The sequence below is a fragment of the Taudactylus pleione genome, unplaced genomic scaffold (genome assembly GCF_031769625.1).
Source record: "Taudactylus pleione unplaced genomic scaffold, aTauple2 ptg000242l, whole genome shotgun sequence".
NCBI lineage: Eukaryota > Metazoa > Chordata > Amphibia > Anura > Myobatrachidae > Taudactylus > Taudactylus pleione.
The window spans coordinates 860,698-932,786 of NW_028284644.1; positions in this window are offsets into that span (position 1 = coordinate 860,698).

Sequence of the window (72,089 nt, forward strand, 5' to 3'; positions counted from 1 at the left end):
AAGACATTGTTCATCACCAAAGTGTTCATGGGTGGAATGGAGAAGTTACTATTGGAGGATGTTTTGGTACCATTCTTTATTCATGACTGTGTTCTTGGGCAAAATTGTGAGTGACCCACTCCCTTGGCTGAGCAGCAACCCCACACATGAATGGTCTCAGGATGCTTTACTGTTGGCATCCCCATTATTAAAAAACCTTCTCCCACTCCTTTATTTTATTCATTTATTGGTCAGTCAATGGGATAGGTCCTAATGTAGGCATCCAGGGTACTTGGCAAAGAAACCCCTTTATAGACAAAACTACTTGTTCCTTGTGGGGCCTTGTCACTGAAAGGTTACTCACGGATACTCTCCGTAAGAATATATAGTGCCATGTCGCTTGTACAGATTGTTGGAACTGCTGCGCTTTTAACAATCAGGGCAGCCTTATTACTTTTTATGGATGTGGCCATAACCTACCACCAAAATGGGAGAATATTGAGGAGTGTTTCAGGTACACCATTACATCCTTACGCTTGTCCATTATTCCTGCTTCCAACACATCAACTTCAAGAACTTACTATTCACTGGCTGCCTAATATATCCCACCTGATTCTGAGTTGGGAGTAATGAAAAAAATAAAAAATAACTTTGTGCCTGGACAAACCATGTTAATGTAAGGGGTGCAAATTCCTTCAATCATTCATTTACTTATTTATTGCATGTAGAGTAAATTTTGACTGTTTTTGTATGTACAGTAGCTCAAAAATGCTAAACAGTTTTATTTTTATACTGCAGTGTGGATTTGAGTTTGGGCACACCCCTCTCATATCTAAATCTCTCTGCACATTATAAATCTGTCCCACCTGCAGTATAACATGGTTTTGCCGAGGTACAAAGTTATGTTACTTGTTCTTTTTTGCTTTACTCTTATGTCAGAATCAGATCCAAAATGTGCGAAATTCTGATCAGAGGACACTATCTATCTGACAAATTGATTACTTGGCCATTGTTAGGCTGCCAAATTCATCCCCAAAACCAGAGTGATACTATGAGAAGCCTGAAGTCTTTTAGCATGAGCCTCATTCACATGTTCCAAACAGCAAAACATAGGAAGATGCATAGAGGCAATGTGGCTATATTAATTTATCACAAACAATCCAGCTCCCACTCCTGACAACAGACACATTGCCCCTCCCCTTGCATTGCAATATGTAACACATTAAGATCATTTTGTGGCTTGTTTTATTTATTGATTAATAATACTTTATGCAAAGAATCCACTGTAGTTCTCACCTTACCTTACCTTACCAGAGGCTTAGCAGCAAGATGCCTGGCTTGATGTTTTCTCTGCCTCGGACTTTATCACCTCCACAGCAGACAAAATAAGGGGTCTATTTACTAAGCAGTGTTAGGAGACAGAGTGAAAAGTGATAAGGTGCCAGCCAATCAGCTTCCAACTGTCATTTTTCAAACACAGCCTGTGAGATGGCAGTTAGGAGCTGATTGGCTGGCACCTTATCACTTTTCACTCTGTCTCCTAACACTGCTTAGTAAATAGACCCGTAAGTGTCCTAACACCTAAAAGACACAGGAGGGGTTGGTCCACTGAGTACACATAGGGGTGCAGCAATTTAGAGCAACTGCCAAAATAAGAAGCTGCTGCTCAGTCAGGATTCGGGCATGTCATGTTGCCGCTTTAAATTAATGAAGGGCCAAGTGATTAACTTGCCTGCAGTAGGGTTCAATTTGGCCTACAAAAGTTTGCATACAGGATGCTTCTTTGGTTGTAGTGGACAAGATCTAAAGGGGGAAAGGGGTGACTTCTTCTGTAGCTTCAGAAGCAGATCTTCCATGGGCTGGTCTAACTCCAGCCAACATCATTGTCCATTCAATTATTATTATTATTATTATTATTATTATTATTATTATTATCCTTTATTTATATGGCGCCACAAAGGTTCCACAGCGCCTTACACAGTACATAAATGAGCACACAAGAAAAAACAGTAGTAGTAGTACAAAACAATGCAGGACAAGTACATGGTTTATAAACATTGCTGCATACCACAAGCAGCAGGGCATATGCAACCAAATGTTAGGTGCCAATTGGGGAGTTAGAAGTACATGTTACTATAAGTAAGGGAGAAAAAGGACATGAGGGACCTGCTCGTGAGACCTTACATTGTAAAGGGGGGGTGGGCAGACAGACAGGGGCAACACAGATGGGGTAGATAGAGAGGAAGGAGCATGGAGCAGTGGGTTAGGATATATACTGCAGAATGTATATAAGATGACCTAGTGTTATGTCAAAATGAAGTCCATCCAGCTAAAATGTGGCTATTATGGGACTGCCCCGCCATCCTAATAGTGAGTACTATAGTCCTGGATACTGGTTGCTATGCCATGCTCCTGTGAGTGGGTGCTTCTTACATGCTAGGCCCACACACAGAGAGATGCAGCCATCCCCAACATGCAGTGGCCATGTCCCCTCCAGGGGGGGACCCCCGGGATGTTGCTATACTCTGGTTCAGAATTTCTCATGGCAGCCCTAGAGGGGACCAGCAGAGACAGTAGGGAATAGGGATTAGTGGTGGGGAAGCAAGTCCATGGAGGGATGGAGGTGGTTAAGAGTGGAGGAACAGGAAGGGTTTGTTGAGAGAAGTAGAGGGTTGTAAGGGAGACTGGTGAGAGAAAAAAGGTGGAAAAGCAAGTGGAGGAGACTAGAGGGGGAGGATAGGGGTGGAAGAAGTAGGTAAAGCAGAGGATTATGTAGACACTGAATAAGGGGGGTGATTGAAGTAGAGGTGTTCATGCTGTGGTAATAAGTGAGGTGAAAACTGGAGTGGAGGCTGTGTGATGTAGGGACAGTTTGGATAAATGTGGATAGATGTTCAAAATACAGGTAAAAGAACAGTGCTGCTAATGTATGAGCGCAGCTCCAAAAGTGAAATATAAAGATAAGTAGGTGATTAATGGGTGCAGGAATTAGTTACTAAAATAACGAATGTTAAAGTAGATAGTAGTGAAGCAATGGAAAGAGGCAATACAGTAGAAACAGGATTTTTAGTAGCATGAATGCAAAAATTACAATGTACAGAACCAATCTAGTCAAAGGTGTTTTGAACAACAAGAGCAATCAGTAAGGGCAGCACTTGAAATGTTTAAGCAGGGAGTGTAGTAAAGAGTTTCCAGGATACACATACAGCAGCTGTTAGAGATAGTGAATTGGTTTATTCCCACAAGTATGTTTGATGTCCTTCAGAAAGTGTTCTGGCTTTCAGGATGTTCTCTTTCAGTTTTCCTCCAGTTTAACTCCAGCATAACTCTGTCATAGTTATTAAATTGTAAGTATACTTATAATCGAACAATTTGAAATGAACACTAGCTTTAGCAGCCTAACAGATCCCTAATAAGTATAGCTACAAACATGTTTCTGTGTGTTCACTGATTGGGAACCCTCCCCCAGTACTCAACACAAACTAGATTGGGATGTAATAAAGTCTAAGATAAACAAAAATTGGGATGGGAGTAGACCATCACTCAAAATATGTGAGGGTGGTTTTGCAAAACCGAAACACAAAGTTGAATCCAGAAACAGAAGGGGTCGGTGCACATCTCTATTATAAACATTCTACAATTAATTGTAATTTTTTCCCCCAAATAAAACAGAAAAATGCATTCATCTGTTCATAAAAGGAACAAAATGTTTTTAAATATCAGTTAAGCTAAAATTGTATATAGTTCTTACAACGATATACTGTACACGCAGTTACAAAATGCTACACTAAACTGCCTTAACACACATCAGCTCATTTATTGCCAATGGCTGCAAATGATAAGGCCTTCTTCTCCTGTTACTATGATTGTTGAGTGAATATTGCCCCAAAGGAAGAGGTCTGAGACTCACTGAGCTCTGACCAGGTAACACTTTGCTTATCCCCCTGGTGCCAGCAGTATCAGAAGCACAGTCATGACTTTAGCTAAAAGCGAGATAGGTTTGTGATCTTGAGGGGATTACAAGCGAAGCCAGCAAAATGACCTAACAGCCAGCAAAGAAATCACAGGACTGAGCAGAATCCGTGTCAAATAATGTGCCTTGGGATTGTCTGACAGCAAAAGCTGTGTTAAAACAGCAATGTTTGCTAGTCCATTTAAAGGATGCAGTTGCTTTAAAAAAAAAAAAGTTTAACTTGTGTCTGTGCAATCTCTTTGATAACTTTTTTATTTTAGTTCTGCTTTTGGAACACAAAATATAGTTTGTTAATGACAAAGATATTCTTGCTTTTCTTGTTTTTTAGATGGTAAACATTGTGCAAAAATATTTTAGTTATGATAGTGTGTCCTGCAAATATTATATTTAAAGTCATAGCAATTAAAATTGTAAGATTTTTTGGGGTGTTGGGGACGAACACATATTTTGCATTTACTTCACACTTTGAAAATATTTTGTTGATATTTAAAATAAGATTGTTTACAGTAGGTAACTAGTATTTTACTCCCAAAATGTGCAGACTGCGTCTGTTATTCTGGAAGGAGTTTACACTCTTGGCCTATATCCATTAAGGATTATTCTTTCATGTGATGTGTAGAAAGATAGCACTATTTCCTGCAATCATTTCCTGGAAATGGCAGATTAAAGCTGATAATTAATTTCTCCAATCTCCAGGATGATAGGTGCAGGTTTGATAAAGGAATTGCGATTGAGATAAGCAGAATGATAATTTCTTCCTTCGTTTGTGTCTGGTTAATAAACCTGTCAGCTGGAACTATGCCAGCCAATAAAGCCATTTCATTAGAGTTATCAGTATGAGACACATTTTCATCTTGTCTTGACAGCTTGAAAAGGTGCAGAGACTTTGAAGCCATAGTGTTCTGCAACCTATTAACTCCTACATCATTCCAAGACATCCAAAGACGACCTGAAAAGCTAAGCACACTCTTACTTTGCACTGTTTGAAGAGAAGTAATATGTCATAGGTGCATATTAATTTAATATATATAATTTACCATTATTATTGGGTGAATAATCTAAATATGAATTACTGTAGGGATATTTTCATCCCTTGATAAAAATTGATATTGATTTTACTTGCATATTATATTTACAGTAGTTTTGAGCTACAAATAAACTGAACAAGTAGATAATACTGTATTATTATTATTATTATTATTATTATTATTATTATTATTATTATTATTTTTTGTATTCTTTTTATTTTAAATTTGTATTGTAACACAGTACCAAATGTGCATGGATGCAAACAGTGAGTTTTTCCATGCATGTAGTTTTGTGTATTTGTGGTCTATTCTGGGTTATATGAATTCTAGCAGTCTTTATTTGAAATATAGATGGGAGATGAGCAGCAACAATGCAAGTGTAGAGAACCACACTAATTAGAGGGAGTGTCATGGGCATGTATATAAATCTGAGTGCAAGCTTGAACAGTGCGCATGTCAAGAGGGATCCTGTTTCTGACGGCTCTCTTGCACCTACTATAGGTCCGGTGCAAGTGATGATACTAATGAGGATGGTTGCAGTTGCTGGCATAAAATCAGTAGGTGGCACGAGTTTCCACTTGCAGATACACTAACCCCTGCACTGTGGATTCTTGCATTAGCCTTGCATTAGCCTAAAGTAATGATTCCTGCTTCCACAGCTGCCAGCAACTACTGCCACTTTGCATGCAACTCAGCATCAGCCCCCATACTGTAGCTCATTCGGTATCCAATACATGTTATATCAGCCTCCATTAGCCTGTTTCATTTATTGACTGTTTTCAATCACTAGCTTGCCATGGTCAAACTTTCCACTGAAACAAACATTTGCAAAAGGAATGACAGTATGACAGCCACCATCCTGTTGCATAATAGATTACGGAAGCCATGATGGCTATATTAGCATTAAATATGCATCCAATATCCACCATCAATACATCTGGTTTTAGGCAATCAGTTGTGGTCATATGTCCCTGCTACCAAATTCCATCTTGATTCCATTTGAGAAGATTAGCAATTCTTCACCTGTACTGGGACATTAAAAATAAATATTCCTGGCCTAGAAAATGTCATAGTACCGACTATCCACTTAGCTACAGATATGTGGACAAGCGGTAGTGGTCAAATGAAAGATTATATGGCTGTACATAACAAACCATTAATAGGGAAAAGGGGGCATATATTCTCGGTTTTATGCAAGATACTGAAACCATTTGAAAATGTAATCAATGAAGTGAGTTCAAACATGGCCTGTCTGAGTCAAGTCATATCCTTAATTAGACTACTGGAAAAGCAGCTAGAGAAGCTAAAGGTGGAGATAAAACTAAGCAATTCCACTAAGTATGATGTTAATCCTGTAGATCAAGTTCTTGCAATTAGGTCAGAACATTTTGGCAACCAGGGTTTATCCTAGGCTTAAGTTGTATGTAATGTCTTTTTTTTCAAAGTGGCACAGATTTTAAGAGATACAAAGAGCTTCTAGCAAGCATGTTGTGACCTCAAGTGGCATATGACATGACAATGTCTCCTGCTTCAGTTTCCCCAGCAAATGCTGCTGCAAGGAAAAAACTTACCTTTTTCAGAGACCCACTGGTGATGATGATTATGATGATGATGTTGATGATGATTATGATAATGATGACTCAGCGCACCAGAGTGAAACATTATGACATCTAGTCACAATAAAAAGAATTGTCCACAATTATGACTCAATCTGATACGGTAAAAATAAACAGAATGGTGAAGAATTATTTTAATGATAGTGTACAAATTAACATGTCACACAGACCTTTTGAAAACTGGGAGGAAAAATGGCAATTTGGAGTCTCTTTAACAAACTAACTACAAATTACAACAAAGTACAGATTCTTCTCTAACAGTGGATTACAGTGGAGATGAGTTAAAATTGTGTGGTGATATTAACAACAGTAATTAGGGTGATGATGATGATGATGATGATGATACTATCATCTTCCAACAGTGATGATGATTAACTATACCTTTATACACCTTAAACCTTTTGGTAGCTTGGTGTCTGGGAGTCCAACAAGCCAAGCACTTCAGCCACAAAAGTGTCAGTCCCTGTTGCTGAAGTGCTTGGTGTGTTAAACTGTGCATATCCTTTAATTCTATACAACAACAATGGTGGGTGGGAGGTACTCACAGACAATTCCATAGCACACCACTTTTCATTGTGGGCTTTGCCAAGATTGTGTGTATTTGACAGGCTGCATATATTACTGTACTTTACAGGGGCATTCATAGTCTTTGGTATCTTGCAATGCCATCCATCACCTGCTTCTCATCCAGGCATATACTGTAAGCCCTATTTCCTGCATCTTCTCCAAAGATACTGAATAGTATCATCAAATAATATAATCATTTATTTAGTAATTATTGAGTTTGACTAAGCTGTTACTTTGCATTGAATCTCATGTATTGTCCTGAGAAATGTGATATGCTTTTTGGATTCTGTTTCCACTTTGAAAATCTCATTGGGATTTTGGAAGCTTGTTTATATTTTTTTCTATATCTATTATTTTTTTTCTTAATAGTTATTACAGTACTGTTAGTAATCAATCAATCAATGCTTTACCTGGCTTTCACTAAATATTCCACCTCCATATACCTGTACAGGCCTCGGGCCTCTGATCTAGTTCTTGATTATTGAAAACATTCTATAGGATCATATTGTTTATTAAATTGCCATCCTGTCTGCCACTGCAGTGCAACTATGTTTCATAGATGTGCTATATCCTTTTAAACTGCTATGGGTTTGTGCCATGGGTCTGTCATTTATGTAAGTGAGTCAGCTAACTGTGGCCTTTTCCCACCATTGGTGAGGACAATATTGTGAGCTGTGATGTGGTCAAAATTGACTGAAAATTACTGAAAATTAATGTTATTGTTGTTAATAATACTGTACAAACAAAAACAGGTCCAAATTACAAGATTTCAGCTACTTTTATCAACACTTACTCATCCGTTCGGTCAATGTAGAGACCAGGAATCAATTGTAAGTATAAGCATGTAGAAAGATTTATTGAAAGAACAGCAGGGATTTAAAATATAATGGCAAGTGATTGACAGCTGTTTCAACTACCAACTGGTATCTTTCTTCAATGGCCTATCACAGACCCCTGAAAAATGCTACTAGTGGGTAGACAAAAAGCTGTCGGGCACTATAAACAATTCTTTATTTCAAATAACATGAGTGCTGTCCCTGTCTCTTCCCTTCTAGATCTGGTGAGTGTTTTGCATGATTTTTCTTGTGGACCAGGCACCAGAGTATATTTATTGTTGAGTGCTGCTTCAGTCACTAACTATATGTGCTGTCTCCTGGGGTGAACAATAGCACATTGCACACAGTAGCCAATTAGTAGCACATCAATCTAGGGCCTTGGTACAAGTATCCACAGCAACTTTTATTTGAGAGCACAAAATAAACAAAAACATGAAATTAAATCCTAGCCTGTTCAGCTCTAACTAATATACAATTCACTGTCTCAAAGTGGAAGGATCTAGAGTCCAAATCACAAAAAACAGCATATGACACTTACATTTACAATCAATGGTCTCTCTTTCTCTGCAGGCCTATAATGTAAAATGTTGCAATTCCAAGAATCATTTAGGTTTTCTCCCTTTGGTTCCTTTATTCTCAGACATCTACATTAATGGAAATACAAAATGTGTGTGAAGAGAGGGTGCGCAACACCTGCAGCCTTCCTATTGTCCAGAAGAAGAGTGTCACCCCACTCAAAATACAATGTAGAACAAAAACAATCTGAACATAAGATGGTGCTATATATAAAATGTAAAGGTGATATCCAAAGAAAAAAATAATAAAACAAACACCAAATGTCTTAAACTCCTTTTGGTTCAGTCTTAAGTTTCCTTCTTCATAGGTGATGGAGTTCATCTAGCGTTCTCCGTGTTATGTGTCTCCAAAAGACAAAAAAGGGAAACAAACACAAAGTCTCTTTTAGGTATAATTCTTAAGGAGATAGTTCCAAATGTCATAGAGACAATCCCTTTTTTATATATATATAAATAATACACCCCAACTCACATATAGGTAAGTGGGGGAATTCCTATCTGGGTATCTTTAGCCTCCCTCCTAGTCACGTTCCCCAGTGTGCTTTATGACAACTATTTAGAGATGGTAAAGGACATGTGGGTGTGTACCCTACTTACAGGCATGAGAAAATTGTGAAGCTCATCAAAGTTTCTTTGGTGGATCCTCCAGAAGTTTTCTCATGTGTAGATATGCAACTTAATCCTCCCCTCTTACGACCCCAAAATGATAAAAAGAGGGGGACATGTATGTGTGTCAATAAACATTCTGTTCATTATTATTCAGTATATACTCCATAGCGTAGTGTGGCATTTGCAGTCGCAGGGCATTGCATGGTGTGATGAGTGTGCACTTTTGTGGCACGATCAGTCACAATGTAACTAGGTGCATCTGTAGCCTTCCAACCTACTGCAGCCAAGAGTGAAAGCAATTTCTTGTCTGTCTTGGGAACTTCAGGCTTATCTGCCAAATATCCAAAAAGCACCTAAGATGCAGTGCAGTGGAAGGGTATACCCAGGACCGTGCTGCCATAGTGGGTTAACTCCTTGCAGAATTGCCGAATATAACAGTGCATGATATCTGCTTCCACAGTTTGACATTTAGGGAATCTCGCCATTTTTGAAAGTCTCATTAATTGGCATATTTTAGGGATAGATATGCCCTATGTAAAATTTTATAGGTCATTTCCTGGTATGTACTAGCTGAAATGAGCTTTAAATTAAGTTGGAAAGTAGCTAAAAGGGTATAAGAAGAAAGTGAAGCTATTTGAGAAACCCATTTACTAATTTCCAGAAACTCAGTTTCTGGATCTAATTCTATTCTGATTCAAGCATATATAATGATGATGTAATGTGAGCCGGTGTGAATAAGTATGCCAAAGGAATTCACTAAGTCTTGGGGGGCAAGTTTAGGAAGAACAGACTTTAAATAATGAACAGCACGAAGGTATGAAAATCTATATTGAAGTCTCAGGTTGTATTTTTCCATTGCTTCATTGAAAGTAAGCAGAACTTTAGAGGAGTTGAGCATGTCACTAAGAGTGAGAATTCCAGAAGAGCGCCAATTAAAATGGCAAAGCTGCAGTACCATTCTGAAATTCTAAATTTAAATCAAATTGCAGCTTCCAAGTAAATTAAGATGTAAATTTTGACAAAGATTAAGCTCCGATTGGATCTTACGAATAACCGGGCCAATATTATAAGTATGAAGATGGGACAGATGAGACGGAAGCACTATTCCCAGATAAGTGATATGGGTATGTGCCCCGTGGAAGGGGAGGGTACTATCCCAAAAATACCTCACCCACCCAATTACTGCTAATGCTTCTGACGACTTCGTAGGGCAGTGGTCAATACGCTATTGAATGTTTAGGACTAGGCATGAAAGAAGTAGGTCATCAGCAAAAGCTATGACATGGAGTTCCCTATTCTCTATCTTTATACCATTATAACCATCAAGTGTAGTAAGTATGGTAGAAGAGGTTCTAATGCCAAATAGAGTGGAGAGAGGAACTTCACTGTCTGGTGTCCCTCTCAAGGGTGAAGACAGAAAAGGTAATGTTATTAACTACAACTGCACTGCAGGCATGGTATAAAGAGTGGTTACAAAGTTACGAAGAACTGGGCCAAAACACTGGAGATGCAACACTATAGCAAGATAGGACTAAGCAATTCTATTGAAAGATTTTTCAGCATCTAAATTAATAAGAATATTATCCATAGCTTTATGTAGTTATCACAGTGATAGATGCGTGGATCCCTTCTGACAAAGCAGAGTTGTGCAGGTGATATCAGAAAAAGATTAAAGATGATTAGTCATAAATTTGGCAAGAATTTTGAAATCCTGGTTAAGAAGTGAGATGGGGCAATAGGAACCTACCAAAGAAGGATCTTTACCAGGTTTTGCTAACACAAAAGATTTGGGCCTCATTGAACCGAATTGAGGTTTCACCAGTGGTGAGGACATGGTTAAAAAGTGTGGTCACAATTGGGACTAATTCAGTACTAAGATTTTTCTAGAACTCCGCTCCAAAGCCATCTGGGCCTGGGGTTTTACCATTAAGTAAAGACAAAGATTTCTGGGACATCCATAATGGAATGGTCCAAAAGTTCCATTTTCCTCTTGATAGAGTCTGGGGAGGTGAGCCTTCTTTAACAGTTTGTATCCTTCATCTACATCATGGGGCCCTACAGTATAAAGGGATTTATAAAAATGCATAAATTCTTCAGAAATGTCAGTAGCTGGGACGTACTGGGGCTGTTTTTCAGCCCTGGCACTCGGCCCTGCACTCACGTGTAAAGGGGGTATGGTTAATTCAAGGGGGCGAGCCTCGAGTCATGGGGGCTGGCCTCGCGGCACACCCCCGTATCTCCCCGGCCCAGCACAGCAGCCGCCGGCCAATCCTTGCCTCCACCCCTTCCGTCTCCATGAAATTATAGTGATTCCGGAGCCGTAGGGTGGAGGGTGGGGGACTTTTCCTTTCTCCCTCCTCAAGCCAGTCGTTAGGCCATTGGCCCTTCTGGCATATGCCAGAAGTGCCCGTTGGCCAGTCCGGCCCTGGTCAGTAGGGTCTTAAATAATAGTGCTGGAGTTACACAAAGAATCAACCCATGTCCTGGGTCCTTTAATGAGATTTGCCAACAGTCTACCAGATTTATTCCCCCATCTATGAAATTTGTTCCTCTGATAGTTATAAATAGTTTGAGCCTGTTCCATAAGAAAGGTGTCATAACATTGTTTTGCATGCAGGTAAGCTGTTTTATGGGCAGGGTTATCATGTCATTTATATGTACGATAAGCTGTGATAAGGGTGGAATTTAAGTCTTGAAGTGGAGATGTAAACTGTTTGCGCTTAGAGTGAATGTACGATATAATATGCCTCCTAAGAACAGCTTTAGATCTAAGTTGATCTAAAGTAGATCTGTTTGATCTAAGATGTCATCAACATAATTATGGCCATGTGTGCCTAAGGTGTAAAATGAAGTAATCAGAATGACAAAGGTATGCAGGAAAATTCCAACTGTTAGAAAAACATTGTGGCGAGGCCAATTTAAGGGTCAAAACTATGGGAGCATGGTCGGATATAATTATATTCTTAATAGAGGTATGCATAACTAAAGAAAAAAGATATCTAGATATTTAAAAATAATCAATACATGAGTGGAGTGTGGGTGGGAGTAAAAAGTGTAATCCCATTGTAGAGGGTGATGTAAATGGCAACTTTCCAAAAGAGCAAGAGAGGAGCAAAACGAAGAGTGAAATTGACTGTGTGAAAGAGGTCCGTGAGTACTCACCCCTGATCTGTTCATGGATGGATCCCCAACCGTGTTGAAATCCCCACCTATAATAAGATTCTGACCATCCCATTCTAGAATTTTCTGTAGAAGTGCTGCAAAAAAAAGACTGATTAGGGGTATTCGGAGCATATAAGTTAAGCAAAGTATAATCAACATTGTCAATAGTAAGATCAAGTAAGATGAAGCATTCTTCAGGATCTAAACATTTCCTGCATATATGATATTGTAAATTCTTATGAAGAAGGATAGCAGTGCCCCTGGGTTTATTAAAATATGGGGCAAATATACACTTCCCAATCCAAGGAGCATGCAGAGTACTACTAGGATCATCTGTCCAGTGAGTCTCCTGAAGAAACGTAATATGGGGACAAAGACGGATAAGCTGTGATATAACCTTCTTATGTTTTATCGGACTATTGAGCCCCACAACATTCCAGGACACAATATTAAAAGAAAGGAGTTGGGCATCTCTCCTGTGGGGTGTTTGGGAGGGAGGATGAGTAGCTATACTATCCTGTTCCCATGGAGGGTAACAATATAAACCAGATATTATCAATGAAGGGCCTCACCTCTTCCCTGTGAGCGAGGATAGGAGAACCTGTGATTAATCAAGACTCAGAATTAAGGCAAGCACAAATAAAAAAACAAAGTAATCAACAGTAGAATTAAACAGGAAAAAGAAAAATAACATGTTACATACATATGAAGTATACACAATAATGTACAACAACAAATAGAAATTAACCAAAAAAGGGGCAAAGCCACGTTGATAGGAGGGTGAGGACAAGGCCACACGAAGCAAATGAGAGATAATGAGCCACATAATAAAATTCAATTTGAAGATGTAATGAGATATGAAGCAAATGAGTTCCATAGAGAGAAGATGATTCTATAGAGTGCTACATGGTCAGACTGGGAGTAAAATTATAATAATGGAGTAATCTGTCAGTCCAGCGAAGTGAAGCAGGCGGTCACAGATATGTCTGCACAGCACCTTTCACTATATCAAAGTCTCCCAGCATTAATGGAATAATGAAGCAAAAGTAATCACAATTCTTTCGGGAGACTACTGACAAGGAGGTGATCTTAGAATATATTCTGTGCTGAGGGAGGGGGCAGCAAGCAAGTGGAGAATAGGCAGCTAAATGATACAGAGAAGAGAGTATGTAATGTCCTTTTATGCAAGGGTGGCTTCAGCAGGACAGGGAAGTTATAATGTCTAGGTAGTACAAAAGGAAATATTCCCCCCAGTTCATCCACTCACTGCATCCAGCTGTATATAAGCAGGGTTGAGGCACTGCAGACACCCAGTCACTTTCAGATTCAGGCTGTGCAGGCAGTCTCACAAGGTCCCACAGGATGGTTGGCAGCAGGAGGACTCCATGGAAGAAGGGCACCCAGCAACACCTAGGAGCAGCAGGAGAGATCACTGGAACCAAAGCAGGAGGTTCACATGCAGATGAAGCCGCACCTCCTCATATGTTGCAGACTCCACTGATTTGAAGATGGCAGCTGGGTGCTAGGGGTTTCTCAGTCTGTAATGCAGGGAGCCAACGGAAGTACGAAGAGGCAGCAGGGGATGCATTGGGGCCAAGGGCATCGAATGGTCAGCAGCAGCATCCACTTACCATCCCTGTAGTCATAGAAGGGTCCAGAGTGCTGAATCAGGCCGGAGACAGAGCTACATCCTGGACTCCAGCTGCATCCCGGTCCTGAGGCTGCAAGCGGGCAGGCAGATGCAACCATCTAAAAGATTGCCCCCAGCTCCGCAGTCCATGCCTACTTGATCCCCTAGGCTCTCTCAGGTAAGGGGAGAGCTCAGAGGTGTCTCCCTGGCATCATGGCGGCCAGATATGCATTGGCAGAGCAGACACTAGCCCGGAGTTCAGGGAGAAGCGTCTGCTTTGTGCACCCGCTAGGCCATGCACCCTGAAAAATTAATTTTTAAAGTCAGGTGTCATCAAAACTGGTTGGGTACACAAAGCTACCTTCAGTCTCTGAAAAGCCTTTTCTGCTTAAGGATTCCACCTAATCATAACTGACTGTTTACTCTTGGTAATGTCAGTGATAGGGACAGCAATGCTGGCAAAATTATAAACCAGAACAAATCAAAATTAGGGCATAGAATGATTTACATAAGGGGTGGAGCTTGGCATCACTAGTATATGTGGTGCTGGGTCAAGCCCTCTTTGGTTCTAGATGGGCTCACAATTTTTATAGTTTTTGCATTTGTATACCTTTATAGTTGTTTTTGCTGGTCCCGATTGCCCTATATGTACTGTGGACCAGTACTGGTACACATAATTGCCAATGGATGGGGCTTAGCAGCGCCATTTGATCCTGCCCTGTGCTAATGGGGTTATATATATATATATATATATATATATATATGTTTGATACACTAATATTGGTAGCGCTGTGATATATGCACTTTCTCTGCGATGCTGTGATGCGCTTCAGAGGAAATTACATCACATCAATCTTTTGAGTTCCACTAGCTGGAATGCATGCCAGACTGAGCGTGAACTTTTGCCAGCACAGTCTGGGATTTAAGGAGCCTATGGGTAGGGAAAGGTAGTTCCTGTGAATTTAATTTGGACTGCTGTAAGCACTTTATTTAAGTTATCACTATCTGCTGTAATGCTTGAGAAAGGTATGGTTAGGACAGATATGTCGCATATACTGAGCAATAAATATACGTCTTTTTGACTGCATTTGGTTGGTGAGTGCCTTTATGTGGATATATATTGTGACACAGTTAGGTTAGGGGGTCCCTCTCCTGGGTAGAGGACTCCTTCCTTACACACACACACAGCAGCAGGGAAGCAGCACACCAGTCTGGATGCAAGTACAAGCTGGTGGGCACCAGTCTTTATTGTACAATGTCAGAAACATAAAGAAAACATAAATATAAATCCTAGCCCTGTCGGGGCACTAACTTCACAGGCAGTTCCCTCACTACCAGAACCTGGCAGGGCCTAATGCCCTCGCCAGCAACAGAAGCACAGCACAACACTCACAGTTAGGTATCCAAGTGTCTCTGAGCAAACTCCCTGCCTGATCTCCCAGGTGAGACAATCAGCCCTCAACACACTAGGCTTATATTGGCCACTCTCAGGTGGAAACCCTAACAACCTGTTACCAGACTGCGAGAACCAAAACCTGGAGTGGCCATGGGTGGAGCCCTCCCTTTCCTCTCACCCACAACCCCCAGGTCCCAAACCGGCTTTTCAAAAAGCCGAAACTCAAGCCTGCTACACTGCAGACTTTCTCCTGGGGGTTTAAAACACAAAAGACAGGAATCTGGGACAATTGTACCTGCCACAGACCACTTTACCAGTGATCCTATCACATATCCCCCCCCTTTGTTTTGACCTGTGGGGCGGAAAAACTGAAGCCCCCAAATAATGAACGCGTGACAATGCGTCAGCATTGGCCAGCTGGCTTCCTGGCCTGTGTTCCACTGAAAATTTAAAAGTTTGTAACGCCAAGAACCATCTTGAAATTCTCGCATTACTGTCCTTATTTTCAGACATCCACTTCAGAGGGGCATGGTCAGTGATCAATTTGAACTTTCTTCCGACCAAGTAGTACCTTAGAGCCTCTAACGCCCACTTTATGGCTAACGCCTCCTTCTCCACTGTGGCATAGTTTCTCTCATGTACATTCAACTTTCTGCTAAGATAGAAAATAGGGTGTTCCTCACCCTCCTTGTTCTGGGACAGGACCGCTCCTGTACCTACTTCTGATGCATCGGTTTGTACTATGAATTCCCTTTCAAAATTAGGAGTCATCAGGACTGATTGGGAACACAACGCTACTTTCAACTCCTGAAAAGCTTTCTCTGCCTCAGGACTCCATTCTACCATGACTTTTTGTTTGCCTTTGGTCAGGTCAGTCAGTGGGACTGCCATGGTGGCAAAGTTGGGTATAAACCTCCTGTAGTACCCCGTAATTCCCAAGAAGGCTCTCATCTGTTTCTTATTCAGAGGCCGTGGCCAGTTTTGTATGGCATCAACTTTATTGAGCTGAGACTTTATCAGGCCTCTGCCAATGGTGTATCCCAGATATTTTACTTCCTCCATGCCTAGACAACACTTTTTTGGGTTGGCTGTCAAACCTGCCTTATAGATGGAGTCCAACACTGCTTGTACCCTGGGTAAGTGAGACTGCCAAACAGGACTATGAACGACCACGTCATCCAGATAAGCAGCCGCATACCGTCTATGGGGCCTTAGAATCCTGTCCATCATTCCTTGGAAGGTAGCAGGTGCCCCATGTAGCCCGAAGGGCAACATCTTGTACTGAAACAAGCCCTCTGGCACTGAAAAAGCTGTCTTTTGTTTGGCGCTCTCGGTTAACGATACTTGCCAATACCCTTTGGTTAGGTCAAGAGTGGTTAAATACCTTGCCGTCCCTAGTCTCTCAATCAATTCATCCACTCTTGGCATCGGGTAGGCATCGAATTTTGAAACACTGTTCAACTTCCGGAAGTCATTGCAGAAACGCACACTCCCGTCGGGCTTTGGAATCAACACAATGGGACATGACCATTCACTATGTGATTCTTCAATAACCCCTAACTCTAGCATATTTTTAATTTCTTTCGACACCAATTCTCTTTGTGCTTCTGGTAACCTATAGGGCTTTAGATTAACTTTAACCCCTGGGTCAGTGATGATGTCATGTTTAATGACCGAGGTTTTCCCAGGTACGTCAGAGAACAGCACGCTATTTCTAATCAGAAACTCCTTGACCTCTTGTTGTTGAATTTCCGACAGGATTTTTGCCACTGTCACTTCGGGAACTAAGGGCCCTGGACTTACTGGAGGGTCTCGGACGGCTGACAGTACCGTTCTATCTTTCCAGGGCTTTAACAGATTTATATGGTATATCTGTTCTGGCTTTCTTTTCCCCCGGCTGGTAAACTTTGTAATTGACCTGCCCCACTCTTTCTAAGATTTCAAAGGGCCCTTGCCATTTAGCCAAAAGTTTATTTTCCACAGTGGAAACCAATACTAACACTCTGTCCCCAGGATCAAAGCTGCGTAACCGAGCATTGCGGTTGTATACCCTCTGCTGTGCCTGTTGAGCCTGTTCCAGGTGCTCTCTCACTATCAGAACTACTGCAGCAATTCTCGCCTGCATTTGAGAAACATACTCAATCACCGTTTTGTAAGGACTAGACTGCCCCTCCCATGTCTCTTTGGCAATGTCTAGTAACCCCCCTGGGTGTCTCCCATACAACAAGTCGAAGGGTGAAAACCTGGTGGAGGACTGGGGAGCTTCTCTTATGGCCAACAATAAATACGGCAATAAGTAGGCCCAATCCCTACCATCATTGTTGACCACTTTCCTAAGCATGTGTTTTAACGTCTTGTTAAACCTCTAGACCAGCCCATCGGTTTGGGGGTGATAAACCGAAGTTCTTAACTGTTCGATTTTGAACAGGCGGCATAACTCTTTCATGACTTTGGACATAAACGGTGTACCATGGTCAGTTAGTATCTCCTTGGGTATACCCAGCCTGCTAAAGACATGAACTAGCTCTCTGGCAATGGTCTTGGTTGACGTATTGCGCAACGGGATCGCTTCCGGGTACCTGGTAGCGTAATCCATTATGACCAGAATATACTGGTGTCCCCTGGCAGACTTCATTAAGGGTCCAACCAAATCCATCGCTATTCTTTCAAACGGCACCTCTATAATAGTCAATGGAACTAGTGGACCCTTAAAATGTGGCCTGGGAGCATGATACTGACACTAAGAGCAGAATGCGCAAAAGTCAGACACCTCTTTATGAAGCCCGGGCCAGAAAAACCTCTGCATTATTCGCTCAGTGGTTTTCTCTACCCCTAGATGGCCTGCCGTTATATGACCATGGGCCAGATCCAACACTGTTCTTCTGTAGGCTTTGGGAACTATTAGTTGTTCCACAATATCTTCCCCCTTCTTAGTCACCTGATATAACAAATCCTGACACATTGCCATGTGGGGATAGGACAAAGTACTATCAGGGTCTACGGGTTTACCATCAACTACTTTTACATTCTCCCTGGCTTTTACCAAAGTAGGGTCATTCAACTGCTCCATGGCAAAGACCTCTCTTCTGACCTCTAAATCAGGCAGACGATCACTTGGCCCAACAACACTTCCCACCTCAATGGGAGGCACATCAGTTGGTGGGCCACCGTCATGTTCCGCATTCTCTAGTTCGCCAACCATAGTAGAAAAAGGGAATAACTCTGACTCAGAAGAAACTCCCTCCTCCACTACATCGACAACCTTCTCAAATGGATCGGGGTTGTTCACCTCTGGAACAAAACGGCTTTCCCACAACTTCCAGAAGTGAGCAAAGTCTCTCCCCAATATTGCATCGTACACCAGACCATGCACCAAACCCACAGAAACTATAGCAGAGCCACATTGTGTCTCGATGTTCACCTCGGCCGTAACATAATATCGAGTATCCCCATGTATGCAGGTCACACCCACAGTTTTCCCTGTATGCCTCAAGGGGTTCACCAGCTCAGCTTTTATGTGTCACCAAGCTACCAGAGTCTAACAGTGCTTCTACTCGGTTGCCATCTACAGTGAGTACACACATGTGCTTATCAGTCTCAGCCTGCCGGTCAGCCGTACAGGCTATCTGTGCAAAGAAAGACCCCCTGCGGTAGACATGAGCAGTATCACATTGCATAGGTTCAGTTGTAAGTGCACAATTAGCGGCAATATGGCCGAAGCCACCACATCGGAAACACTGAGTCATATTAATGTCTAGTCGTTTACGGGGCAAGAACCTTCCCGGCCTGGCAGGCCTGTCTCCAGGTTCTACACCCTCAGTCTTAGGTACATTCCACCGCCCAGCACCCTTCTCCCCTGGAACAGTCTTACCAGTGTCTCTGGGAGTTCACCGGTGCTCCATCGGGGCTTGGTGGGGCATACTCATCAGCTCCTCAGCCGCCATGTACCTCTCCACCAGCTCGACCAACTGGTCCGCGGACTTAGGGTCTGCATGGCTCACCCACTTGCGCAGAGTCACAGGTAATGATCACAGGTACCGGTCCATCACGACCCTTTCCACGATCTGTGGTCCAGTCAGCATCTCGGGCTATAGCCATTTTGAGGACAGATGGACGAGGTCATGCATCTGTGAACGTGCAGGCTTGTCCTTATGGAACTCCCAGTGGTGGACCCGTTGGGCACGAACAAAGGTGATGACTCCCAAGCGAGTTAGGATCTCCTGTTTTAGTTTTTTATAGTCCTTGGCATCAGCCAGGCATAAGTCTAAATATGCTTTTTGTGGCTCCCCAGACAAAAAAGGTGCCACCAGACTTGCCCACTGCTCCTGGGGCCAACTCTCCCTTTCGGACGTTCTTTCAAATGCGGCGAGATAGGCCTCCACATCATCGCCCGAAGTCATCTTTTGGAGGAAGTGACTGGCTCGTACGGAGTGAGTGGTGGTGGGAGGACCAGTATTAACATCTCTGGGCCGGGCGACCAGGTGCTGTACCACCTCTTTTATGGCCTGGCTGTTTTCCACTAAGGCCTGGCGGTTTTCCGCTAAGGCCTGGCGGGTTTCCTCAATGGCAACCTGTTGAAGTCTGTTAGATTCCTGCTGAATTTTGTTTGTCTCCTGCTGAGCTGCTGTAGCTTGAAGCAAGGCCTTAATAATGTCCTCCATTTTGTCCTGGGGTGTAGGTTGGAAGCTGAACCTTGCCTCTCTGAGCATTGGCTGATGCCTCCTCTATGGGATTCCAAGGACACAGTGTTATTTCCACACTCACAAATTGGGTGTCTGTCCCTTTAATTTTTAAATGGAAAGTTTTCCTCTTGCTGCAACTTCAGTGTGTGTGGGTGCTCGCATTCTCCACCATATTGTGACACAGTTAGGTTAGGGGGTCCCTCTCCTGGGTAGAGGACTCCTTCCTTACACACACACACAGCAGCAGGGAAGCAGCACACCAGTCTGGATGCAAGTACAAGCTGGTCGGCACCAGTCTTTATTGTACAATGTCAGAAACATAAAGAAAACATAAATATAAATCCTAGCCCTGTCGGGGCACTAACTTCACAGGCAGTTCCCTCACTACCAGAACCTGGCAGGGCCTAATGCCCTCGCCAGCAACAAAAGCACAGCACAACACTCAAAGTTAGGTATCCAAGTGTCTCTGAGCAAACTCCCTGCCTGCTCTCCCAGGTGAGACAATCAGCCCTCAACACACTAGGCTTATATTGGCCACTCTCAGGTGGAAACCCTAACAACCTGTTACCAGGCTGCGAGAACCAAAACCTGGAGTGGCCGTGGGTGGAGCCCTCCCTCTCCTCTCACCCACAACCCCCAGGTCCCAAACCGGCTTTTCAAAAAGCCGAAACTCAAGCCTGCTACACTGCAGACTTTCTCCTGGGGGTTTAAAACACAAAAGACAGGAATCTGGGACAAATGTACCTGCCACAGACCACTTTACCAGTGATCCTATCACAATATATATATATATATATATAGATAGATAGATAGATAGATAGATAGATAGATAGATAGATAGATAGATAGATAGAGAGACAGACAGATCCGTAATGCTTAATAGTCATTTAATCTTGCAAAATGTCTAATTAAAGTAGAGCTGCTCTATCTGCAGCTGAATAAAAGCAAGTACTGTACTTTAACCTAGTCTTTTATGCCATTTGATTTATGTTTGCATGCTGTTCAGATTTGCAGTTCAAGTTTATTATGAGAATGTAATTTACAATGATGTCACCATGTGACATCATTGTCTTCTGACAGTCAATGACAATATATCTTGTTTTAAAAACTATTGATGGCCCTCTGACCTTCTATAATAAACAACATTGTGTAAGATATAATTCTACTGTTTTAAGCAGGCAATAATTACTAATCGTGTGTCTTATGTATCATCCAGAGTACTGCCTATATAAGCTTACACCACAGAGATAAGTTTTTAGGAACCTACTGTACAGTACCAAAGGAAATGGTGGGCTGCAAAGCTGATGTGGTGCTTCTAATAAAGGTGTTTTAAAACTATGTGGAGTTACTATTTTTTATATGCCGTGACCAAATAAAATTCTGTAATATTGAAATCTGCTTTCAGTATAACATGCACTTGAGATTATCAGACTTTCTGTATGACATGTCTTGTGCAGGAATAAAAGACACAAAATAAGCTATAGATCGGACTACCATAGGAAAATCTGTAAAGCTGGCCACACACATGGTGATTTTTATCTGATTTGGACGAATTTGACGAATCGTGATGACAAATCGTGTAAACTATGGGAAAAAACGTGAAGTTCTACTCCTGATACCGATGCCGAAGCACGTCCCCGCTCGTCGTACATCGCATCTTCAGATCTGGCGTGCTGTAGGCCAGAATTGCCAATCTGGGACACGATTTGATCCAAATCATGAGATTTTTTTACTCACGATGTATCACACGATAGGGGAATTTGACTAACAGGACCTTGGACATGCCCTATTGCCTTGTGCAGCATCATGGATAGTGGAAGACGGAGAGCACGATAGAGCCTGCTGGATTACCGCAGTTTGGTGAATATTGGTACTGTATTTAATGCAACCCCACTGACCACCAATGTTTGCCAGCCACCATGCATGACCCAGCCTGCCTGCCGTAATTAGGCGGACGGTTGCTGTGCCATGCATTAACCTCCCACTGCCCACCAATGTGTGCAACCCACCTTCCCACCAGCATGCCAGCCATTTATAAATTCATGTCCCAGCCACCGCCTGCCGTAATGAGGCAGGCGGTGGCTGGGACATGCATTAACCTCCCACTTCCCTGCAATGTGTGCCACCCACCTACCCACCAATGTGTGCCCACCTACCCACCAATGTGTGCCACCCACCTACCCACCTGTGTGCCAGCCATTTATAAATGCATGACCCAGCCATATACAATGTGTGCGACCCACCTATGCACCAATGTGTGCCAGCCATTTAGAAATGCATGACCCAGCCACCACCCGCCATAATGAGGTGGGCAGTGGCTGGGCCATACATTAACCTGCCACTGCTCACCAATGTGTGCCACCCACCTACCCACCAATGTGTGCCACCTACCTACCCACCAATGTGTGCCACCCACCTACCCACCAATGTCACGTGACACCTATAAAATAACCTTGCATTAAAAAATCACTCAAATATTTTTAATTGATTAAAAAAAATTTAGTTTATCAACAAATATTAAAAAATGACAACAACACTGATACATATATAAAATTTTAATCTGTTGCTGTGATACATTTGTTTATGATGTTTGAATATACCACCTAAACAAATGTATGTCAACAACATAAACAAATGCATTGCAACAACAAAAATAAAACATTACAATACATATAAAAATACAGAACATTCCTGTAAAAAAACAGATTAAAATACACATAAAAACACATAACATTCCTGTAAAAATATAATATATAAAAAAAAAAAAATATACAAACATTTTGAAAAAGATAAAAATATACATAAAAAATGTACAAAACAATTCACATTTGTAATTATTAAAATGTCCTTATTTTTTCCTCCTAGCAATGTCTGTGGATAGTGAACAGGAGTTTGTTACCAGTTTCTTAGAGATTCTCCAGGAAAAGGAGTGTCTTTGGAGGATATCCTGGTGACACTACCACCACAAGTAGGCAAAATTCGCAGCTTTGAATGTCCTTTTGGAATATACAAAAAGGTTCATTGTGGATGCTGACCTTAAAGCAGTATGGCACAAAATACAGAATCTGCATACCGTGTATATAAAAGAAAAGTGAAAAGTGGATGAGTCCAATTGTTCAGGGGCTGGCAGTGATGACGTGTACCACCCAACACTCTGGTACTATGACCTTATAAGTTTCATAAGTGAACAAGACCCACAACGCCAGTCAGTGGTCCTGATGGTCGAGCGAGAGGGAGAACAGGAGGCGGCAGAAGTGATTGCACCGTCAGAGGATTTGTTGTTAAGTAGAGACACAGGGCCTGATTCAGAGCCGCTCGTAAGAGGCCGCTCGTTCGCTCCGAGCGATGTTCGCACAACTGTGCATGCGTATGGGTCATAATGCGCATGCGCCATCCAGTCATTGCGTTTGGAAATCGTGCGCTCGCAAAACAGCGAGGGCCTGCTAATTTGAGTGACAGGATGAGGCGTTTGTGGGTGGTAACAGGGGAAGGTGCTTGAAAACGGGGAGTGGAGATCCGAACGCAGGCGTGCCAAATGGTCAAAACGGGTGTTTTAAGGGTGTGCATAATTAACAAAGCAGCATCATCGGCAACGTCACTTGGTTGTCCCTTAGCCTGAACTGTTCGCATGATTACGGTAGGAAAATCCAACCACAAGCACTGCGAGCAGTTCAGACGCCTTTCGATGTACTCGATTAATCTAATAAATAGTGGAGATGATATAGGATGCGAAAGGTCATGGGGCGTTTTTACAAAATAGCGAGCGCATATTTCGTTCACTCGCTCAGACATAGAGGCATCAACAGACTGCAAAGAGCGAGCGCTCTATTTAAATATCCGGCCCCTTTTTCTGAACTAGCGAGCGCGAATAGCGGCCGGCTCTGAATCAGGCCCACAGTTCATAAGTTTTTTTGTTGCTCAATCACAGTTTTCCACTTTAGTAATTTGTCTCACAGATAGCCCTCCTGCCATGGCACTGTACCTTGTCCATTGAAATAGGTCATATACTCCTCCGTCACTTCTTTGGCACATGCTGTTGATGTTGCTGCATTTGTTGGTGCAGACACTGATGTAAACTGGGCAATCTCCTCCGGAGGTCCTACATCTTCTGGTCTAGCTGGGACTGGTCCTTGTTGTGTAATTTTCCTTCATTGAAGTTATGTAGCACACAGCACGCCAACACGACCCAATCTATCTTCTCCACATGTAGGTTTATGGTGGTGTCGAAAATGCGGAACTGGTTGCTGAGTATTCCAAATGCATTTTCCACAATGCGCCGTGCCCGGGAAAGACAATAGTTGTAGATCCTCTTCTCTCTGGTCAGGCCCCTCTGTGCAAATGACTTCATCACATGTTCATGTAATGCAAAAGCCTTGTCTGCAACCAAAACATAATTTAGGCCATGCTTTATCTTGTCCAGTGATGGCAAGTGGAGGGTTTTGTTGGTGAGTTTCTGGTAGAAGCAGTCTGTTTGAAGGACCCACCACCTGAAGCATGGCCATTCTTACAAAAAAGAAGGGAAATTCTGCACAGAACCTATTTTGAATTTTCTAATACAAACCAACCATCTATTATTAGTATGTAAATTATACCATCAAAACCTGTTGGTGGTGCTCCCAAAGCCCAATGAACTGAATGTAAAAAGAAAGAAGAAGAGAAGTAGGGCTAGTCGCTGGGGCACTCTTAAATAACATCCTGTATATAGTTTAAAATTGAACTTTTAATATGCATCAATAAAAGTGTATGGTACCATCTACTTAAACAATGTTGTTGGAGTTTTATATGATCATTGTTCATTAACAAGTAAAGGCTAGAGGAAATCCTCCGGCAAAATACTTATAAAACTGGAACACAGGCAGAGATTTAGCAAAGTCCACAGCAAACCACAGGCACAGCAGGGATCTGGCAGGAGTCCAAGAAAGACCTGAAAGTAATGTTGAACAGACACTGAGACACAGTTAGTAACAGGCTTTATACTATGAGTCTGTGATCCATAGGACGTTCAGACCCAAATGGAATCAGGTTTGAAATAATAAGCAATCAGAAATCCCACAACCTGACAACACCTTTGAGACAGATGATCATTTTAACTCTCTATCCCCTGTATGTGGGGAACCCAGCAACCAGGATAGCTCCTCCAATGACCACAATGGAACTTTGGCAAATGTAGTTTATCTTTATGTACTGAGATAGTCACAGTCCTGACACGGAAGTCGGGGGTCACCATAGTCAGCAACTCCTGGAAAGTGTCATCATCCATGCACAGGTAGTTGCGGTAGTTGTCCGGGTTATTGTCCTTGATCTCCATCAGCAGGGACATGTGACAGCAGGTATCCCTTTGCTGCAGCCACTCTTTGGTCCAGCATGTTCTTCTCCTTCGCTGGGCCCTCTCCTGGATCAACTGGACCCCAACTTGGGCAACCAACACTTTTATACTGATAGGGATGCATCAGCACAGAATTCAGGAAAAGGATAGAATGCAGTTGCATACACTTGCAGGTAGAAGGCACTTTCTAAAAGGTAAAAGCCAAATACAAAGCAGAGCACAGTAGCAATGTACAGGTTTCAGCTGGTATAAACCTAGCCTCACTAGTAGCAGAGGAGAATGTGCACAGGGTAAAAATGGTGGCTGCTTTTTATACACCCTGGCTAGCCCCTCCCTTTGTTATTATTATTTAAATTTCCCACCAATCATGAAGAGCCTCTTCTCTTGTTTTGGGAAAGTAAAGAGGAAACTCACGATTCGTAGGATCCGACAGATCGTGAAATTGGAAGTCAAATTTGCAGGTTTTTGGACAAAATCGTGCTCACGACTGCCGGGGATCTAACGTGAAGAGGGCATGGTAAATCGTACACGATGTCGGATCGTGAACACATCACTATATCTGTGGCCAGCAAGAGAAAGCTGTGGCAAACCAGTGACATCTGAGGGTGGGTCCCTAACCTACTGGGGTTGAAATCCAGAACGCAGGACACCCCCAAACCAGCCCAGCTGAGCCACCCCAGGGCATCACTCCAATAAGGAAAGGTGAAGTGTAAAAAAGTAGGATAGATAAGAGCAGCAGCTGCTGCATGTAGGGAGGTGAGAAATAAAGATGTGAAAATAATACATATATATCAAATAAGCAATGAAAGTGCTAAAAGTGAACGAAAGGAAAAATGTGTATATAATGCGATGCCCTGAAGCAGCCGAACCAAAGCAATCCAGGGGACCCACGCCCCAAAAATCAACCCTTAGCTGCACTGTAGTATAAACATTTTTAGGACTTACCTAGATTGTGCCTCTTGTTAAAGTGCAGTCAAAATGCCAGATCCCTGCTTAAAACCAATTAGGGACAGGTGGGAAGGGGTGCTAGCCTAGATTGAAGGCGTCTCATACCTTCAAGTGTGCATAAAAACACACTAAATAGAATATGTGGAAAGGGGGGCCCTAGACTGCACACCCTGAACATATACATAATGGGAGGTGCTACCTGTGGAGACTATTGTTGCAAACATACAAAAAAAGATTTACAGATGCACAACTCCAACATTACTCATTATGTATAATACATTTTGCAATAGCATTTTGCAAATAATAAAAGAGGTTTTGGCATAATCATGGCCATGGTTATGGGCCCACCCACCGCGCCCAGGTAACCTCTGAGGGTGGGTCCCTAACCTACTGGGGTTGAAATCCAGAACGCAGGACACCCCCAAACCAGCCCAGCTGAGCCACCCCAGGGCATCACTCCAATAAGGAAAGGTGAAGTGTAAAAAAGTAGGATAGATAAGAGCAGCAGCTGCTGCATGTAGGGAGGTGAGAAATAAAGATGTGAAAACAATAAATATATATCAAACAAACAATGAAAGTGCTAAAAGTGAAAGAAAGGAAAAATGTGTATATAATGGTTTGGGGGTGTCCTGCGTTCTGGATTTCAACCCCAGTAGGTTAGGGACCCACCCTCAGAGGTTACCTGGGTGCGGTGGGTGGGCCCATAACCATGGCCATGATTATGCCAAAACCACTTTTATTATTTGCAAAATGCTATTGCAAAATGTATTATACATAATGAGTAATGTTGGAGTTGTGCATCTGTAAATCTTTTTTTGTATGTTTGCAACAATAGTCTCCACAGGTAGCACCTCCCATTACGTATATTTTCAGGGTGTGCAGTCTAGGGCCCCCCTTTCCACATATTCTATTTAGTGTGTTTTTATGCACACTTGATGGTATGAGATGCCTTCAATCTAGGCTAGCACCCCTTCCCACCAGTCCCTAATTGGTTTTAAGCAGGGATCTGGCATTTTGACTGCACTTTAACAAGAGGTACAATCTAGGTAAGTCCTAAAAATGTTTATACTACAGTGCAGCTAAGGGTTGATTTTTGGGGCGTGGGTCCTCTGGATTGCTTTGGTTGGGCTGCTTCAGGGCATCGCATTATATACACATTTTTCCTTTCTTTCACTTTTAGCACTTTCATTGTTTGTTTGATATATATGTATTATTTTCACATCTTTATTTCTCACCTCCCTACATGCAGCAGCTGCTGCTCTTATCTATCCTACTTTTTTACACTTCACCTTTCCTTATTGGAGTGATGCCCTGGGGTGGCTCAGCTGGGCTGGTTTGGGGGTGTCCTGCGTTCTGGATTTCAACCCCAGTAGGTTAGGGACCCACCCTCAGAGGTTACCTGGGCGCGGTGGGTGGGCCCATAACCATGGCCATGATTATGCCAAAACCACTTTTATTATTTGCAAAATGCTATTGCAAAATGTATTATACATAATGAGTAATGTTGGAGTTGTGCATCTGTAAATCTTTTTTTGTATGTTTGCAACAATAGTCTCCACAGGTAGCACCTCCCATTACGTATATTTTCAGGGTGTGCAGTCTACGACCCCCCTTTCCGCAAACCTGTGACATAAAGCTTACATTCATTGTATGCCTTCTTGACCAAGGTTAGAACATCAATTTGCTATAAATGTTAATCTTCTGTTCATTCTTGTATGCCGGCCCATTACGCCAGGTACGCAGCTGCGTATGGTGCCTAGCTGTAAGGGCACCATCTCCGCCGCTGTCCCCCACAGGAGCCGGCATTACAAAAAGTCACAATGACTTATTATTCTGCATGCTGTTGCGTTGCCTGATGCCAGTGCTGCAGCTGCAGCCTGAACACACAGTACAGGCTCTTTGCTCTTCCCCTCTACTCAACTCTTCCCCCACCCCCCAGTGTGACATAGCCATCTTACTGGAGTCCGTGCCTGCTGGGAGGGGGAGGAGGGGCTGTGTGCTCTACTCTTCTCTCCTCAGCTCCTCCCCTTTCATTCCCCTGCTTCCTCCCCTCTCTGATGGCTGTGCTTGTGTGCCGGGTATCTGATGTCTTAATCTCGTGACTGTCCCCGGCGTTACGTCCAATGAGGAGCCACATAACTGATGATGTCCGGGTCTGCTTGGATCTAGCAACAACCTGAAGGGGAATCTAGATGCTGCTGAGCAGGCTGCCATCCACGTGCTGCACTGCAGTTGGGCCCAGGTAAGATCATTGAAATACTGTATAATAGTCATCCACTGGCTGTTACCTTCTGTCACCCACTGCTGTCACCATCTCTGTCATTCACTGCTGTCACCCTCATCATGTCGTCACCCTCTCCCTGTCACCCACTGCTATCACCGAGTGCTGACACACTCTCCCTGTCATCACCCATCTCTCCATCACCCACTGCTGTCATCCTCTCCCTGTCACTCACTGCTGTCACCTTGTCCCTGTCACCCAGTGCTGTCACTCTCTCCATCACCCACTGCTGTCAACCTCTCCCTGTCATCACCCTTTCCCTGTCACCTTCTTCCTGTCATCACCCTCTCCTTCACTCACTGCTTTCACCTTCTCTGTCACCCACTACCCACTGCTGTCAAACTCTGCTGTCACCCAGTGCTGTCACTCTCTGTCACCCTCTCCCTCTCATCACCCTTTCCCTGCCACCATCTTCTTGTCTTCACCCTCTCCATCACCCACTGCTGTCACCCTCTTCCTGTCGTCACCCTCTCCATCACCCACTATTGTCACCCTGTCACCCTTGCCCTGTCACCCAGTGCTGTCACCCTCACCCTGTCACCCAGTGCTGTCCCCCTCTCCCTGTCATCACCCATCTCTCTGTCACCCACTGCTGTCACCCACTGCTGTCACCATCACCCTGTCACCCAGTGCTGTCACTCTCGCCCTGTCATCACCCATCTCTCTGTCACCCACTGCTGTCACCCAGTGCTGTCACTCTCGCCCTGTCATCACCCATCTCTCTGACACCCACTGCTGTCATCCTCTCCCTGTCACCCACTGCTGTCACCCTCGCTCTGTCACACACTGCTGTCACCCTCTGGCACCCTCTCCCTGTTGTCACCTAGTGCTGTCACCCTCTCCCTGTCACCCTCTTTCATTCATCCAGTGCTGTCACCCTCTCTCTGAGTATGGATCTTTGGGTATAGCACTCAGGGTGGTCCCAATGTCCCTATAACAAGTCATACATTTTCAGGTGGGGGCCTATGTGTGTGTATAATTATTTTCATGTGGGGGCCTATGTGTGTGTATAATTATTTTCATGTGGGGGCCTATGTGTGTATATAATTATTTTTCATGTGGGGGCCTATGTGTGTGTATAATTATTTTCATGTGGGTGCCTATGTGTGTGTATAATTATTTTCATGTGGGTGCCTATGTGTGTGTATAATTATTTTCATGTGGGGGGCTATGTGTGTGTAGAATTATTTTCATGTGGGGGCCTATGTGTGTGAATTATTATTTCCATGTGGGGGCCTATGTGTGTGTATAATTATTTTCATGTGGGTGCCTATATGTGTGTATAATTATTTTCATGTGGGGGGCTATGTGTGTGTAGAATTATTTTCATGTGGGGGCCTATGTGTGTGAATTATTATTTCCATGTGGGGGCCTATGTGTGTGTATAATTATTTTCATGTGGGGGCCTAGGTGTGTGTATAATTATTTTCATGTGGGGGCCTATGTGTGTATAATTATTTTCATGTGGGGGGGCTATGTGTGTGTATAAAGATTTTCATGTGGGGGCCTATGTGTGTGTATAATTATTTTCATGTGGGGAGCTATGCGTGTATATTTATTTTCATGTGGGGGCCTATGTGTGTGTATAATTATTTTCATGTGGGGGGCTATGTTAGTGTATAATTATTTTCATGTGGGGGGCTATGTGTGTGTATAATTATTTTCATGTGGGGGCCTATGTGTGTGTATAATTATTTTCATGTGAGGGGCTATGTGTGTGTATAATTATTTTTATGTGGGGGGCTATGTGTGTGTTTAATTATTTTCATGTGGGGGTCTATGTGTGTGTATAATTATTTTCATGTGGGGGCCTATGTGTGTGTATAAATATTTTCATGTGGGGGGTTATGTGTCTGTATAATTTTTTTCATGTGGGAGCCTATGTGTGTTTTTTTTTCTGCAAAGCGCTCTGTGTTTTATTTTCACATGGAGGCTAAAGCGTTTTATTTTTTTCATGGAGAGGTTATGGGCCAAATTTACTAAACGTCAAGTTGTAAACCCCGGCGGTTTGGTTGCGGTTTGACGGCGGGTTCTAAATGACAACCCTGTTCTATTCTAAAATTTGTTTTGACGGCGGTTTTGCAGCGGTTTTGGCCTTAGTAAATCTGTGGATAGCAAAACCGCTGCCAAACCGCCCCTGACTCCCAGGGTTTAATACCTTGTACATGTATGTGTGTGTGTGTTTTAGTTACCATGTGGGGCCCCCCACAGTGTCTCTTTTTTCCCCTTTTGGGGCCATTGTTATTATTACTAAGGATTCTGTATGATCTGATGCATGAAAAAGTCCATTTGAGGTGACAACATGAGTTACTGCACTCGGTTACACCAGGATTGCCGACTATCTGGCTGCCTCTCCGGGGAGAGGCAGCCAGCTCGACATAGCTGGAGGGCATGTCACAGTTTTGAGGGAGGGTCGGGGGCGTGACCTCACAATCACGTCTTTGCGATTCCGCCCCTGGCAACATAATGCCTGTAATCTCGCCATTGTGTTGCCGGAGCCACGATGACACGTTTTAGTACGAATTACATCATCAGCTACAACCGCAGCTGCAGGTATATATTTTTTCTAGTATATCCGGTGAGTGGGATGGAGGGTAGATTACCGATACAAGTGCCTACTTTTCCGGGAGGTCGGGAGCAGCACCTGATTTTCGGGAGGCTCCCGGCCAAACCGGGAAGGTAGGATTGTATCGGTTACACCAACCCTAGTGATGCCACTGAGTATAGTATTGAATTATAACCATATGCAGGTCTTTTGCTTTAAAGATGAACTTTTGTAATTGCTACATCATTACATACTCAGTACTCCTGAAATATCACACACTGATATATGAGGGTTTATTTTACCAAGGGGCGCCAAAATCTATATTTGCTTACCAAGAAATTCAGGCTTGGGCCAGCCCCGCTTGTATATAGGTAAAGATCCTGTATTCCGGCAGATGGTAATTTTCACAGCAGCATAGTTTATTTCTGGAGAAGTGCTGATATTGTAGAGTCAGTGACCTATCCACCTGTCATAAAGTGAGGAAATGTTTAAAGCTGTAGTGTCAGGATGTGGATGGGAGAGGACATGAAAGCAAGTGATAATTACAAGCAGACTTTTATAGCAGGTTCCTCAGTCAGCACTGAGTAGTGAAGCAAGGTGTTGTCAAACTGAGGTGGGATGTTAGTGGTGTCAAATGTACTGTATCTCTATAAGAAAGAAAATTCATATATCTAATTTATTTTATGTTAATCTATTGTGTTTTGCTAGATTTAAAATAACATGACACTAGCATAAATAATTTGTTATAGGCAATCTATTTGTTAGACTAAATAGGCAAACATAAAGGCGCATTTGCTTAGTATAAAATACACAAACTTGTACTAAATTAGTATGCAGAATTGGTACTCTTTACACTCAGAGAGACAGAAGAGGAGAGAGAAATGAGGTGGGGCTGCAGCGCCGTCTAAAATTCAAATAGGGGAACCACACCAACTGCCAGGGATTCCAGACCGGTGATATTTGGCAGCGTTTGCAGGGGCGTATCCATCCCTTGGCCAGGATGGCACTCGCCAGGGGGGCAGGCCAAGGGGGGGCACCATTCGGCGGTGCCACCCGTGGCCAGGAAGTAGAATAAAGCTTGGACTGTCTATGTCACTGGCGGCTATTTACTATAGCAGGCTTAGGGCTCCGAGTGTACTGCACCAGCAGCGCTGATTCTATTTCTCATCCCCTCTCTGAGTACCACACTACAGTCACTGTGCTCAAGTGCTGAGGAGACACTGGCTAGATTACCTGCTAGGCACCCACTGCCTCCGTCACCACTAGGGGAGCCCAAGTCACTTGCAGCCTGTGGTGCGGGCTGTGTAATCTGCGACCGCACAGCACTACACTACTGCCCGCATCACGGTTGCTGGCTCTTTTCTACACTGCGGATAGATGATTTACCCATGTTCTCTATTCCCCAGCCCTTCCTTCAGTTCAGTGATCCCCACTGAACTGCACTTGAGGATGGGAGCAATTCGTGTATGGAGCAGGGTGACGGCTCCATGAGGAAGTCATCTGAACGTGATCTGCTATGACTACAGAAAAGTGATTATCATCAAGAAAGTCCTTGAGTACCATATTTTTCCAGTTATGTATATATATATATATATATATATATATCTACTTCCAGTATGTTTGTGTGTAGATATTTATATAATATACAGTATATATAAATATATATATATATATATATATATATATATACACACATACTGTACATACATAATTTCTTGCTAGTACTGTAAGTCCATCTTTTTCCACTTATGTATGTTTATGTATGTATATATTTCTACTTCTAATATGTTTATATATATATATATATATATATATATACACTTCCTTGCTAATATGCAAATGCAGCAGGGGGTGTCTGACACCCCCTGCTGCTTCTGCGATCCCATCGCGACCGAGGATGGCACCGGCCAGCTGGGTAAGCCTCAGCTTACACAGGCTGGCCAGTATGCAAGGCTAGGAATCAGCGACCCTATGGTTTCACAGGGATGTAGTTAGCATTCCGTCACATGGAATGCTGCCAATCTATATACCGGTGCCGGAATCCTGACAGCAGTCGGGTTCCCAGCTCCAGAATATCAGCCACCACATCCCGAATATAAGTATCGACAGATTAGGTGATGGTTAGGGTTAGGCACTAGGGGGAGGGTTAGGTTTAGGCATCGGGGGGGGGCGAGGGTTAGGTTTAGGCATCGGGGATGGAGGGTTAGAGTAGAGAGAGGGGGAGGGTTAGCATACCGAACAACAAGTGTCGGTATCCTAGCCCTTTAGGTATGCCGGCATAGGGATTCTGACAGCTGGGATCCCAAGAACCGGCATCCTATACCCAACCCGATTTCACATTACCATGCCTTGCTCCTTCTATGTCCTATCACTTTGCTTTCTCTACACTTTTCCTCCTTCACTCACATAAATCTTTACTTCCTCATCCACTCCTTTCTAACCATCCATTTTCCCCTTCCCCCACTTACATCCACCTTAATCCCCTCCAGCCTTAACCATGGGTACCCCATTTTTTATGATACATTCTGCAACTCTTAACTACGCCTCTCATCCACCTACAAAGCCACATTACACCCAAAGATATTTTTACTGCATCCTATTCCTAGTAATCCTGACGTTTCTCCTTGTTGCCGGTTATCCTCCCACTTCCCTTTGCCCCATTCTTGTGCACTTTTTGGAATACATGCTCTATCAGCATCAAACTTGTCTCCATTCACAATCTTTTAATCTTTCATTTCTTTGGCCACACTTATTTGATGACTAAACCTACCAATGCCGCTTCAGCGGGCCCACTCCATTGTATTTTCCTGTGGGCCCTTCGTGCCCCAGTCCGACTGGCTTGGGAGACAGAAGGGGGGCTGGCTTTGGAGGCAGGAAGGGTATGGCTGAGGAGCCAGGAGGGGTATGGCTAAGGAGACAGAAGGGATGCTGCCTGATTAAGCAGAAGGAGATGTTGGCTGATGAAACATGGGGGCTAGCTTGGAAGACAGATGGGGGCTGGCTGGGGAGACGTTATAAGTACAGAGTGTAATTCAGAAAATAAGGGGGGCGCCAGTCCAATATTTTGCCAGGGGCGCCCAAACCCCTAGGTACACCTCTGAGTGTTTGGAATGGCAGTTTGTGTGGCTCCCCTATTTGGATTTTAGACTGCGCTGCAGCGCCACCTCTGGAGCCACCACTGAGACCAAGTATAGCAAAGGTGTAGTCAATTACTTGCAAACTGAGGGCCTGATTCATAGATGATTGCTAATGCAACCTCACTCACAGCCACTCTTGCAACAGCAGTTGTGGATATATGTAAATGCTAATCTCAGTCTTCAGACTTTAGTGCACAATTGAAAACATCATAACCCCTTCAATGTTTTCTACATTAGAAGTATAAAAAACACAGTTTTACTCAGTGTCAGCAAACTTGCCCAAATAATAGACCTGCCTCTGGTAGGAGAGTTTGCAGCCATAGCACAGGTCAATGGCACAGGTCAATAGGATCTTTGCAGGGTTTCATGTAAAAAACATAAAACCCATAAATACATTTTTTTTTAAATGCAAACCCCTCACCCCACCAAAATGACAGCCAGCCCTAGGCTTCTTAGCATAGGCTGGTATAGAAAATTTGTGGAAAAATTGGCATGTGGACTTGACATCTCTACCTGCTGAAAGACAGAGACCATCAGGTTTCTGTGATTCTCCTAACCCACCAGCCAGTCAGAGGCCTCTATACAGTTAATGTCCATCAATTGGCTGTGACCCATATGCTGCTGACTGTCAGCAACGTGGGTCACAGCCAATCAGCGGCCTCTAACTGTAGAGCAGCCTCCGATTGGCTGGTGGGCCTGGAGCATGACAGTATTTGTCATTCACTGGGGTAGTGAAGTATGTTCTCTACAGTCTGAAATGGAATGGGTAGCTCATTTTTTTTTGCCCAAGTCTCAGGGAGCCTACTGGAGAAGGGGACAGATCCGATGCCAGGAGGTAGGTGAGTATTGGATTTTTTTTCACAGGTAAACTGTGGGAAATCTATGGGAAAAGGGGACCGAACATCTGGCAGAAGGTATGTGTGAGTGTGTTAGGTATGTAATAAACTTTTACTTTCTATGGTGTGTGTCATGTCATTATTTTACTATTGTTTTGACAGTGGGGGAACGGGTGATGGCTGCCTTCTGGCACTTGTAGTTCCACAAATGTGAAAGGGCAGGCATGCTGGCACCTGTAGTTCCACTGTAATAAACAATAGTATACTATACTATTTTTGACACTATTTCCCCTGCACCCACTGGCCATGGTGGCTTTATTCTTATTAACACATACTGACATTTAGTCTTTCACTGGTGTGCTTTCCTGGGGTGGCTGGCCTTCACCAGCTTTTTGGGGTTCCGCACTCCAGACTATGACCAAGTATTAGGGACCTCCAGTATCAGAGAAGCCATGATGTGGCCTGGAGGCTTAGCCATATCTTTGCAAATATATGCAACTGATATCTCTGAAATATCTGCCATCATGTAGTTTTTCAAATTTTACTGCTGATTTCATTCTGAGTGCTGGGAGATTACTTATTGTTGTTTATTGTATAGAATAACCCCTACCTTAAATGCACCTGAGTGATATTTCTGAAGTGATTGAGCAGCTACCAACACGTATTGCTGTACTGAGAGGCATAGATAGGACCAGTATTTGGAGGGCATGCTGGTTCTTGTAGTGCCATTAGGAGGACTTAGGGGTAACTCCAAGGTAAGCTGGCTCTCAATTCAGGTATATTTGTATGTGCCATTATCATGTGGCTTCATATTGGGCAGTTATATGACCCAAATTGGATGAGTCTGGGGTGCGGTGCCCCCCGGGGTTGGTATGGCTGGGCTGCTCTGGGGTGGCACACTTTAACACTTTATTTAGCAGTTTAACACCTTCAAATTATATTTTTTTCTTACAGTAGTATAAAAAAAATGTCTTAGCATTTTAATTACCCTCTTCGCCTATGTATCACCTATTAACACATAGTAAATGTTAATAAGAATAAAGCAAAGACTAATGGCACTTACACACGGTCAGATTTTTCTTCAGATCTGAACGATAATGATTTAAAAATCGTTCAATCGTTCATATCTGAAGGAAAATTTGACATATCTGACATGCCTGAACAATGAACGATGCACGTTCCCGATGGTCAGATAATGATATCTGAAATCTGATGTGTTTGCAGTCAGACTTGGACGATTCCATTCATTTTAATGCAGTCAAAGATTGTTCAATAGTTCAAATTGTTCAAATCTTTGGTAAAATCGTTCAAATCATTCAAATCGTTCAATCGTTCATCTGACAGATCTGAAAAATCTGACAAATCTGACCATGTGTATGCTCCATAACACTTTAGTCTTTCACTGGTTTGCTTCCCTGGAGTGGCTGGCTTTTGCCGGCTTTTTGGGGTTTTACACTCCAGACTTTGACCAAGTATTAGGGACCTCCAGTATCAGAGAAGCCATGACGTGACCTGGATGCTTAGCCATATCTTTGCAAATATATGCAACTGAGATCTCTGAATTATCTACCATCATGTAGTTTTTAAAATGTTATTGCTGATTTCATTCTGAGTGCTGGGGGATTACTTTTTGTTGTTTCTTGCAGGGAAGAGCCCTGGGCTTCAGCATAGCCTGGGTTTGCTCGGGAGAGGGGGGTTCCCACCTCCTCTGAGATCCCGGGCTTGGTCTGACTAGTTTGGGGTCTTAATGCTTTGGCCAGGTAGTATGTATACAGGGTGAAAAGGTCACCTGGCTGTGGCCTTTGCACCCTGGCTAGATTTGAGTCCAGTGCTGTTTTAAAAATAGGGGAACCCCACGCCATATTTTCCCCTATTTTTAAGACTTGGACTGGCTCTGGGAGCCCAGTGCTGGTTCATTAAATGGGGGGAACACTACACGTTTTTCCCCCGTATTTTTAGAACCAGGACTGGCTTAGGAGCACGGGACTAGTAATGCTCTTGGGGGGGAACCCTATGTAATTAAAATAATAAATAAATAACACTTTAGATAGTAATTACAGGCAGAAACATACAGAGATCACACTGATCTGTGTATGTTTCTACCAAACTCACAGCTCAAGGGGTAGTCTATTTAAAACTTCTATTTAGGACCAAGTTTGCTAAAAATACACCCTTGATTATAATCACGATTTTTGGTAAATTCCCGAGTTGTATATTTTCCACAGAAAGTACTTGCGAGTTTGGCTGATGGTATTTTAAATCGATATTGCATTTTCACCCGAGATTTTCAGTGTCAATAGAGAAATCTCTCTTGTCTTTAGTAAATTTCTGAGTTGGGGAAAAACTCACCCGAGATTTCAACCGACCAAACATGAATCTTAGTAAATTTACCCTTACACTTTTCTCTTCCACCTACTGTACATTTTAAGTCTCATTGCTCTTCATAATAATTCCCCCTACAGTCATCCAGTGACTGCCACCTCTCCTTCCATCTAATTACCAGCTCTCACCTCCACCTCCAATACATCTCCTGCAATGCCTCAAACCTATGGAACACTCTCCATTGCTCTTTCTATCTACCCAAACCTCTTCTTTTTTTCATCCCTTCCCCTAAACCTCACTTAAAAAAGCTGATAGGTAAATGCATGCAATTAAGCTTATACATATAACTATGTATATGTATGCTGGTCCCTTTGTAATATTATTACTTTATTTACCATAATGGTATCAATGCTCTGTACCTTATGCAGAACCTATAAGTTATTGCTAATAGTAAATGTGTTTATGCACTTGGAGGTATGTATACAGGGACATAACAAATCATTATAAGCATATATGTTATAATAGCAAGAATCATCCAATGTCAGAGTTTCTCCAAAGGAAGGTTGATGATGATGTTTAGAAGCTATACAGAGTTCTATGATATGCTGATAATAAATATAAAGGACAGAGACACTTTGCAATAGATTGTAGAAGTGTGATGAATTTTCTCCTAGAGTTGTAGCTGCTCTGAAGGATGTGCTCTGAGACCTGACAAGGACTCGATTATATCTGAACAGGGACATTGTGTTCTTCAGTTTCCCTGCAGAAATACAGAGCTCTCTCTAACCTGGCTGACACTTGGGAGATTGAAGTAGAAGAAGGAAAATCAATACAAATTAAAAGCAAATAAAAAATGTACAGAAGGTTTCAGCTGGGAGTTCTGAATCCATTAACCCACTGATTTACTGTATAGTGACCCAATGCCACCTGAGAATAAACGTGTGTTGAAAGGGAGAGAGAAAGCCCATGTTTCTTGTATGCCAAGTGTCATCTAATGTAGGATATTGGGGTCGTTTATAAAGCGGTACCCTTTTGCAGCAGTGAAAGATACAAATAAATAGCTCTTTGTTATAAAACATATTTTATTTTGACAATCCATTGCAAAATTGAGCAGTGCGTCTTCATACAATATACTTTAATATACTTTAAAATACTTGAGTATTTGATCCTAAAATCTTCTATTGACTAAAATCGAATGGTTATATGAGCTTTATCCTTAATTCTACATGTTTGTGCATTTCTATTGTACAATCAATAATGGGTCTGTTTTTCAGTTTATCATTAATGAGTGAACATTAGGAATTTCTTGCCCTTAGCAAAACACACTTAAAATGCAGTCATATGGATGGCAGTTGTATTATACAAATGTATTCACACTGGACAGAAATACAAGCTTGGAATCCCTCACCCCCTAATTTGTATAGCAATCCAGCAAGGAGCACTGCTATTGTAACCTTACTACCCTACAGCAATAGGGTCCTGCAGTGCTTAATGGCAGCAGCACACTGAATGCTCTGCCCATCAGAGCAGTGCTACAATATAGCAGTCACAACAATCTGGCTGGAAATAATAGGGCAGATTTTCCAATCTGGCCATTGTAGCATGCACTTGCATGATAGCGGGAGGTTAAGTATTTTGGGGGGTTTTCTAAATTCTAACACTTCCAACACATCATGGCTTAATATAAAATCATATATGCGTGAAAATATTTGCCATCATTGTTCTTTACAGTATGTCTCTCATTTACTCAAGTATTTTTTATTTTGTAATTATCTGTTAATTTGAATCAGAATATTATGTTCTTTTACCCATGCTCCACAGTGGGAACCTACCTTGTCTTTAGTTCAATATGTTTAATATAAGTGTAGTTGTTGCTATATCATTATGCATTTTACAGGGAGATAATAGGAAAATTAGCATTTTATTCCTTTCAACTTCAGTTATAGCATTTAACATGTTTTTTTTTATTTGCGATAAAAGATTAAAACAATGACTGGAGTAGTAAACATGTAATGTGTGGGATATCAATTATGCAATACTGATGCTTAGCTAATTGGAGGAGAAATATGCAGGAGAATAAAAGTGCTTTTAATAACACATGAAGGGGGAAATTTACTAGGTGACGGACACCTGAATTTCACAACGCAATACAGTAACACAGACGTCAACTTTTTGGACTTACACATCTTCATCGATGAACATAAGATACACGTAAATAGCTTCATTCTGTCAGAAAGTGGACATCACCCAAACTGGCTCCAAAATATACCCAACAGCCAGTTCAAACATATCAGATGTAACTATACCAAACTAACAGACTACTACAAACAAGGAAACCAAATGAAGGAACAATTCATAGCCAAAAACTATGACAGCAAAACACTCCAGGACACTTTGAACAAAATAGGCACCGAGGAGCGCTCACCCCTACTTCAATACAAGAATGACAAAACACAACACACAGACGACATACCATTCATAACGCAATACAACACTAGAGCGACGAGGATCAAACAGGTAATTAGAAAACACTGGAATTTGTTACTTAAAGATGAAACACTGGCCACGGTACTCCCCACGCACCCCAAAGTACTGTACTATACCACAAGGCCCCAAGCATAAAAGATAAACTAGTTCGCAACCACATACCTCCAACCTCACTGACACAAACCACTATAGAACCCCTGAAGAAAGGCTTCTACCATTGCGGGACATGCACTAACTGCCGTACATTGGGACACAGGAGCACTAAACCAACAACCACATTCTCCTCATCACAAACAGGAAATACCTACGACATCCAAGAACACATAACATGTAACACCAGTCACGTAATATACATGCTACAATGTCCTTGCAACCGTCAGTATATAGGGTGCACCATAAGACCCCTTAAGGCAAGAATCACAGAGCACATCAGAGGCATAAAAAACAAGACAGACACCCACAATGTCCCTCTACACTTCCAAGAGAAACACGCCAGTAACACCAAAGGCATGATATTTATAGGTATAAAAGCACTGAATAGGAATTGGAGAGGAGGCGACCTACTGAAGAGACTCAATAAAGAAGAACTCAAATGGATTTTCACTATGCAAACCTTCACACCACACGGCCTGAACATTGACAATTAAATCAAATCAGTCATAGCTAAATAGACCCCTACCCGTGAGGGCAGGCCCCCTAGCAAGCTAGTTACTTACATCCAACTCCTGACCTATGACCCCCCACCCACCCTACCCCACAAGATTATATGGAAAGAAAGGTACAGTGGACAACTGCGCACAAGGGGGCTGCAAAGAAGGATTGACCGTGGGGGGATCACCAACCCCCAATAGATAAGTCACAAACCAAAAAGATTGGGCAACCCTAAAACTCTGCGCACTCCTTATAAAGTAGCACACACCATACAGCAAAGAAATCAATACAATACTATGAATATAGTCTTACTGCCCAAAGGGAATGTTCAATGTGATGGATGCAGTTGTAGTTCTTCTTGTATGGAATCTCGCCGAAAATGGAAAAAGAGAACAAACAAGAAGAAAATAATATAGTGTAGTAATTCGTAAAAAGTCTCTCAAATAACACAAATCAGTGGTGATTTCTTCCTCTGAATATGAACAGAAAGGATGATCGTACCACACTCACGTTCAAAAACGATGACTTCCACATATAAAGGTATCTTTAAATCAGATGGCCTCATCACCACTGTGCAGCATACCAATAGTGAAGTTCACCCATGCAAATGGTGTAGTATAAAAAAGGCGGGCGTACCCCAACTCACACTGATCATAAATTCATAGGCCAATAAAGGTATCTTTGAGCTTTGACACTTCTATTCGTTGTGGTTGATGACTTATCCTCTTACTCCAAATGAATGGATATGGAATGGGATAAAGTGGAAACCAACCATCAAACGTCAGTTTAAAAAGTTTAATGGTTCATCATACAATACAACTTAAAAAACGGGTAACCAAGTGGAAATAAAACAGAGGGGAAATAAAAACAATGACCTGAGTGGATTAAAGGTCCAGACTTTTTCACCACAGGTCACTGCTGCAGAAATTCACAGGGTCCCCTTGTATCCTGCTACCACCAATGCGTTTCAACAATAAGTCTTTCTCAAGGTGTGTAGTGCAGGATACACCAAACAGCTTTATATACCCCTGGGATGTCACTCCTCCCATGAAAAGGGGCGGGGTCTCAATTAATTATACTCCATGTTTCACATAAATAGAAATAAAACAGACATATCCAACCATCACAAAAAAGGTTACCTTTCTAAGGAATCCCATACCTAATGATCAAAGTGGAATGGAGATGGTACAGATTAACTTCTATATGGCGTTCCAATGCATGGAACGCATGGTGTACAGAGGTGAACAGCTGACAAACCCCATGATCACCCGAACCAATCATCGCGGATCACGCGGGTAAGCGGCAGACCAAACCTCTGTTTGAGGGACGCAATATAGCATTCCAAAACCTGAAATTCAGAAGGTTTAAGATTCCTTATAAATATACATATACACAATGGCCCTCATTCAGACCCTGACGCAAGTGGCCGTTCACACACATGTGGACACATTGGATTTAACTTCTGGACCAAATTTGTCGTCAACTCATTTGGGAAATCATGTTGGCATGCTACTTCGTCAAACAGTTCTTGATTTTTTTGATTATGAATATTTTGTGTGTAGGCTGTTTTTTGAAGAGTGTTTTCACTGTGTGTATTTATTGTACTTAATCACTTTGTGTTTCTTAATTTTGAGTAAATAAATGTTGGTTACGTAAAAAAAAAGTTTTCCTTTCTAAATTACATGCAAGTGTAACCGTGTTCAAAAAATGCCAACTTGCTTAAGGGCTAATCCTGTAATGTTTTAAATTTTGCAGTATTTTACCATGCTTAGTGGCTCAAATCAAACACCCAAAGGTATTATGTTGAATCAGTATGTTTTCTAATCTCGGACTAAACAGGTTTCATTTAATATTTACCTTACCCCCCCCCAAAAAAAAACCAACAACAAACCTATTAGTATTGTTAGGTGTTGAATGTGCCAGCTTACATAATTCAGCTTTCTAGAATCTAAGTTACATTACTTTAAAATACTTTCTGCACTAGTCGACTTATGTAAGGTTAAACAATATAATATTTACAGAGAAGGAATGAGACTTTAAACGAAAAAAAATTTTATTTAGAAGAAAACATGGCCAAATTTGGCAAAAACCAAAAAATTAGGGTCGTAGAATCCCCGCCATGTGATCGAGGACCACCAGCATGCCTATAACATGGCCCATCAGCCTCTGCACACATGCTGCTGCCTCCATCAGCCGCCTCTGGTCCTCTGTGGATTAAAAAATTGAGGTGCTTACTAAAAAAAATCAGTAATTTAGATTGACAAACAACTTCCTAAGGAAATACAACTTTATAAAAAGTGTAAATTTTGCCAAACATTACAATTCAAAGCCAACACTCTTGGCCCAAGGAAATTCATAAAAATGACTCTGAAAAAAAAAAAGACAGAAGTACGCAGAAAAACTACTTTTGGGGGTACTGTAAACAAGAGATACAAGTGTGAGTGTTTGGACATGTGTGATATGTGTAAGGGGCAAACATCATAGACATTTTTAAATCAAGATATATATAACAAACATTATGAAAGAGTCAAATTTGAAAAATGCACAGGCAAAGGAAAACATCCCCCCCCCCAAAAAAAAGGGAAACATACCGTTGCCAATGATGCCTGGACCTGTAGCCCCACCATCGTCCTCCTCGGAGGTCGGCAAATGCAGGTCTGTTGGAGGAGGGGTGATTTCTGAAGGGGGGGAGGGGGTGTAAAAGAGAGGGGTGGTTGGAGGGAAGGGTGATGAAAAGAGAGAGGGGGGTTGAGGGGAGGGGGAATTTTGAGGGATGGGAAGTATCGGAGAGGGATGGGCATCCGGGTCTGGCCAGGCTGGGTTGGAGGGTGAACTAGGGGTAGGGTGTGGAGAGGAGGATTGGCTGGGAGTTGGGGATAGGGGACGAGGCTGACGGCGTCGCTGCCAATGCCGGCGTAGACTGCGCTCTGCCCCTAAATGATGGATAACAATTTAAGTTATGATTAATTTTTAACTTTGAAAACATCCTCAAAACTTTTTATAAAAAAAAAAAAGAAAAAAAAAAAACATGCACACGCAGATATGTAGTAAATAAACAAACAGGGCAAGAATGAAAACATGCACATGCAGATATGCAGTAAATAAACAAACAGGGCAAGAATGAAAACATGCACACGCAGATATGTAGTAAAGAAACAAACAGGGCAAGAATGAAAACATGCACACGCAGATATGTAGTAAAGAAACAAACAGGGCAAGAATGAAAACATGCACACGCAGATAGGGCCTTAAAATAAAAATGGAAAGCAAAAAAAAAAAAACTTACTTTCAGCTATACGCTGGCGAAAACATGCCAGCAAGCGTGGCATCCGTCTTTGGAGATCCGACCACCTGCGGTGAACCTCTGCATAGGCGGATCGCTTCTCTCTGTTGGTGATGGGGGGAGGCTGGCTGGTTATCCGCCGGTCCATTACCTCCGTCAGGATTAGAAGCTCCCGCCTGGTGAAAGCAGAGGCTCTGATGATGGCAATGGTGGATTTTTGATAAAACAGTTTTAATAAAGACCAGATAATAATTTTGATTGGCTAATGTATTTGGAAAATTAACAGGAACCATTCTATTGGTTAATGTATGAGTCATGTGTTCGACAGGCTAAAAAATCAAATGAGAGATATGATTGGCTTAATGCAGTGACATACGTTAGCTAATTTATCCCAAAAAATGAAACAAGTAAAATATGCGTTAGACAAAACACAGAAAACAATATAAAAAAAGCCCAAAACATGTATTTTGGATAAAGGAAACCATTGTTTAAACCGTACGTATTCTGCGTGAAAAAACAAACACGGACAAGAGTAAAGTTTATTGAAAATGAAAAAAAAACGAATTTCTAACATGTGAAGAGCAATTAAGCTTGATGGTTAAGCTTAAGATCTTTTGATTGGCATGATACGATTAAAGGATGTATGGAGAATGAACGAGCAGGTAATCGAAATCTGACAGGCCCACTTCCGGTTTGTACTTGTGCGAACGTTCCCTGCATACAAAATTGGAGATGTACGCTCGCAACTTGGCTCGCTCGTTAGCTAGAGGAGGGGTTGGGAGACTATGGGGCGGAAGATTAGCTGCGTACGAAATTACGAGCGAGCGCTTGAATTAACATTTTTCGGCACGTACGCCGAACGTGCGAACGGCCACTTGCGTCAGGGTCTGAATGAGGGCCATTGTGTATATGTATATGTATATTTATAAGGAATCTTAAACCTTCTGAATTTCAGGTTTTTGGAACGCTATATTGCGTCCCTCAAACAGAGGTTTGGAACGCATTTTTTGGGATGTAACATTTATGACCATCCGCAAACTACGAGGCTTAAATATTCGTGCTATATAATACCACCTCTGAAACATGCTCAGGTAGGCGTGGTACTTCTATTTTGAGTCATTAATGTGACTCGCGATAATGGGTTGTACATATCACGTGGTATTACACGTGTTCATCCCCTCCCGGATTTCCGGGTAACATGCGCTCCACTGATTTGGAACGCAGGGTTTGGTCTGCCGCTTACCCGCGTGATCCGCGATGATTGGTTCGGGTGATCACGGGGTTTGTCAGCTGTTCACCTCTGTACACCATGCGTTCCACGCTTTGGACCGCCATATAGAAGTTAATCTGTACCATCTCCATTCCACTTTGATCATTAGGTATGGGATTCCTTAGAAAGGTAACCTTTTTTGTGATGGTTGGATATGTCTGTTTTATTTCTATTTATGTGAAACATGGAATATAATTAATTGAGACCCCGCCCCTTTTCATGGGAGGAGTGACATCCCAGGGGTATATAAAGCTATTTGGTGTATGCTGCACTACACACCTTGAGAAAGACTTATTGTTGAAACGCGTTGGTGGTAGCAGGATACAAGGGGACCCTGTGGATTTCTGCAGCAGTGACCTGTGGTGAAAAAGTCCAGACCTTTAATCCACTCAGGTCATTGTTTTTATTTTCCATCTGTTTTATTTCCACTTGGTTACCCGTTTTTTAACTTGTATTGTATGATGAACCATTAAACTTTTTAAACTGACGTTTGATGGTTGGTTTCCACTTTATCCCATTCCATATTCATACGTTTGGAGTAAGAGGATAAGTCATCAACCACAATGAATAGAAGTGTCGAAGCTCAAAGATACCTTTATTGGCCTATGAATTTATGATCAGTGTGAGTTGGGGTACGCCCGCCTTTTTTATACTACACCATTTGCATGGGTGAACTTCACTATTGGTATGCTGCACAGTGGTGATGAGGCCATCTGATTTAAAGATACCTTTATATGTGGAAGTCATCGTTTTTGAACGTGAGTGCGGTATGATCATCCTTTCTGTTCATATTCAGAGGAAGAAATCACCACTGATTTGTGTTATTTGAGAGACTTTTTATGAATTACTACACTATATTATTTTCTTCTTGTTTGTTCTCTTTTTCCATTTTCGGTGAGATTCCATACAAGAAGAACTACAACTGCATCCATCACATTGAACATTCCCTTTGGGCAGTAAGACTGTATTCATAGTATTGTATTGGTTTCTTTGCTGTATGGTGTGTGCTACTTTATAAGGAGTGCGCAGAGTTTTAGGGTTGCCCAATCTTTTTGGTTTGCTACCCCACAAGAGACCCACAGTTGTGACCCCTCACCCCACACGTGTTTCACCCAATGCACCCAGACCACCATACTCCAACATGTGATTCACATATGTGACATACACCAGGGAATCACCCCACCGCACCCACACCACCACATTTCACAGATATAATACACCGCTATAATACACCAATAACACCATACACAGGAACCCACATGACGACACACCAACCGCAAACCGTGTAAGAATCTCCACATTTGACGAGGTTAGCAACTAGCCCCCGGACAACCTTCATCACAATGTGATCGCTCACCCCACACAACTCACCCCTTTACAAAAATCAGACACAGAACACTAGCGCAAACACCTCCCCAGTACAGACTCCAACGCACACGCACCCCCGCATCACTGCACCATATAACCTGGCCGACAATCCCACACGAGCACAGGAAACTACATCAAATGGACCTAACCCATGCAACATAGACAGAAGGGGTATATGCGCCCCAATGGACCTAACCAAGCAACATACATAGAAGGGACAGTACCCCCCACGTCCGCCGACACTTCCCATCCAGGCTCCACAGCCCCACACACGTAACACACTATATAGACCAAGGACCTGCCACACACACATCCCCACAGGTCCTTACCCATCACCCTCATCATTAACTGGGATCACGCACCCAGCCTCACGGTCCCGACTAGACACACCTAACTATGTACACCCCCAGTAGAATGGATCCCATTCCCTTCATTACTGCTTAGTCACGCACATAGATGAACCCCTCCCTGTATATGCACACACCGCTAATCACACCCTGCACCCAATGCCCATTTCATCCCACTGTGCCGGATCATTAAGGCGTCTCCATTGTAACTAGCGTCATCAGCCGGAACCCCCTCCCCTGATAGGCACACCAACACCACGTGATCCCAGCGGCTGAGGGGGTTCCCTCAATACACGCGTCACATGGCGCGTCACACCCTTCCAACCACATGACCCACCAACGCTCATACACAATAGGACACCGCATCCACGTGTGAACGTGACGTCAGACGTAGACCCGATCTGACAAGCGTTCCCACGGCGACGCACATTCCTGCACAGCCCGGCCATAACCACGTGGCACCAACTCCATGCCCATACATCTCCCCCTCTCACAGCTGAGTCACACACGCACACTGGTTGGCCGCTACACATGTCAATCACTCAGTTAACAACACCGCCCCCTCCTCCACACCTGTATCCAATTCAGATTAACACCTCCGGCCACAATAGGCTATGCACCCACTTAAGCCCACCCACCCACCTACCCTCCACCTATATAACACCTCTCAGTCGATTAATCAGTAACTCCTTGATGAAGGCTTCAGGCCGAAACACGTTGGCGAACCTACATCCCCTGCACATCACTGCTGCATCAACACACCATTGGTGCTCATCACCAACCCCACAGGAACGTGGAGCAGAACTGCAACGCGGACCTCCGTATCACCCTAACCCACAGAGCAGTGACGGGCACCCGTCCAGCAGACACCCTGCAGACGCAGGGTGTCATTAACCACCGGATCCACACCGGAGAACATACCAACTTTGCACCAAACCTGGGACAGCAGACCTACCGGTAGTTTACTATTACAACCAGTGCGGGACGCTGCCATTTGCTACTGTACGGGACTTCCTTGACAACACACACATCCTGGTCCATTAAGAATGTAGACCATAGGACCAGCAAAGGGGACGTGCAGAAGTAAGGGCCACACAACAAGGAGCCCCCTCAAAGGGTCCACCCACTCCCTGACCAGGATCACATGAAACCATCTGTCCATCCCCAACCCCACAAACGGATTCACCTGGGAAGCATTGTGCCTCACCCAATAAAACAGGTTGGATTCTATTCACAGTGTCTGACTCATCATTTAAACACCTCATACCCACCCGTATTGTACTCATACACTAATACATGCCACCCCCTGTCCCCCCTTCCCCAGCCACCCTCCTCCCCACTCCACCCCCCTCCATACACACACACCAAGGAGCACACGTGTACCCCTTTTTTCTTTCATGATATGATAGCACCAGACAGGATAAGTAAGATTAAGACCCCTAATGTGTGACACTTTTATTTATTTGATTTCCTAAGCACAGTACCTACAATAAGTCCCCCTTTTTTCTTTCAGCATATACAAACAGGATCCAGTACCCCTGTTCCACATGCAGCACTACTTTATCCCCCACCCCACCTTCCCCCCATTCGCCCCCTCCTCCCCCACACATCCATTAGATCCACCCACCAGAGCCTGGAGCGCGGACCACTCTGCTTACTATATAAACTCACCTTGTACCACGATCCGCACCACCACGACAGTGGAAACACGCAGCCAACCACATACAACAACAACACAGGACTAGAACAATACGATAAGAACATGCACCATCACGAATACAATAACCTTGAACACTAACACATGGGCCTTTTCGATTTTAGAACCAACAGGGTAGATAGGGCACAGAATCTCGTACAAGAATTAGAACAGAGGGCATCACTACAACACAGCAGCGACACATTCTGTAACACCTACCTCAAATTAGAGAGACTGATAACCAGAGAATCAAAAATCTGGTGGGGCACCTACATCTTAGAATGGTATTACAACCATGACATCATTCCCAAAGGCCTATTGATACACAAATCACCGTCACATTGCACCTACAGTACACTCTTCATGAACCAGTGGAACAGCATTCTTCACGACAGCTCTAAGAGATTCATTAGACTGATCATTGACACACCCAAACTGGAACTGAAAACACTAGAACAGGACATCAACAACCTGGACACCTCCCTAGAACCATACAAGGAGGAAGCAGAATTTAAGAATCTTGTCGCAATCACCAGAATCAAAATACACAAAGTAGAGGAAAACATCATAGAACGTAAGAAATCTAAAATCATACGCGACAAGGATAGGAACAATACAACCAGCAACAACATAACCACAGACCCATATAACAATGACTCTATACATGACAATAAAGGAACCAGAACCAAGCTTCCCCCTAAAAATACAAGACAGACCACAACCACTCAGGACATACCAATATACACAAAACTCCAACTTACATACCAGCAGTATATGACCAAGATATATGGAACAAAGAAGACACCCACAGTCACACAAACCCCACTACCAGACCCCACCTTACCTACAAGTTCAGACACAAGCTCTAACATCTCATTTAGCATACACAAGATTGAGGAGGATACAGACAACTCACAATACATCAACCTAGCCAGACTTTCACTGGAGCAAGGGTGGATCAATCCCGTAAGAGGAAACTACACAAGCAATAGCACGCAGACAACAACAAACCAAGACCCAACTCCTCCAACAGTGACAATACAGCATAACAACACCAATTCCCAACACCCTACTACATGGGAGGCACATTTTTTAGATTTAGAGGCAGACCACCTCACCTGCCGGAATACATCAGAAAAACCAACTCCAATGAGGCAGAAAAGAAAACTAAATCAAAGAGACGAGGATGTAGGGGAGGAGACAAACTGAAAACACACAAATCAAGGCCAGACGACACGACACCATCCTCTACAGGCATATTCAACCTAAGCGAACACAGTCTATCCAAAGATGAGACATCATTACTCATGAAAGGTCTCAAATATGCACCGCACACACAGTTGAACAAATTTGAAGTATACCTGGATCTACAACGTTTTGTAAGATGACTCACCCTCAAAAAGTACTACCTATCTCAACCAGCCATCAAACAACCCACAGAACCAGACAAATATAAACACTCCACACTCAAACAACCCTCCCAATTTTACCCTAGTCACCTCAAGGGACACCTGGTCCACACCTTTGAGACATTAGTCATGGAAGACATTAACAAAATAACAACACCCAGTAGGAAAACAATCAGAAACCTCACTCATTATGAACAAACGGTATTGAAACAACTGCAAACAAATAGCAGCCTTGTCATAAAACCAGCAGATAAGGGAGGGGGGCTAATCATCCTAAACAAAGCAGACTACACTACAGAGGCACATCGATTGCTGTCAGACACACAAACATACGAGACACTCACACAAGACCCAACCAAAACCTATAACAACAGACTACTCACCATCTTACAATCAGGACTCTCGGCAGGGATCCTAACCAAAAAAGAATTTGACTTCATATACAATCCACACCCCATGATCCCAGTGTTCTACTACCTCCCCAAAATACACAAAAACACCACAAACCCATCATACAGACCCAAAGTGTTGGGCATTAACTCAATGACTGCAAACCTCTCCCGATACCTAGACCACTTTCTACAACCGTACGTCAAAAAACAACAGTCATACATACAGGACACAACACAGATACTCCAAATTCTCAACAAAGTGGAGTGGAGTGACGATTACTGGCTTCTGACCAGCAATGTCACATCACTGTACACCGTCATCAACCATACACAAGGCCTGGACAGCATTCAATACTTCCTGAACAGAGACCCAACACTAGACCCATCACAAATCCAATTCATACTTCACGGAATAGACTTCATTCTGCAACACAACTACTTCTGGTTTGACAATAACTTCTTCCGACAGGTGACAGGGACCGCCATGGGAACTAGATTCGCCCCCAGTTACGCCAACCTATTTATGAGCAGGTGGGAGGATTCTCACATCTGGTCAGGGCATAACTTGGGGAAAAATCTGGTTCTATGGACGAGGTACATAGACAACGAATTGTGCATCTGGAATGGACCGCTCAACACCCTCAAAGACTTCCTAGGCTACATCAACGACAATGACAGACACCTGAATTTCACAACGCAATACAGTAAAACAGACGTCAACTTTTTGGACTTACACATCTTCAGCGATGAACATAAGATACACACTAAGACCTTCCATAAACCGGTAGATGTAAATAGCTTCATTCTGTCAAAAAGTGGACATCACCCAAACTGGCTCCAAAATATACCCAACAGCCAGTTCAAATGTATCAGACGTAACTGTACCAAACTAACAGACTACTACGAACAATTCATAGCCAAAAACTATGACAGCAAAACACTCTAGGACACTTTGAACAAAATAGGCACAGACGAGCGCTCACCCCTACTTCAATATAAGAATGACAAAACACAACACACGGACGACATACCATTCATAACGCAATACAACACTAGCATGACGAGGATCAAACAGGTAATTAGAAAACCCTGGAATTTGTTACTTAAAGACGAAACACTGGCCACGGTACTCCCCACGCACCCCAAAGTACTATACCGCAAGGCCCCAAGCATAAAAGATAAACTAGTTCGCAACCACATACCTCCAACCTCACTGGCACAAACCACTATAGATCATGAACCCCTGAAGAAAGGCTTCTACCATTGCAGGACATGCACTAACTGCCATACATTGGGACACAGGAGCACTAAACCAACAACCATATTCTCCTCATCACAAACAGGAAATACCTACGACATCCAAGAACAGATAACATGTAACACCAGTCACATAATATACATGCTACAATGTCCTTGCAACCGTCAGTATATAGGGTGCACCATAAGACCCCTTAAGGCAAGAATCACAGAGCACATCAGAGGCATAAAAAACAAGACAGACACCCACAATGTCCCTCTACACTTCCAAGAGAAACACGCCAGTAACACCAAAGGCATGATATTTATAGGTATAAAAGCACTGAATAGGAATTGGAGATGAGGCGACCTACTGAAGAGAATCAATAAAGAAGAACTCAAATAGATTTTCACTATGCAAATCTTCACACCACACGGCCTGAACATTGACAATGAAATCAAATCAGTCATAGCTAAATAGACCCCTACCCGCGAGGGCAGGCCCCCTAGCAAGCTAGATACTTACATCCAACTCCTGACCTATGACACCCCCACCCACCCTAGCCCACAAGAGACCCACAGTTGTGACCCCCCACTCCACACGTGTTTCACCCAATGCACCCAGACCACCATACTCCAACATGTGATTCACATATGTGACCCCCCACCCACACTACCCCACCAGGGATTCACCCACCGCACCCACACCACCACATTCCACGGATATAATACACCGCTATAATACACCAATAACACCATACACAGGAACCCACATGACGACACACCAACCCCAAACCATGTAAGAATCTCCACATTTGACGAGGTTAGCAACTAGCCCCCCGACAACCTTCATCACAACGTGATCCCTCACCCCACACAACTCACCCCTTTACAACAAGCACAGAACACTAGCGCAAACACCTCCCCAGTACAGACTCCAACGCACACGCACCCCCGCATCACTGCACCCAATAACCGGGCCGACAATCCCACACGAGCACAGAAAACTACATCAAATGGACCTAACCCATGCAACATAGACAGAAGGGGCATACGCGCCCCAATGGACCTAACCAAGCAACATACACAGAAGCGACAGTACCCCCCACGTCCGCCCACACATCCTATCCAGGCTCCACAGCCCCACACACGTAACACACTATATAGACCAAGGACCTGCCACACACACATCCCCACAGGTCCTTACCCATCACCCTCAACATTAACTGGGATAATGCACCCAGCCTCACGGTCCCTAACTAGACACACCTAACTATGTAAACCCCCAGTAGAATGGATCCCATTCCCCTTATTACCGCTTAATCACGCAATTAGATGAACCTCTCCCCGTATATGCACACACCGCTAATCACAATCTGCACCCACTATGCCCCTTTCAACCCACTATGCCCGATCATTAAGGCGTCTCCAAGGTAACTAGCGTCATCACCTGGAACCCCCTCCCCTGATAGGAACACCCACACCACGTGACCCCAGCGGCAGAGGGGGATCCCTCAATACATGCGTCACGCGGTGCGTCACACCCTTCCGATCACATGACCCACCAATGCTCACACACAATAGGACACCACATCCACGTGTGAACGTGACGTCAGATGGAGACCCGATCTGACAAGCGTTCCCATGGTGATGCACATTCCTGCACAGCCCGGCCATAACCACGTGGCACCAACTCCATGCCCATACACCTCCCCCTCTCACAGCTGAGTCACACACGCACACTGGTTGGCCGCTACCCCTGTCAATCACTCAGTTAACAACACCGCCCCCTCCTCCACACCTGTATCCGATTCAGATTAACACCTTCGGCCACAATAGGCTATGCACCCACTTGAGACTGCCCACACACCCACCTTCCACCTATATAACACCTCTCAGTCCATTAATCAGTAATTCCTTGATGAAGGCTTCAGGCCAAAATGCGTTGGAGAACCTACATCCCACGCACATCACTGCTGCATCAACACACCATTGGTGCTCATCACCAACCCCACGGGAACGTGGGGCAGAACTGCAACGCGGACCTCTGCATCTCCCTAACCCACACAGCAGTGATGGGTGCCCGTCCAGCAGACACCCTGCGGACACAGGGTGTCATTAACCACCGGATCCACACCAGAGAACATACCAACTTTGCACCGAACCAGGGATAGCAGACCTACCGGTAGGTTACTATTACAACCAGTGCGGGACACCGCCATTTGCTACTGTACAGGACTTCCTTGACAACACACACATCCTGGTCCATTAAGACTGTAGACCATAGGTCCAGCAAAGGGGACGTGCAGAAGTAAGGGCCGCACGACAAGGAGCCCCCTCAAAGGGTCCACCCGCTCCCTGACCAGGATCACATGGAACCATCTCATTTAAACACCTCATACCCACCCATATTGTACTCATACACTGATACACGCCACCCCCCATCCCCCTTCCCCAGCCGCCCTCCTCCCCACTCCACCCCCCTCCATGCACACACACCAAGGAGCGCACGTGTACCCCTTTTTTCTTTCATGATATGATAGCACCAGACAGGATAAGTAAGATTATGACCCCTAATGTGTGACACTTTTATTTATTTGATTTCCTTAGCACAGTACCTACAATACGTCAGTGGAGCAAGGCAAGGCTCAGTGATAGTGGGTATTCCTAGTTGCAGGGACCTGGACAATAAACAATTGAGGCCTGCCATTGAAGTGTAAGGAGGGTTTTTTTTAACATTACTGATGTCAGTTCCCCTAAATCATGTGCTATTAAGGCTAAAGCACAAGTAATATAGTGGTTTTGAGACTGCTGCACATCAAAACATATTGCAGTGGTTTAAATTCACCCCCTCCAAGCATGGAAGGCAACATCAGGTGCTGCAATGTATGGCAGTTTCAGAACCACTAAAACCCACATTACTTCATACATTTCACCAAGAGAGTAAATTTCAACTAGAGAACACTGTGCCTGATTCTAATTTGAATGCAAGTCATCCATAAGTGCACAGTACTAGATGAGATTACAGAGCTGTACCCATCTCTGGGGTGCACCCACCCACTAGCCATAACCTTAGTTTAATGGTCATCATAATCATTAGGGTACCATACTGTACTCCAGCCTATACTTGGTGTAAATGATAATTTTGGAAATAGTGCTACCTTCTAACTCTCCATGTCCTATAAGTCCATCAACATGCCCTATCTTAATCTTACCTATGTAATAATACCCAGTTGCAGCCTTCTAGTGGCAAATTGAGATGTGATTGAAATGCATACAGTCCCTCCCTCCCTCCTTGGGGAATGCAACAGTATGGGCCAATGAATATATAATGTGAGATGTGAACAATCTATATATTTATTATCTGCTGCTTTTCATCCTTTACAGACATCTGTAAGTTACCTACCCAAAATGATTGGTTTTTGGAACCTGCAGATTTTTCCATCATGAAAAAACGCTCTGAATTAATACCTAATAATTCATGTTTGTGTTTCTGTCCAAGTGATTTATAAACCAGATAGGAGAAATATATCAAATATAAACATACAGTACAAGATGTAGCACATACTATATGGTAACAACACCATTTAAAAACATTTGATTTATTTTTCTTCAGAAAACCAATTGACAGCAAATTGTAAAATGAAACAAAATTCCACTTTATATTTTTATAAATTCCATTAAACATGTACCAATTATCTAAAATGAAATGGCAGCTCTTAAACTATGACGCTGCATAAACTAACAACATAGCTTAATTATCTATCTGCTTTTACTGTCATCTGTAAACATGTACCAAAATAAATCAGAATTGTTTGTGCACAATGTGGGGTAGTTTTACTAATCTAAGTCACTGACTGGGAAATAAGCATGGGAATGGCTTTTCATATTAATATAGGGGCATAGCTGACAAGTGGGAACGAACAAACCCAATAGAGGCTTGTTCTCCAGACTTCATAAACCCACCGTTAACTTGCTAAGTTTTACTCTATGTTGTTGTTGTTTTATCTAGCTCTTACCTTGGTCTAGGACTATATGCTAAGTTCCAGTCTCCAGTAAGCAGCATTCACCCACTGCTCTCTCACAGGGGTAATACTGCCTCTGAGGTCAGGGGGTGCAGTATGTGCATAGGATGAGCTGCACCCCTATGGAAACAGCAGCTTCCGCAACATGTGTTTATCCATGTGTTCTGGATGGGGGCTCTACCTCTTTCACCGCCATCATAACTTCATTCTAGTGGTACATTAATCTATTATATTGTTAACTTTTAGTTTTTGTTAGGGGTGCATGCAAGAATTGCTAGTCCTCTCCTGACGGCACACCTTGCCAGTGTTGCTCGCCCGTAGCTTTAGCTTCACAGGTTCTGCCAACACTACACATCTGCATGTAAATTGAAGGTGGAAATAACATTCAATAATCCGTCACAGGATTTTCAGCTTTCAAATACTCCACCTCAAAGCCAATATATTAATATTTATAATACAATTTATAGTCTATTCTAAAGTATTAATGATATAAAAAAAACTAATACTGCTTTGTTTAAACTGGTGGCACACTGATTGTAAATTATTACTTATTGAATTTGTTTTCATTATGTTAATCCTGTGTTTACTCAAACCTCCTTTTAATTGTCTATTTTTATGTGTAAACATTTATTTTCCCATTTTACAATGTGCTTAATTACAGATGCCCCAGAGCACCTCACGTCCAGCGCAGGACGAAGAACAGTTAATAGAGTAAGACTGATTTGCAGTCCTCAAAGACACAACTCCAGGGAAAAGAGAGCAGGGTCTGCACCTGTCCAGCCATGACACAAATTGAAGGAGACAGTATTACCATTGATACAAATTAAAAACAAATAAAAAAAGAACACAAGCCTTGTAGTGGGATTTCAAACTCCATTATAGACTGATTTAGGGAGCAGTGACCGGGAGAATGTTTGCATCTGGGAAAGTATTCCTTACAACTCCCTGACTATCATCCTGCTTTGCACCAGCTCCATTCGGTCAATAAGCCATTTAATTTAATGGGAAACCTTATTGACAGCTTGCACAACGCTGTTCCAGAGCAATGCAGCTGTAGAGAGCAGATAAAACCTGACACTTCGCTTCATTGCTTTAGAATAAGGTGCTATGGATTGCATCTTTAACTCCTTAGTTGCCAAATAGATCCTAGAATAGTAATTGCACAAAGCTTTAGAGCACAATATAGGATGTTATTAATGGTTGTTTTGGGTTTGCTGTTAAAGCTATAAAGGGATGTATGTGGATTGAAATCTTGAAACATGGATAAAAAAATGTAAAAACATAAATTCTTCAAGAACTACTATATGTATATATATATATATATATATATATATATATATATATATATATATATATATCAGTCATCCAATCCATGAAATACAGAAATGAAGAACCGGCGCTCACTGTTGTGATGCACGTATAATGTTCGCCCAACGGCGTCTGTTTCTGCCTCAATCTATGCTATAATAACGCATGTTTGTAGGATGACTTAATTGCAGCTATTGGACGTGCACATCAAACTTAACATGCACTGCGCATGAACCATCTGCCATTGCATGCACTATGCACGTTAGTTGTGACGTGCACGGGAGCGCTGCAGAGACTGCTGAGAAGAGGACCGTGAACAGTGGTGGGGTGGAGTATAATGGCAAGAGGGTGAGGTGGGGAAATGATGGCACAGGGTCAGGGGCAGTTGCTGAGTATAAATATATGCTATTATAAAACTGGCACTCCACTATCATACTATTTATACTATACAACCACAAGCAATGTCCCTGAAGCCCACCAATGAGAATAATACATGAAGCCAATCCAATGTATTCAATTTTAAACAATAGTTTTTATTGAAAGGTTAATACAAAAAAATGGGGGTACAGAAATAAAAGAAGGGAAGAGGGGGAAGCCAGACATATTGCAAATCACAAAATAAATCAATCTTGGTCAGTTTACATATAATTAATACCCAAACATTTTAGGAAAAGAAAAATGTTCAACATAACTCTTCAGAACCAGTAAAGACAAGATACTAAATAATCGGTTATTGTGACTACTCCTAATCTGAGTGAGGTGAACAGAGGACTCTGAGATCAACCGGAACGCTATAAATGGTGGAATGGCCTTGTTTTTCCCTATATTCTCCCCAATTAATCCATTTCATATGGATGGAGTTGGCAGAGGAGGAATATTTGCTATCTGCTGTTTCAAAAATAAAGGACCTCATTCAGAGTCGGTCGTTAAGTTCACTCTATCGTAAGGGAAAAGGGGCCGGATATGTAAATGAAGCGATCGCAAGATGCGTCGCTAAGATGGGCTCGCTAGCTGAACGAGCGAGGGTAAGAAGCGGCCTTAAGACTAAAAACACGACCCCTTTGCGATCGCAACACACATCATCTCCGGGTATATAAGGATTAATCGAGACCATCGGGACCCATCGGAGCTGCTCTCAGAGCTTAAGGCTGACCATACCCTCACTCAAGCACTACGATCTAGCCAGTGTAAAAAACACCCATGTCACGTGTGCCATTACACTAGTTTTTTAAATATGCACTCCCATTAAACTCCATTTGCATAGTCAGGCATGCCTGCATTCGGATCTCCACTCCCTCGTTCACAAGCACCTTCCCCTGTTACCTCCCTCAAACGGCTCATTCTGTCACTCAAACTTACGACCTGGCTGTGTTCAAGGAGAGAGAAATTTCCGATCAAAACAGCTAGTTTGTGCACGCGCATTGCGTATCTTACGCATGCGCAGTTTAGTGAACATCGCTGGGTACGACCGAGCGGCCGCTTACGACCAACCCTGAATGAGGTCCAAAGTGCTTATGAATCTTGTTTTCTATAATTGTGGTGTTGGGGAGAGAAGCTGTCTTCCACCCCTGGGCAATAGTAGCTTTCGTAGCAATGACAACATGACCCTTGATATATCTCTCCCCATGTGATAATTTCCCAGGATAAAAGTGAAATAAAGCAATTAGAGGCTCCGCCTGAATGGTTATGCCAACTATTTCACTTATCATAGAAAATACCGCATTCCACAGGGGGCGAAGCAGAGGACCACCAACCTGAGGTACCCCTGCAAATGTCCTGAGGCACCCCAGGGTGCCAATGCACACAGTTTGGGAACCACTGATCTAAGGAAACACAGGCATGCCAACACACTATTGTAGTCTGGACTGCTTTACAGAATCCCGGTCTGAAAGAGATTTCAGAAGAGGGCAGCCAGAATAGATCAGAAAGGGGAAAGGGACGCATGAGTTTATTCAATTTTAATTTGTCATCAGTGATGAAGTGATGACGGAGTAAAATCCAAAACATTAGACTGAATTTACTAAGGAATACGTGTCTGTTTCTTTGCAAGTCCCGTGAGCAGGGCCGGATTTACCATTAGGCAACCTAGGCGTCCACCTAGGGCCCGAAGAGTCCCAACGGGCCCGTGACCGGGCCCCCGATCCGACCCTGGAGAGTACCTGCTGCACTGGTTGAACTGCTGCTGGACGCACAGGCAATATAGCAGCAGCACGGTTCCATTTCCTGCTCCTCACCTCAATCAGCTCCGCCCCCGTGATGTGTGAACTGCTGCAGTCACTGCGAATGCAGCCAGACATCTTCGTTCCCCTTCCCCTGCAATGTAGCGATCCCCCTACCCGCAGCGTGTGCTGCTTATCTAACAAGCGCTGCTGTAGCCAGCCAAACTCCACCTCCAAGTCACAACGATAGTAGCAGCAGCTGCCTGCCACTCCCCCCCCGAAGTGCAGCCTCCCACAGTGTAGCAAGCTCCGTCTCCAGCAGCATGCGCATCTACGCAGCCCCGTCCAACCAACCTCCCCCGCAGCTATTGCCAGTGTCCTCCTCCCCCGTAGTCACATTGATAGCAGCCACAGATCCACCCTGAGAATCCACCCCCCCGCAGTGTAGCCAGCAGCATGCGCAGATCTAGGCAACCCCCCCGCAGTCACAGTGAGTGCACCCCTCCCCCCTCAGTCAGAGTTCAGCCCCCCTCTCTGCAGTGAGCATTGCAGCCAGCCTCTACTGGGAACCGCAGGAACCTTTCACTCCCCTGACTGACTGATATCACCCCCCAAGGGAGCTCCATTGGGTGACTGCACTGGACACTGGTGTTCTCCCTATGAAAACAGCATGCCACTCTAGACTGGGTAAGTTTAACTTTATTTTTTTTTTATAAAGTTAAATAACACACCTGTTCTTTACTGTATGTGTGTAAAACTATTATATATATATATATATATATATATATATGTATAAACGACAGGCTCAATCCACGGCACTCGACCATCTGGGGTGCCCTTGGTATGTGACCACACCATCTACATAAAAAATATCATACAAACTCGGCACTCACATGCTTTTCAAACTGCAACTCCTTTGAACATAGGGAATGTTGGTTCCAAAATATTGCAATAATTTGTGAAGCTGGCCACCGCTTCACGGTCATTCCCATCTAGCCAGTCCCTACACTGATTCTCAGACAAATGAACTTGATCTTCCATCTTGGCTCAAGCTTGCATATATTATATATGTATATATATATATATATATATATATATTAGGGATGAGCGGGTTCCGATTTCTGAAATCCGAACCCTCCCGAGCCCCCCCGATCCAAGTTGTATCCGAGTCAGGCTCGACTTTTCCCACCTGAGTCGGATCTGAAATCGAGGCAAAACGTCATCATCCCATGTCGGCGCCATTTCTCACTCCGGCTGTGGACAGTGAAGAGGGAGGGTGGGAGCTAGGGCTGGCTGGGCTGTGTTGTGCTGCTGTTGTCCATAGGGGCTGTGACCACTCAGTCTATAGGGGCTGACTGAGCTGTGTTGTGCTGCTGTTGTCCATAGGTGCTGGCTGGGCTGTGTTGTGCTGGTGTCATAGGGGCTGGCTGGGCTGTGTTGTGCAGTCAGTTGTCCATAGGGGCTGTGTCCACTCCAAAGACTATAGGGGCTGGCTGGACTGTGTTGTGCAGTGTCTCATAAAGGCTGTAGTCCTAGAGGGGTGCTGTAGTGTTGTCCATGGGGTAATCTGTGCATCAGGGGTGCTCCCCCAAAGTGCACTCCAAAAAAAATTTTTTTCTGTGTTTGTGAATTGTGTGCGCAGTAGCCGCACATGCATCAACAAAGTAGCGCCAAGTGTGCGCCTGTGTCATAAATCAAGGGCCAGCTAACTTGTCCGTTAAAGGGTTCTTTAACCCGCAAAGTGCACTCCAAAAAAAAAAAATAATAATTTTCTGTGTGAATTGTGTGCACTGTGGCTGCACGTGCATCAACAAAGTAGCAGCACCAAGCGTGCGCCTGTGTCATAAGTAAAGGGCCGGCTGGCTCATCTGTTAAAGGGTGGTGTAACCCCCAAAGTGCACTCCAAACAAAATAAAAAAAACATTTTCTGTATTTGTGAATTGTGTGCACTGTGGCTGCACGTGCATCAATAAAGGAGCAGCGCCAAGCGTGCGTCTGTCTGTTAAAGGGTGGTGTAACCCCCAAAGTGCGCTCCAACAAAATAAAATAATTTTAATTTTTTCTGTGTTTGTGTGTGAAATGTATGCACAGTAGCCGCACCTGTATCCTCAAAGCAGCAGCGCCAAGCATGCATCTGTCTGTTAAAGGGTGGTGTAACCCCCCAAGGTCCCTCCACAAAAAATAAAAAAATGTGCTTTTTTTTCTGTCTTTGTGAATTGTGTGGGCTGTAGCCGCACCTGCAGCCTCGAAGCAGCAGCGCCAAGCGTGCGTATGTCTGTTAAAGGATGGTGTAACCCCAAAGTGCGCTCCAACAAAATAAAATAATATTCATTTTTTCTGTGTTTGTGTGTGAAATGTATGCACAGTAGCAGCACCTGCATCCTCAAGGCAGCAGTGCCAAGCGTGCGTCTGTCTGTTAAAGGGTGGTGTAACCCCCAAAGTGTGCTCCAACAAAATAAAATAATCTTCTTTTTTTCTGTTTGTGTGTGAAATGTATGCACAGTAGCCGCACCTGTATCCTCAAAACAGCAGCGCCAAGCATGCGTCTGTCTGTTAAAGGGTGGTGTAACCCCCCAAGGTCCCTCCACAAAAAATAAAAAATTGTTTTTTTTTCTGTCTTTGTGAATTGTGTGGGCTGTAGCCGCACCTGCAGCCTCGAAGCAGCAGCGCCAAGCGTGCGTATGTCTGTTAAAGGATGGTGTAACCCCCAAAGTGTGCTCCAACAAAATAAAATAAACTTCTTTTTTTCTGTCTTTGTGTGTGAAATGTATGCACAGTAGCCGCACCTGCATCCTCAAAGCAGCACCAAGCGTGCATCTGTCTGCTAAAGGGTGGTGTAACCCCAAAAGTGTGCTCCAACAAAAATAAAACATTTTCTTCTGTGTTTGTTAATTGTGTGCACTGTACGTGCATCAACAAAGGAGCAACGCCAAGCATGCGCCTGTGTCCCAAAAGTCTTTACAAGGGTGGTGTAACCCCCAAAGTGGGCTCCACAAAAAATAAACAATTCTATTTTTTCTGTGTTTGCGCAGTAGCCACACGTGCATCAACACAGCAGCAGTCAAGAGTCGGTTTGGACATCTGGTCCGGACTGAAGGACGTGCCAACAATTTCTGAAATATCTACTGTCACTGCATATGATACTGTCACCACTGACAGAATGGTGTAGGTTTACATTGGTGACAGCATCCAAGTAGGCATGTCAAACAGTCCGTACCTGTACTGGCAGGAAAAAGAGGCAATTTGGAGGCCCCTGTACAAACTGGCTCTATTTTACCTCAGTTGCCCCCCCTCCAGTGTGTACTCCGAAAGAGTGTTTAGTGCAGCCGGGAACCTTGTCAGCAAAAGGCGTAGGAGGTTGCTTCCACAAAATGTGGGGAAGATGATGTTCATAAAAATGAATTATCAACTCTTCTAGGGAGACCAGCCTCCAGAAAGTACAGAGGGACCTGTGGTGGTGGATTCCAGTGGGGACTAATTAATACTCTGTGAGGATGAGGTTGTACACAACACTGAAGAGGGTGAGGAATCGGTGGATGAGGAGGATGAGGACGACATCTTGCCTCCGTAGAGCCAGTTTGTGCAGGGACAGATTAATTGCCAGCTTGTTTTGCGGGGGCCCAAACGAAGCAATCATTTCAGCCACAGTCGTGTGGCAGACCCTGGCGCTGAAATGATTGGTTTGTTAAAGTGTGCATGTCCTGTTTATACAACATAAGGGTGGGTCGGAGGGCCCAAGGACAATTTCATCTTGCACCTCTTTTTTTCTTTATGTACTGTTTGGGGCCTAGTTTTTCAAACTGCCATCCTGTCTGCCACTGCAGTGTCACTCCTAGATGGGCCACGTGTTTGTGCCGCCCACTCGTGTTGCTTAGCATAGTCATCCAGCTACCTCGGTGCAACCTTGTCAGAAATTGTTAGGAACACAGAAAAAAAAGAGATTTGCCCCCCAGCACACTGCAGCAAAAACAATACTTAAATCCTACATGATAATAGCGATTCAGAGGTATTAGTTACATACATTTGCAAATATATGAAAAAGCGCCAGGCCAATCGTCAAGGTTCCTCTATACTGGCGTCCCTAGCATTAAGGGGTTCACGTCCGAGAAGCAAGGCACCCCAAAAAAATTCCAACCAAGGGCCACTCCCAGGGCATCACACGAAAAACTGAAAAGTTGATATTGAAGTATAAAGAAAAGATGTGTAAGTATAAATCAATAAGTGTTAATGAAATGAGAAAGAATTAAAATGACATAAATAATATACAAACAAATAGAAAAGTGATAAAAGTATTCTATGTGAATTAAGTGGTGATGCCATGAGAAAGGCCCAGTCAGAACCCCCCCGGGGGCCCCACTCCCAAATGCTCACCCCAAAATAATTATTGCTACATAATAGTAGCACCCACTCTGGGTCATATAATTACAATTGATGTACTGCATGATAACAGTACATATAAAAGCTGAGAGCTAACTTACCTTGGAGGTACCCCAAAAACCTCCACATGGCACTATAAGCATCAGCACATCCTCCTAATGCTGACTGCCTTCATGCCTCTCCAAACTTGCAAAAAAAATGGTAGTTGCCCAGATCAGCTTAATTGCATAACACAGGTGCTTGTAAAGGGCGGGGTTTACTCTGAACACAGAAAAAAAAGAGATTTGCCCCCAGCACACTGCAGCAAAAACAATACTTAAATCCTACATGCTAATAGCGATTCAGAGGTATTAGTTACATACATTTGCAAATATATGAATAAGCGCCAGGCCAATCATCAAGGCTCCTCTATTCTGGCGTCCCTAGCATTAAGGGGTTCACGTCTGAGAAGCAAGGCACCCCAAAAAAATTCCAACCAAGGGCCAATCCCAGGGCATCACACGAAAAACTGAAAAAGGTGATATTGAAGTATAAAGAAAAGATGTGTAAGTATAAATCAATAAGTGTTAATGAAATGAGAAAGAATTAAAATGACATAAATAATATACAAACAAATAGAAAAGTGATAAAAGTATTCTATGTGAATTAAGTGGTGATGCCATGAGAAAGGCCCAGTCAGAACCCCCCCGGGGGCCCCACTCCCAAATGCTCACCCCAAAATAATTATTGCTACATAATAGTAGCACCCACTCTGGGTCATATAATTACAATTGATGTACTGCATGATAACAGTACATATAAAAGCTGAGAGCTAACTTACCTTGGAGGTACCCCAAAAACCTCCACATGGCACTATAAGCATCAGCACATCCTCCTAATGCTGACTGCCTTCATGCCTCTCCAAACTTGCAAAAAAAATGGTAGTTGCTCAGATCAGCTTAATTGCATAACACAGGTGCTTGTAAAGGGCGGGGTTTACTCTGAACACAGAAAAAAAAGAGATTTGCCCCCCAGCACACTGCAGCAAAAACAATACTTAAATCCTACATGATAATAGCGATTCAGAGGTATTAGTTACATACATTTGCAAATATATGAATAAGCGCCAGGCCAATCATCAAGGCTCCTCTATACTGGCGTCCCTAACATTAAGGGGTTCACGTCCGAGAAGCAAGGCACCCCAAAAAAATTCCAACCAAGGGCCACTCCCAGGGCATCACACGAAAAACTGAAAAAGGTGATATTGAAGTATAAAGAAAAGATGTGTAAGTATAAATCAATAAGTGTTAATGAAATGAGAAAGAATTAAAATGACATAAAAAATATACAAACAAATAGAAAAGTGATAAAAGTATTCTATGTGAATTAAGTGGTGATGCCATGAGAAAGGCCCAGTCAGAACCCCCCCAGGGGCCCCTCTCCCAAATGCTCACCCCAAAATAATTATTGCTACATAATAGTAGCACCCACTCTGGGTCATATAATTACAATTGATGTACTGCATGATAACAGTACATATAAAAGCTAAGAGCTAACTTACCTTGGAGGTACCCCAAAAACCTCCACATGGCACTATAAGCATCAGCACATCCTCCTAATGCTGACTGCCTTCATGCCTCTCCAAACTTGCAAAAAAAATGGTAGTTGCCCAGATCAGCTTAATTGCATAACACAGGTGCTTGTAAAGGGCGGGGTTTACTCTGAACACAGAAAAAAAAGAGATTTGCCCCCCAGCACACTGCAGCAAAAACAATACTTAAATCCTACATGATAATAGCGATTCAGAGGTATTAGTTACATACATTTGCAAATATATGAATAAGCGCCAGGCCAATCATCAAGGCTCCTCTATACTGGCGTCCCTAGCATTAAGGGGTTCACGTCCGAGAAGCAAGGCACCCCAAAAAAATTCCAACCAAGGGCCACTCCCAGGGCATCACACGAAAAACTGAAAAAGGTGATATTGAAGTAGAAAGAAAAGATGTGTAAGTATAAATCAATAAGTGTTAATGAAATGAGAAAGAATTAAAATGACATAAATAATTTACAAACAAATAGAAAAGTGATAAAAGTATTCTATGTGAATATAAAAGCTGAGAGCTAACTTACCTTGGAGGTACCCCAAAAACCTCCACATGGCACTATAAGCATCAGCGCATCCTCCTAATGCTGACTTCCTTTTTTTTTTTTTCTGTGTTCAGAGTAAACCCCGCCCTTTACAAGCACCTGTGTTATGCAATTAAGCTGATCTGAGCAACTACCATTTTTTTTTTGCAAGCTGTTTTTTGCATTTTTTTTTGGCATATTTATTTTTTTGCACGTTTTTTATTTTGCAATGTCTGAAATTGTTGCCAGGTCCTTCAGTCCGGACCAGATGTCCAAACTTGGTCCTGCCTGCCCTGCATCACCACTAGTGGGTTGCTTAGGATACCTAAGTTGTTTCCTGGCAGCCCCAGTTGTGGGTGAAAATGAAGAAGGAGCTGTTGACGTGTCATGTTCCGCTTCAGCTGACAGTGATTTCACCAGCAAGTCTTTGCATCTCTGCAGGCTTGTGTCGGCCGGAACGAGAGACACCACATAGGCTTTAAACCTAGGATTGAGCACGGTGGCCAAAATGTAGTGGTCTGATTTCAACAGATTGACCACCCTGGAATCCTAGCAAAGCAAATGAAGGGCTTCATACACAAGTCCCACATGCCAAGCGGAATCGCTCCATCTTGGCTCCTCCTTCACTTTCTCCAGCTGCTTCTGATGAGGGGAATGTCCTGACTCAAGCTGGCAGTGTCTGAAATGACTTCACGTGTGGCAAGGTCAAAGGGCTGGAGAAACCTCCACAACACAGAAATCATTCTCCACTGCGCTTGAGTCAGGTGCATACCCCCTTCTTTGCCTATGTCATAGGTGGATGTATAGGCTTGTATGGCCTTTTGCTGCTCCTCCATCCTCTGAAGCATATAGAGGGTTGAGTTCCACCACGTCATAACCTCTTACTTCAGGTGATGGCGGGGCAGGTTCAAGAGTGTTTGCTGGTGCTCCAGTCTTCGGCACGCTGTCGCTGAATGGCGAAAGTGGCCATAAATTTGTCGGGCCACCCAAAGCGTCTCCTGCATGCCCCTGTCGCTTTTCAGAAAATTCTGCACCACCAAGTTTATTGTGTGAGCAAAATATGGGACGTGGTGGAATTTGCCCAGATGTAATGCCCGCACAATATTGGTGGCTTTGTCAGATATCACAAATCCCCAGGAGAGTCTAAGTGGGGTAAGCCACTGGGCGATGATTTCCCTCAGTTTCTCTAAGAGGTTGTCGGCGGTGTGCCTCTTACTGAAACCGGTGATACATAGCGTAGCCTGCCTTGGAACGAGCTGGCATTTCTGAGATGCTGCTACTGGTGACATTGCTGTTGTTGCTGCGTAAGGTGATACATCTACCCAGTGGGCTGTCACAGTCATATAGTCCTTAGTCTGCCCTGTTGCACTTGTCCACATATCCGTGGTTAAGTGGATATTGGGTACAACCGCATTTTTTAGGACACTGAGGACACTTTTTCTGACGTTTCTGTACAGTCTCAGTATCGCCTGCCTAGTGAAGTGGAATCTTGATGGATTTGGAACTGGGGACACACTACCTCCATCAATTGTCTAAATCCCACTGCACTAATGGCAGATACCGGACGCACATCTAACACTAACATAGCAGTCAAGGCCTCAGTTTTACATTTTGCTTCAGGATGACTGCTGTCGTACTTCATCCTCCTTGCTAAGGACTGTTGGACGGTCAATTGTTTAGTAAAAGTATTGGTGTTCCTACTTCCTCTCTGGGATGATGAATGACTCTCAGCAGCAGCAACAGCAGCAGGGGCAGCAGTAGGCGTAGCAATGCAGGATCCTCCAGAGGAATCCCGGATAGGAGAGTCAGTCATGCCAGTGACATGGTCTGCAGGACTACTTCCGATCCTGACAAAGGAGGAAATTGACGAGGAGGGAGTTGACGGTGTGGTTTGCAGGCACTTGGATACAACAGGACAATGGGATTTAGGTGTCCCTGGACTGCTTACGGTCTTAGCCAAAGTTTCTGAACTTGACAGTAACTTTTTATGAATGCGCTGCAGGTGATGTATAAGGGAGGATGTTCCTAGGTGGTTAACGTCCCTACCCCTACTTATTTCACCTTTACATATGGTACATATGGCAAGACAGTTGTTGTCCAGATTTGGATAGAAATATTGCCAGACCAAAGAGGTGGAATGTTTGGTATTCTGCCCAGGCATGACCATGATGGGCTTTTTCATCCCACGGACAACAACTGTCTCCCCCAGAGCCTGATGTAAACAAACCACATCACCATCAGATTCCTCCTCGCCAACTTCCTCCTCAGCGCCAGCTACAGGAGCATCCTGTTGTACTTCAACAGTGACATCTTCAATTTGCATATCAGCAAGTGGACTGTGGGTGCTCCTTTCAGCACTTGCAGAGGGTGTGCAAATGATGGAAAGAGCCACCTCCTCCCGTCCAGTGCTGGGTAGGTCAGGCATCGCAACCGCCACCACACTTGGACTCTCCTTGGGGATTTGTGAAATCTTCTTAGAACACACAGTTCTTTGCTGTGCTTTTGCCAGCTTAACTCATTTTATTTTTGTAGTGGCAGGAGGGCTTCCATCGTTATGTGAAGCTGAACCACTAGTCATGAACATAGGGAAATACCTTAGCCGTTTCTTACCACTCCGTGTCATAAATGGCATATTAGCAAGTTTACGTTTCTCCTAAGATGATTTAAATGTTTTTTAAGGTAATTTTCCTGAACTTTGTAATTTGGGATTGTATGTGCCCTCTAATATGACATTGGGCATCGGCCTTGGCAGATGACGTTGATGGCATGTTATCGTCTATGTCATGATTAGTGGCAGCAGCTTCAGCACTAGGAGGAAGTGGTTCTTGATCTTTCCCTATTTTATTTTTATCAGAGAAAGTTTGGTCCTTCATTTATGTTATATTGATATATACGTGCGGCTAAGGCACACACTAACACAGAAAATATTATTTTTATTTTTGTTGGAGACTAGTGCACTTTGTGGGTTACACCACCCTTTAAGAAATGAGCCAGCTGGTGCTTTACTTATGGGACACAAGCGCACGCTTGGCACTGCTCCTTTGTTGATGCACGTGCAGCTACAGTGCACACAATTCACAAAGACAGAAAAAAAGAATTTTTTATTTTTTGTGGAGCGCACTTTGAGGGTTACACCACCCTTTAACAGACAGATGCACGCTTGGCGCTGCTGCTTTGAGAATGCAGGTGTGGCTACTGCGCATACATTTCACACACAAACACAGAAAAAAAGATTATTTTATTTTGGTTGGAGCCCACTTTGGGGGTTACACCACCCTTTAACAGACAGACGCACGCTTGTCACTGCTGCTTTGAGGATGCAGGTGCGGCTATAGCCCACACAATTCACAAAGAGAAAAAAAATGAAGAATTTTTTATTTTTTGTGGAGCACACTTTGAGGGTTACACCACCCTTTAACAGACAGACGCACGCTTGACGCTGTTGCTTTGAGGATGCAGGTGCGGCTACTGCGCATACATTTCACACACAAACACAGAAAAAAAGAAGATTATTTTATTTTGGTTGGAGCCCACTTTGGGGGTTACACCACTCTTTAACAGACAGACGCACGCTTGTCACTGCTGCTTTGAGGATGCAGGTGCGGCTATAGCCCACACAATTCACAAAGACAGAAAAAAAAGAAGAATTTCTTATTCTTTGTGGCGCGCACTTTGAGGGATACACCACCCTTTAACAGACAGACGCACGCTTGTTGCTGCTGCTTTGAGGATGCACGTACAGTGTAGACAATTCACAAACACAGAAGAGAATGTTTGATTTTTGTTGGAGTGCACTTTGGGGGTTACTCCACCCTTTAACAGACAGAAGCTCGCTTGGCGCTGCTGCTTTGAGGATGCAGGTGCGGCTACTGTGCATACATTTCACACACAAACCCTGAAAAAAGATTATTTTATTTTGGTTGGAGAGCACTTTGAGGGTTACACAACCCTTTAACAGACTGACGCACACTTGTCGCTGCTGCTTTGAGGATGCAGGTGTGGCTATAGCCCACACAATTCACAAAGACAGAAAACAAAAAAAAGGAATTTTTTATTCTTTGTGGAGCGCACTTTGAGGGTTACACCACCCTTTAACAGACAGCCGCACGCGTGTCACTGCTGCTTTGAGGATGCACGTACAGTGCAGACAATGCACAAACACAGAAGAAAATGTTTTATTTTTGTTGGAGTGTACTTTGGGGGTTACACTACCCTTTAACAGACAGACGCATGCTTGGAGCTGCTGCTTTGAGGATACAGGTGCGGCTACTGTGCATACATTTCACTCAAGATTATTTTATTTTGGTTGGAGCCCACTTTGGGGGTTACGCAACCCTTTAACAGACAGACGCACACTTCTCACTGCTGCTTTGAGGATGCATGTACAGTGCAGACAATTCACAAACACAGAAGAAAATGCTTTATTTTTGTTGGAGCCCACTTTGGGGGTTACACCACCCTTTAACAGACAGACGCACGCTTGGCGCTGCTGCTTTGAGGATGCAGGTGCGGCTATAGCCCACACAATTCACAAAGAGAAAAAAAAAGAAGAATTTTTTATTTTTTGTGGAGCGCACTTTGAGGGTTACACCACCCTTTAACAGACAGATGCACGCTTGGCGCTGTTGCTTTGAGGATGCAGGTGCGGCTACTGCGCATACATTTCACACACAAACACAGAAAAAAAGAAGATTATTTTATTTTGGTTGGAGCCCACTTTGGGGGTTACACCACCCTTTAACAGACAGACGCACGCTTGTCACTGCTGCTTTGAGGATGCAAGTGCGGCTATAGCCCACACAATTCACAAAGAGAAGAAAAAATAATTTTTTATTTTTTGTGGAGCACACTTTGAGGGTTACACCACCCTTTAACAGACAGACGCACGCTTGACGCTGTTGCTTTGAAGATGCAGGTGCGGCTACTGCGCATACATTTCACACACAAACACAGAAAAAAAGAAGATTATTTTATTTTGGTTGGAGTCCACTTTGGGGGTTACACCACCCTTTAACAGACAGGCGCACGCTTGTCACTGCTGCTTTGAGGATGCAGGTGCGGCTATAGCCCACACAATTCACAAAGACAGAAAAAAAAGAAGAATTTCTTATTCTTTGTGGCGCGCACTTTGAGGGATACACCACCCTTTAACAGACAGACGCACGCTTGTTGCTGCTGCTTTGAGGATGCACGTACAGTGTAGATAATTCACAAACACAGAAGAAAATGTTTGATTTTTGTTGGAGTGCACTTTGGGGGTTACTCCATCCTTTAACAGACAGAAGCACGCTTGGCGCTGCTGCTTTGAGGATGCAGGTGCGGCTACTGCGCATACATTTCTCACACAAACCCTGAAAAAAGATTATTTTATTTTGGTTGGAGCCCTCTTTGAGGGTTACACAACCCTTTAACAGACTGATGCACACTTATCGCTGCTGCTATGAGGATGCAGGTGCGGCTATAGCCCACACAATTCACAAAGACAGAAAACAAAAAAAAGGAATTTTTTATTCTTTGTGGAGCGCACATTGAGGGCTACACCACCCTTTAACAGACAGCCGCACACGTGTCGCTGCTGCTTTGAGGATGCACGTACAGTGCAGAAAATTCACAAATACAGAAGAAAATGTTTTATTTTTGTTGGAGTGCACTTTGGGGGTTACACTACCGTTTAACAGACAGACGCATGCTTGGAGCTGCTGCTTTGAGGATGCAGGTGCGGCTACTTCGCATACATTTCACACACAAACCCAGAAAAAAAGATTATTTTATTTTGGTTCGAGCCCACTTTGGGTGTTACACCACCCTTTAACAGATAGCCGCACGCTTGTCGCCGCTGCTTGAGGATGCACGTACAGTGCAGACAATTCACAAACACAGTAGAAATTTTTTTATTTTTGATGGAGTGCACTTTGGGGGTTACACCACTCAGAGGCACGCTTGGCGCTGCTGCTTTGAGTATGCAGGTGCTGCTATAGCCCACACAATTCACAAAGAGAAATAAAAAGAAGAATTTTTTATTCTTTGTGGAGCCCACTTTGAGGGTTACACCACCCTTTAACAGACAGACGCACGCTTGGCGCTGCTGCCTTGAGGATGCAAGTGCAGCTACTGCACATACATTTCACACAAAAACACAGAAAAAACGAAGATTATTTTATTTTTGTTGGAGCCCACTTTGGGGGCTACACCACCCTCTAACATACAGACGCACGCTTGTCGCTGCTGCTTTGAGGATGCAGGTGCGGCTACTGCACATACATTTCATACACAAACACAGAAAAAAAGATTATTTTATTTTGGTTGGAGCCCACTTTGGGGGTTACACCACCCTTTATTAGACAGACTCAAGCTTGTTGCTGCTGCTTTGAGGATGCATGTGCGGCTATAGCCCACACAATTCACAAAGACAGAAAAAAAAAGAAGAATTTTTTTTTCTTTGTGGAGCACACTTTGAGGGTTACACCACCCTTTAACAGACAGACGCACGCTTGTTGCTGCTGCTTTGAGGATGCACGTACAGTGCT